General features: G+C 39.6%; 3 protein-coding genes and 1 pseudogene across 9 annotated transcripts; 2 read left to right on the top strand and 2 right to left on the bottom strand.

The window, feature by feature from the left end:
• Positions 1-11833: 11833 nt before the first annotated feature.
• On the bottom strand, positions 11834-12772 carry LOC101832614 (olfactory receptor 1468-like). Its single transcript, XM_013111464.1, has one exon. The coding sequence runs from the start codon at positions 12770-12772 to the stop codon at positions 11834-11836; it is 939 nt and encodes a 312-aa protein (XP_012966918.1).
• A 22846-nt stretch (positions 12773-35618) lies between these two features.
• Positions 35619-51981, bottom strand: Spata22 (spermatogenesis associated 22). 5 transcript variants are annotated; one of them, XM_013111571.3, is made up of 9 exons: positions 51851-51981; positions 48016-48125; positions 46088-46216; positions 43560-43620; positions 43341-43436; positions 39532-39874; positions 37338-37461; positions 36341-36438; positions 35619-35946 (listed from the first exon to the last, which is right to left on the bottom strand). In XM_013111571.3, the coding sequence occupies exons 2-9, from the start codon at positions 48056-48058 to the stop codon at positions 35755-35757; spliced, it is 1086 nt and encodes a 361-aa protein (XP_012967025.1). In that variant the 5' UTR covers positions 48059-48125; positions 51851-51981; the 3' UTR covers positions 35619-35754. The 5 variants fall into 5 exon arrangements, with proteins under 5 accessions (XP_012967025.1, XP_040605046.1, XP_040605045.1 ...); XM_040749112.1 differs by lacking the exon at positions 51851-51981 and adding an exon at positions 49299-49404; XM_040749111.1 differs by lacking the exon at positions 51851-51981 and adding an exon at positions 49246-49346.
• Aspa (aspartoacylase) lies at positions 51092-69393 on the top strand. Of its 3 annotated transcripts, none has more exons than XM_040749116.1 (7): positions 51092-51182; positions 53781-54038; positions 58179-58374; positions 60516-60609; positions 63099-63206; positions 65577-65686; positions 68981-69393. In XM_040749116.1, exons 2-7 carry the CDS (start codon positions 53806-53808, stop codon positions 69176-69178), a joined length of 939 nt encoding a protein of 312 aa, XP_040605050.1. In that variant the 5' UTR covers positions 51092-51182; positions 53781-53805; the 3' UTR covers positions 69179-69393. The 3 variants fall into 3 exon arrangements, with proteins under 3 accessions (XP_040605050.1, XP_005067480.1, XP_021081328.1); XM_005067423.4 differs by lacking the exon at positions 51092-51182 and adding an exon at positions 51641-51755; XM_021225669.2 differs by lacking the exon at positions 51092-51182 and having other exon boundaries at positions 53678-54038.
• LOC110340425 lies at positions 58595-60320 on the top strand (annotated as a pseudogene).
• Positions 69394-72089: the final 2696 nt, after the last annotated feature.

Here is a 72089-nt window from a genome sequence, read left to right as displayed (position 1 = left end):
TATGCATGGTACCCCAGAGAAGAGGAATGAAGCAAGATCTTTTGAACAGATGGTGAACACAATGAGGGGTGGGGGGAATGGGAGCTGGGAAGAAGAGAGGGGGAGAAGAGGAAGAGAGGGTAGATCATGGGGGAACAGGAAGTTTGAGTGGGGGGTAAAACAGGGGGAAGAGGGAATCATAGGTTAGAAGACAGATCAGGCACCAGTGTGACCTCTAGTGATCTAAAAGGATGACACCAATTGGCAAGCTAAGCAATAGTGGAGAGACCACCTTGAATGCCCATTCCTGATAATGAACTTGATGTCCATAACCATCCTGAAGCCTTCATCCAGTGACTGATGGAAGCAGAGGCAAACACCCACAGTTAAACACTGAGCTGAACCCAAGGAACCCAGTGACAGAGAGAGAGGAGCGATGAGCAAATTGGCAAAGAATGGGCTGGCAAAACCAGCAGAGACCACTGATCTGAACAAGAGAGAGCTCTTTGACCCCAGACCGATAGCTGGGAGGCCAGCATGGGACTGATCCAGACTCCCTGAATGTGAGAGTCAGTGAGGAGGCCTGGGCAACCTATGGGGCCCTGAGCAGTGGATCAGTGTTTATCCCTGGCATAAAAACAGACATTGTGTGTCCATAACACAAAGAGGGATGCTCTCTCAGCCTGGACTCTTAGGGGAGTGCCTGGACCTTGCCCTGAATGAAATGACAGACTCTAGACTCTAGATATCCCCTATGTGGAAGGAAATGGCAATAGGGTGGGAGCCTGGAGGGGATGGTCGGGGGGTGTGGGAGGAAGGGAGGGAGAGGGAACTGGGATCGACATGTAAAACAAGCTATTTAAAATTAAAATAATAAAAAAGAAGCCTGGAAAAAAAGCTGTAGGCCAAGGAAGAAAAAGCACTAAATTGTTAGTCACAGTCTAGGACATATCATTATTACATTACAATGAACTTATTGGCTTTACTGAATGAAAATCATCAGTAGAATGCAAGTCAAAGTGTTTCCTTTTTGCCCCCTGTGTACACAATGATCCTAAAATGTCATGTAATTAAAGAAAAATGATAAAGTCCAAAAAAATTAGATCACAAAGAGCACAGATCAGGAGAGATCAATACCAGACTCTCAATGATCTACAAATTATTAGGAGAGATTTCTCAACTACAGACCATTTTTGGAGTAGATGTGCATGATTTGAAAAACTTGAAAATGACCCTAAAAACAGATAAGGACTTAAAAGGTCATGAATATTATCAGCTGAAGCTGAAAAGGAATTATAATGGGTAGAAAAAAGAATATTAGAAGCACATATGGATCATGTGGATCTAAAACTAGACAGTATTCTGATTATATTACCATCTAGAGAATACTCCTTGGGGATTTTGATGCAGAGGGAGGATATCATATTAGAATAGATATTTCTACCACATAACAGAATAAAAAACTAAAAACATATATAGAAGAGATTTCTGATTTGATTTTAAAAGATAAATTAAGACTTCACCAACTGACAGGAAGAGACCCAGCAGAAATTATAGTACCTTTAACTAATGAGGAAATTTCCTCATTATGGAAAGGTAATGAATATTGGTAAAAGGGCTTGCAACAACTTTGTGGAAACGATTAGCAAAGTGAGAGAATAAAATTCATAAAGAAGATGATTTGGATACTTCCATGCATTGTAAGAAAAACATTACTCTCTAGAGTCCCTACATTCTACACTGATGCAAACAAATCAGATAAGGCAGGATATAAATCATGAAATATAAGTAAAGTAGTTCAAAGCCCTTATAACTCTGTTCAAAAGGCTGAATTGTATGCCAACCTCATAGTACTTATGGATTTTGCATAATCTCTTAATATAGTTACCGACTCTCAATATGCAGAGAGAGTCATCTTACACATTGAGACTGCTGAATTTATTCCTGATGATACAGAATTAACTTCATTGGTTATACAATAGCAATAAAACAATAAGGAATAGGACCCATCCTATATAGATAACACACATTAGATCCCATACGGGTCTGCCAGGTCCTCTAGCTCAAGGCAATGAGGAAATTGATTGCTTATTAGAAGTATGCTGGAGGAAAACAACAATGGAATCTTAAATTTGCAGGCAAATGGATGGCACTAGAAGAAACTGTCCTGAGTAAGGTAACCCAGTCACAAAAAGACAAACATGGTATGTACTCACTCATATATTGATTTTAGACATGGATCAGGGGAGTGTCAGCCTACAATCCCAGTGCCAGTGAGTCTGGGAAACAGGGAGGTTCCCAAGAGATATGCATGATACCCTCAGAGAACTGGAATGAGGCAAGATCTCCTGAGAATATTGGGAACATGGGGGGGAGGGGAGAGGAAACCAGGAAAAAGAGAGGGGGATAAAAGGAGGGGAGAAGAAGGCATGGGGAAGCAGGAAGGTTGAGGTTAGAATAGAGGAGAGCAGGATGAGAGATACCATAATAGATGGAGTCATTATAGGTTTGAGGAGAGAGCTGACACTAGTGAGATTTCCAGAGATCTACAAGGATAACACCAACTGGCAAACTAAGCAATAACAGAGAGACTACATTAATAGCCCCTCCCTGATGATAAGGTTGATGACTACCTTTTATGTTATCCTAGAACCTTCATCCAGTGACTGATAGAAGCAGAGCCAGACACCCACAGCTAAACACTGAACTGAACTCCTGGAACCCAGTGACAGAGATGGAGGAGTGATGAGCAAAGGGGTCAAGACCATGATGGTGAAACCCACAAAGACAGCTGACCTGAACATGGGGGAGCTCTTGACTCCCAGACTGATGGCTAAGAGGCCAACAAGGGACTGATCCAGACTCCATGAATGTAGTGTCAGTAAGGAGGCCTCAGAAATCTCTGGGACCTTGAGTAGTAGATCAGTGTTTACCATGGCATATGAATGAACTCTGGGAGCCCATTCCACATGGAGGGATGCTCTCTCAGCCTGGACACATTGGCTGGATGAAATGACAGACTCTGGAGATTCCCCCCAAGGAGGGCCTCACCCTCCCTGGGGAATGATGTGGGGATTGGGTGGGGAGATGGAGAGGGGCTTGTGGAGAGACAAGGGAGGAGGAGTGGGAGAGGGAGCTGGGATTGACATGTGAAGCATATTTCTGTATATCTAGAAAACCTAACTTACCTAATTATAAATTCTATTATAAGTAACTATCTATAGTCTCTATTCAATTATGCATTACGTTTTAAAAGATCAGTATAAGCAAAATACTTAATCAAGAGGAGAAATATACACATAACAAACTTGACCTTGAATTTGTATCAATAAATGAAAAACAATACCCATACCATAATTCCCCTTTTTATTATTAAAAAGAGATTGGCTGTGGTCATTTACCAATTATAAACAATCCCATTTAAATGAAAACAAAGATTTATAAACAAGATGGGAATTAGGACGTTGCTCATTTCAAACTGCTTCATGCTGGAAGGGGGCGCTGTTTATACCATGGGGATCATGACAAAACTCAGAAACCTGTATAAGTCCGTATTTTCTGGGTCTGTAAGACTGCATCATCTTAGCTGTTTCAATTGTTGGAACACCTGGTCCACTGCTTCCAGGGGTCTTGTTTCATCAAACCACAGAAGCCTGGAAGGAATCCTCAGCTTTTCATTTCCTGTAGAAACATAAGCAAAATCTCCTTTCCCAAGTAACATATTCTTATACTTAAATTTGGAAGTCAAAGCATTTTCAAAAGATAGAAGTTGAATTAATTTAGCAGCATTTATAATCAAGTGTACTTTAGTTGTTCCTTCCTTAGCAATGAAAAAACTGAAAAACATAATAGCATGCAGCATCCAGGCTCTCTGTGTATTTTCCATCTTTACGTGGCTTATTTATTTATCTATTATTACTTTATTTATTTTACTTTTATTTATTTTTCTCTGAGACAGGGTTTCTCTTTGGAAATCTGCCTGCCTCTGCCTCTGGAGTAAATCCTACCGCGTGCACCACCACAACGCCGGCTTTTGTATTTATTTACCACTTTGTCGTTTTATTTTCTTTCTCAATCTCACATATATTTTTAAACACACTGTAAACCTTTAGAGGTTTTGTTCATCCAAGTCTGACTTTACTGTAAATCTTTATGTTTTTCTGGCCACGTGTCTTATCTGTTAAAACCGCGGCAGTTTAAACCACCGGTTTTTCAAGATGGCGGGCGTAAGCGTGACTCCAGCTGCCGGCTTGGAGTTGTGGTCACTGCCATTTCCAGCTGTATGTACAACTTTTAAATCGTTAGCAAAGCTTCTTAAAACAACCTTGCTGTTTTTTTTTTTTATGCCGAGTCAGGATGACTGCCTTAATCAAGCCGCGAGTCTCTGCTTGCAGCTAGCAAAACAGAGCTCGCCTGAGAAAATGCTGCTACCAAAAATCTGTGCTTCTCTCCGTTATTCTGTTTCTAAAATTCCTTTAAAGCTTTTGTCATTCTACGTGGAAATTCAATCCCGCTTCTGACAACCATTCTGTAAAGAGAAGCTTTTTCTTTGAGAGAAGCTTTCCCGCCAGCCTGGTTCTAGAGCCGCATCGGTCCCAAATAAACACACAGGAGGCTATATTAATTATGAAGCTGTTGGACTTGCTTGTTTCTTACTGGCTACCTCTGACTTAAGTAATTACCCCATAATTGTTAATCTAAGTATTTCTCTTACCGGAGAATGGTTCCGGGCTTCCTACCCCCATGGCATTACATCTTGACTCTCTTGTGTTTCTCCTTCCCAAAGTTCTCCTGGACTCCTAGTCCCTCCTATCTTGGTTCCCTATAGGCTCAACAGTGCTTTATTGACGTAAGACTTCCCCAACATGTTTCTAATTTAAATAAAAACATACGTTGAGAAAAATAAATAAATAAGTATGCTGGAGGCCTCAGAAACACCATGTGAATAGCAAAAGTTTAAAAAGGGATTTTTTTCCAACACTTGGCAACAAGCTAAGGAAATAGCAAAGAAATGTCCTACTTGTTCCTTCTATAACCAAACTCCTCTACCAGCAGGTAGTATCCCTAAAGGTACACTTAGAAATGAAATTTGCAAAATGGATGTGTTTCATTTTGCAGAATTTGGAAAATTAAAATATATGCACCATACAATAGACACATTTTCAAGGATTCAATGAGCCACTGCTCTGAGCTCTGAAAAGGCTAATTCTGTTATTATGCACCTATTAGAGGTAATACCTATTAAGGGTATACCTGCACAAATAAAAACTGACAATGCTCCAACATATGTCTCCACCAATTTGAAACAGTTTTGTTTTAAATATTATAGCATAAAGCATGTAACTGGTATACCACACAATCCTACAGGACAAGCAGTGGTTGAGACATCTAATTGCACTTTAAGGGAAATGCTGTATAAACAGGCAAGGGAACAAAGACCCCCAATACAAATTATGTAATGCTTTATTAACAATAAACTTTATTAATGCTAATGAGAAAGGAAAAACATCCACAGAAAGACAGTTGACAATAGAAAAAAACTTCTGAACTAAATCAGCTGATGTACTTCAAGGATGTATTGACTTCAGTATAGAAACCAGGATATGTGTTACGTTGGGGTAGCAGTTTCATCTTTGTTTCTACAGGATAAGAAAAGATTTGGATATCATCAAAGTTGATCAAGATCCGGTTGGAACAGGAAAAACCTCTTGATGAGGAGAAGTGATAGGTCATCCACCAAGGTATATCCCACAAGTTGTATGGAGACCTCACAAAGGTAGAGGGAGTGTTTTGTTCTTACCTTTGCAGGAAAACCAATCTCCAAAATGCAAAAAGACACCAAACATGTAGATGCGTAAAAAAGAGAGGATAGCTATACAGAAAGAGCCATCATACAAATAAGAATCTGATGTATGGTAGAATATTTATACTATTGTCTTCTGGTTCCCTGTTTCTCAGCACTATCATAGTCCCAATTCACATAAAAATCAAACCTGGCTTTGGAGTTGGACTTGGCCCTCCTTCTCCAAATTTGAACATGTTATTTAAATAAAATTCAGAGATTTTGTCTCATATCAAAAGGCATTGGTATAAAACAGAAGAAAATAAAATCTAGGACTACTATTGTCTTAACTCTGTATTCTCTAAAATCCTAATTTTCCTCATTCTTAATTTCATCCTTATTGTTACCTTTCCCTGTATATTTACCTATGAAAGTTAAACTTTCTGTGCTGATATTAATGTTTAAGTCATCCACAGCAAACAAAAAATTTCCTAACAGCAATCTTTGAACTCTTCAGGAAGAAGATGGGGTCCCACTTCATCAACTCCACTTGATTCATCTTAATGCCTCTGAACTAACAAACACCACCCTAAAACAGGTTGGGACTGCAAGGCTTGAGAGAACTCCATACTAGCTAGCTGAAATGGTGCGCCTTCTTATTACCCCCTAGACAGAGTTTCGGATAAGAACTTCAGTCAAGCATCTCCTGCCATGCAGAGACAAGCTACAAATACTATGGCTAGTCCTCTTGATTGTCACTTTAATTTTTTTCCTAAAGTATCCCATGGAGTCATCATTGTCCCATTTCAGCAGGAAGTAATCCTAAGAAAACAACGCCCCCTTTCCCTACTGTTGGCGTTAAGAATGTTTTGAGTTTTTTCTTTCTTTTCTCTCGTCAATAAAAAAGGAATCATTCGCCTGTGTAGGGTCAGTTTTAGTTGATCAGGGTTGGGTATAGAAGGTGATGTTCAGACTCAGGTTCTCCTTTAGGATGGGAAAGGTATGGTTAGGATGGGATATAGGTAGATTTACATATTTTCTAGTGAACTAACTTTAGCAACTGTTAGCTATAAATAACTTAAATTTTTAGATCATTGATAACTTAAATTGTTAGATTCTGGTATGTTGACTGTTTAGGGTTTTCTTTCTGTTTATGATGTTTTGTACACAAATATAAAACTATCTTGATATATACCCATTTTGTATATTGATTCAACTTAGGATATTTTATCATATTGCACTTTACAGTTCTACCTCTAGTCAAGACATTTCAGTTCTATCTTTGAAGTCTCTGTCCTTGCTAAATTATTTTGGGAAGCTTCAGCCATTGTACAACTATGTTCCTGAGAATCGTAGATTATTATCACCCAATTTTCTTATGCCTATGAGATTAGTCATAGATATTTGATCTTCAAACACTTTACAGACCTGCAGAACATGGCATTTAAATGTTTTAATATTAGTACTCCATTGCCATGAGACGCAATTGCTCCTGACAACACCAAGCTATTCCCAAGAATATGTTGGGCACATATTCTGGAGTCCATTATCTCCTCAGCTAATGGCCTCTTAGGCAAAGAATTGTTCCCACATTGACCTCTGACTTTGGACATGCTGTCTTACTGTGCTTGCAGGAGATAAACTTAGAAGACTGCTGAATCTTGCAGAGCCAAGGTAAGATAGACTTTCTACCTCCCTGCTTCTGTGTTGGTCAGTCAGATATTCTAGGCCTTAGCCAAAGCTGGTTGCCCCTACATTGCAGTGAGACTTTGGGTAACTATCCAGGTAGCCTGCTGTTTCTGTCTTCACTGCACCTTTTGGAAGTTGCTCACCTGCACTTCCTGCCTTCCTGAGTACTGTTATCCTCCTTCTCAGGTCTGTGATGAGGTTGTCACAATTATTGTTCTCTCTTCATAGACAGAAATATTAGGTACAAGGCTTAAGTTTTCCAGCTTAGGACAACTCTATAGTAATCTCTGCTATGCCTTTACCCTAGGACTGGATATGTAGTCCTTGCCATTTGCTTTGTTGCTTCATTGGTCTTAAGTGTGCATGTTCTTACCTTTCCTTCTTCTAGAGCATGCTTGATATTTGCTATCATTGTATACAGTTTCATATCAAGCCTAAATCCTTTTCTTTAGACTAAAAGGGGAATTATAGTGAGATATCCACCCCACCCACACCTGTTGTACTAATCACACCCAAATGGGTGTGGTCACAGGTAAGGATGGACTAGGTCTGGGGTCCCGGACCACAACACTCTCTCTTGCTTCCAGTCGGGCCACGGAAGGAGCCTGGGTGAATCCTTGGAGCTAGAACTTTCAGAGGTCACCCGCTTCTTGTGCAAGTGCATTTTCCCTAAATAAACTTCACATAACCTGTACTGAGTCTAGTGAATCTTGATTCCCATGCAATACTTTAACATCTCAGAACTTACCTCTAGTGATATACTTCCTCCAATAAGGGCACACCAACCTCCCCAAACACCTTCACTACCTGAGAACCAAGTGGTTAAATATACAAGTCTATGGGGTATATTTTTCATTAAAATCAACGCATTTCACTCTCTGGCATCTTCATACTCATCATCTTATGAAAATGCAAACTTCATTTTATCCAATTTAAAATTTCCCATAGTCTTTGACAATCTCAACATTATATAAACGTCTAAAGTCTCTATTGACAGTCAAGGTAATCTCTTAGTCGTAACCCTCTATAAAATCAAAACACAATTACATACTTCTAACATACAACAGAACAGATATAACACAGAACATTATCATTCCAAACAGAAAATTTGAGCATAATAGGGAAATATTGAATGAAAGCAAGACTGAACTCAGTAGGGCAAACTCCAAATCCTATAGCTCCTTGTCTGGTGTGAAAGGCCTATATGGCACATGCCTCCAACTTCAACGCCTGCTACATCTCAACCTAATGTCTCTCTCTCTCTCTCTCTCTCTCTCTCTCTCTCTCTCTCTCTCTCTCTCTCTCTCTCTCTCCTCCCTCCCTCCCTCCCTGTTCCTCTCCCTCCCCTCCCCCTTCTCTCTCTCCTTTCTCTTCCTGAAATGTTGTACTCCCAGTATGTAGCTCTCCTTCCCATATGTCTCATGGCTCTGACACCTACAACTTATTGGTGTATTCATTACAACCCAAGCTTCATTTTCACAACTTCATTCGATGGACTCCCACCGCCTTCACACGATGAGTCCTCTGCCATATGCTGCCTGGCCTCATCGGCTCCCTGAAACTGTTGCTGTCTGGGGGTCTTTTCTCTGCCAACTGAAGACTTAAAAGACAGGAAAAAACACCAAGCTCTCCAGGTAACAGCAGAGAAGCCTCAAATACCAGAGACAGAAGCAGACATAAGCAGCAGACTTTTATTGGGAGTGAGGAAACACACACAAAAAGCAGACACATAGAGAAAAAGACCCCCCACAAACTAGAGGGGATACTCTGGAAACCAAAATCCAGTCATTTCTCTAGGACTCCAGATTTTTAAGTATCTGAAGGGTCTCTTCCCCTAATTTTTTATTATTTTTTATTATTTATTTTAAATTTAAATTAGAAATAAAGTTGTTTCACAAGTCAGTCCCAGGTCCCTCTCCGTTTCCCTCCTCTCCTCCCATGCCCTCCCCCCAACCCCCCCAAGTAGCCCCTCATTTCCCCAGGGGGGGGTGAGGACCTCCATGGGGGTGTCCACAGTCTGTCATTTCATCCAGGACAGGGCCTAGACCCTCCCCCAAGAGGCAGTTATGCCAGCACCATTTGTTGAAGATGCTTTCTTTTTTCCATTGTATAGTTTTAGCTTCTTTGTCAAAGATCAGATGTTCATACATGTGTGGGTTAATATCAGGGTTTTCAATTCAATTCCATCGGTATACCTGTCTATTTTTATGCCAATATCAAGTTGTTTTCAGGACTATAGCTCTATAATAGAGCTTGAAGTCAGGGATGGTGATGCCTCTGGACGTTGCCTTATTGAACAGAGTTGTGTTGGCTATCCTGGGTCTTTTGTTTTTCCATACAAAATTGATTATTGTTCTTTCAAGGTCTGTGAAGAATTGTGCTAGGATTTTAATGCACTGAATCTGTAGATTGCTTTTGGCAGAATTGCCATTTTTACTACATTGTTACTACCTATCCAAGAGCATGGGAGATCTTTCCATTTTCTGAGGGCTTCTTTCATTTCTTTCTTTAAAGATTCGAAGTTCTTGCAATTCAGGTCTTTCACTTGTTTGGTTAGAGTTACCCCAAGGTATTTTATGTTGTTTGTGGCAATTTTATGTTGTTTGTGGTGATGTTTCTCTGATTTCTTTCTCAGCCCTTTTATCATCTGTATATAGTAGGGCTACTGATTTTCTTGAGTAGATCTTGTAGCCTGCCACTTTGCTGAAGGTGTTAATCAGCTGTAAGAGTTCCCTGGTAGAGTTCTTTGGGTCATTTATGTAAACTATCATATCATCTGCAAATAGTCAAAGTTTGACCTCTTCCTTTCCAATTTGTATTCCCTTGCACTCCTTTTGTTGTATGGTTCTAACTATAACTTCAAGTGCAATATTGAAAAGGTATGGAGAGAGTGGATAGCCTTGTCTTGTTCCTGATTTTAGTGGAATTGCATTGAGTTTCTGTCCATTTAGTTTGATGTTGGCTGTTGGTTTGCTGTATATAGCTTTTATTATGTTTAGGTATGTTCCTGTTATCCCAGGTCTCTCTAAGACCTTTATCATGAAGGGGTGTTGGATTTTGTCAAAGGCTTTTTCAGCATCTAGTGAGATGATCAAGTGATTTTTGTTTTTCAGCTTGTTTATATGGTTCTCTTCCCCTAATTTAAGGTTGAGCAGTTTGAAGAAAACAAGGATGACTGATTGACCCACAACTGTTGTGCAAAAAGGCCCTGACCATACCTTAAATTTGGTAAGTCAATCCATCAGCAAGAGGCTTCCTCTGAAGAGGAAAAGCCCATAAAGCCTGTATGTTGTGTTGCCAGGCTTTATCTCAAATCAGGGGGATGAGGAAGAAGCCAGCAACCTTTGAAGTTCATAATCTTTATTACCTAGCCATGATCCTCTGTCTTCCTAACAGAGAACCTGTCTAATCCCTAGATCCTCATGGCCATCTGCATAATATAGCATACACCAAAACATCCCATTGCAGTCTACAAATATGTAAAATTATTTGTTGGTAAAGGGCAGAGGGAGTAGGGGAAAGGAGGAATGAGGAGAGGTCATTGATGGCCTCTATACTGTAACTAGATAGGAGTAACATCAGTGTTCTGTTCAATCATCAAGAGCTTATAACCAGAATGTACTATATATATCTGCCTTAGTTAGCCTTTCTATTGCTGTGAAGAGACACTGCGAACATGGCAACTCTTATGAAGAATATATTTAATTGGGGTGATGTTCACACACTTTCAGAGGTTCAGTCCACTATCATCATGGTGGGTATCATGGAAGCATGCAAGCAGTCATGATACTAGAGAGTACCATGAGTACAAGATGAGTCCTATATCTTTCAGACAAGAGGAAGTCAACTGAGACACTATGTGGTATTCTGAGCATGGAAAACCTCAAAATCTACCCCTGCAGTGACACACTTCCACAAACAAGACCAAACCACTCCAACAAAGCCACACCACCTAGTTTCCTTGTTTGCCACACCCTATGAGATTATACAGGTCAATTACATTCAAACTTCCACGATTTCCAAAATCAGGTGCTTTTCAATATTTCATCATAAGGAAATGATAAATGCAGAATTGGAAATGCTGTTCTATTAGTAGAAGTACTTAGTGAATGAGAATCAGACCAGAGTTTAGATCCCCAACACTCACATGAAACAGTGTGGCCATGTGCCTGTAACTCCACATCATATGGAGTAGAAACAGCAAAATTACCTGATTCCATTCTTAACCAAATACACATTTCTACTTCCACTATTTTAATAACTGGGTAGTTGTATAATATTTCATTTTAGCAAAAACTTCCCTAGTGAAAAGAGTGGTCAATAATAATATTGGCATCAATTATGTACTACATAAATAATCTCAATAATTGCTATCATGTGCAATCATACCATAATTTTTTTCTTACAAAATACTCTGACCAGAGCCCCCTTCATGTCCCTGTTCCTCAGGCTGTAGATGAAGGGGTTCAGCATGGGAGTCACCACTGTGTACATCATAGCCATGACAGTCTCCTTCACAGTAGAATTATTAGCAGATGGGCATAAGTACAGACCAATAAGTGTCCCATAGAACAGTGACACCACAGACAGATGGGAACCACAGGTGGAGAAGGCCTTACGGAAACCTCGAGCAGAAGGAACCTTGAGAATAGAGGAGACAATTCGTGCATAGGACACAACAATGAGCACAAATGGAATGACAAGAATATGGCCTCCAGTGATAAATATCACCAACTCATTAACATGGGTGTCAGAGCAGGAAAGCTTCAGCAGAGCAGACATGTCACAAAAAAAGTGGGGGATCACATTGTCCTCACAGAATGACAACCTGGCCATGAGTAGGGTGTGCAGCATGGCATGGAATGTGGTCAACACCCAGGACAGCACCACCAGACCCACACAGAGCTTAGGACTCATAATGCTGGTGTAATGGAGGGGGAAGCAGATGGCCACATAGCGGTCATAGGCCATGGCCACAAGGAGGAAGCTCTCAAGGTCTCCAAACAGCAAGAAAAAGTACATCTGTGCCAGGCAGCCTGCATAGGGAATGGATGGAACTTGACTCTGCATGTTCTGCAGCAATTTGGGCATTGTGACAGAGGAAAAGCAGAGGTCAGAGAATGACAAGTTGCTGAGTAAAGAATACATAGGTGTATGGAGATGGGAGTCCAGTTGAATGAGGATGATGATGAGCAGGTTCCCCAGGACAGTGGTGAGGTACATGGCCAGGAACAGGGCATAAAACAGGTGCTGGTGCTCTGGGGGGATGGGTAGGCCCAGGAGGAGGAACCAGGAGATGACAGTTTGGTTCCCTTCTGTCATGCTGTGTCACCAGAATCTTCAAGAGAAAATGTTAAAAGTCCCTTAAATACAAATAAAACTGAACACATTTCTATGAAATGCATTCTTCTAAGTGTTATTCAATAATTGATTGCATCCTCAAAAACTGAAAGATATGGGTAAATTTCATTTGCTTGTGTTTTTGACACAGAGCCACTCTATGTAGCCTTGGCTTGGCTAGCCTGGAGCTCCCTGTGTAGACCAGGTGGGCCTGGAACTCACAGAGATCTGCCTGCCTCTGACTTCTGAGTGCTGAGACTTAAGGCATGCACTGCCACCACTAAATTAAAATTTCTTAAATATAGACACATGCCTAAGTCTAAGCTACTTGTCAGATATTTTCACTGGTAATTAGTGAAATTGACTATTACTTCCTTTCTAAACACAGTCACAGGTAAGCCACTCTCATGCCAATTCAGCGGCCATTGGTTCTGAATAGTTGCAATTGGTTTTTTTTTTCCTAACAGTAGTCACTGTTTCCTGGGACTTCATAATAAACAGCCCTCCCTTATAATTCTATGACTTTTTCCTTGCAAAAGTTTGCCTATTTCCACAGCACTATTTATGTATGTATTTATTTATTTACTTTACATGCCTGCTAAGGTTTCTTCTCCCTCTTCTTCAAGTATCTCCCTCTGACCCCATCCCTCTATTTCAATGCCCCCCATCCACTCCTCCTCTATTTCTGTTCAGGAAAGGGAAGGTCTCCCAGGGATATCAATAAAGCATATCAAGTTGCCATAAGACAAAGCAGCTCCCCATGTATTAAGGCCAGACCCAGTATGAGGAGTAGTGTCCCAAAAACGAGTAAAAGAGTCAGAGATGGCCCCTGCTGTTAGGAGTCCCAAAAGAATACCAAGCTACACAACTATAACATATATGAGAGTGCCTAGGCCAGTCCCATGCAGATTTGCTGGTTGCAAGTTCAGTCTCTGTGAGCCCCTGAATACAGGTAGATGATTCTCTGGGTTGTCTCTGGTGTCATTGACCCCTCTGGCTTCTACAGTCTTTGCTCCTCCTCTTCCATAGGATTCCCTGAGCTCCACTTAAAGATTGTCTGTGGGTCTGAATCTGTTGCTGGATGAAGCCTCAGTGATGACAACTGGACTAGGCACCAATCTGGTCACAGGAGATGGCCAGTTCAGGCTATGTGTCCTCTATTACTAGGAGTCTTAGCTGTAGTCATCCTTGTAGATGACTGGGAGACTCCCTTTTACTGGGTTTTGACCTGACCTTGAAATGCCCCCCCTTTTCAACAGTCTCTTTCAATGCTCTCCTGCTCAACCCTGCCCCAACATGATCTCTCATGTTCCCATCCCACCTACCTGCAGTAGACTCACAAAATCTCTATTTCCCCTTCACAAGGAGACATGGGCATCCCCATTTGAACCCTCCTTGTTACCTAGTCTCTCTGGGTCTATGTTTTGTAGCACAGTTATCCTTTATTTTACCGTTAATATCCACTTGTGAGTGAGTATATTACATGTTTATCTTTCTGGGTCTGGGTTACCGCACTCCATCCATTTATCATCATTCTATTAAAAGTTTTTTGGGGGTTTCTCCTCTTTCCAATATAAACACTGTTAAGAGAAGCTTTTCCTTGCTAGCTGCTTTGGTTTATCCCCCGCCAGTCGCCTGGGCTCTGCCGCTTTGTAGTCCCCAAATAAACACACAAGACGCTGTATTAATTATGAAGCTGTTGGCCTTGCTTGTTTCTTACTGGCTACCTCTGACTTAAGTAATTACCCCATAATTGTTAATCTAAGTATTTCTCTTACTGGAGAATAGTTCCAGGCTTCCTACCCCATGGTGGTTACATGTCGACTCTCTGTGTTTCTCCTTCCCAGAATCCTCCTGGACTCCTAGTCCCACCTATCTAGATTCCTATTGGCTCAACAGTGTTTATTGACAAATAACAGGCAAATAACAGGACTTCCCCAACATCTCCTCTTTTCTTTTTAAACAAAAATAAAGGTCTTAACTTTAACATAGTCAAATCATATATAACAGAACAGTTATCAAGTAAGAATACAGTTACAATATTTTGTCTATCAACATTCAGCAAGATTTAAAGAAAATATCATCCATCCCATCCTTGTGAGTCTAAAGTTCTATATGTAGCTTATCTTTTATCATAACTAAGGAAAACTATAATTATAACTATCTGTCTTCAACTCCATCAAAGACCACAGAAGGATAATATATAAACACTAGGATTGACAGAGACATTTTACTGCCTGGACAGTCACCCGAAGTTCCTCTGTAACGTTGGGGCATCCATCTTCAGCTCATAGGCCACAATGTGTCCAGAAGATTTCTCAGCAAAGCAGGAAATTTGAAACTGTCCATCTGCGTTGGCAGTCTGTCAGTCATTTTTCTTTGTCCTGCAGAAAGTCTCGTAGACTCTTCATGAAGCAGGAACCCTGTAAGACTGAGTTCAGTAGTCACTTTCCTGTGGGTCCTGCATGTCCATATTGTACAACAACAGTCAAACAATCTAGGCAAGAGCAGTTTCTTGCCCAAATGGCTAATCTTGCCATGTTGAAAGCAAACTCCATAACAAGTTTCTTCGATGCCCATCTTCCTCTCAGACATAATTGGTGCTGCCAAGAGCAGATATTTCTCATTGTCAAGAAAAACCCTAAACCATTTTAAATGTCATTTTCTGAAGGTCTTTGAGAGGTTTGAAGACTGTTTATGTATCTCAAATATATTTCCTTATATCTAGAAAACATAACTTACCTAACTATAAATTCTATTATAAGTAACTATCTATAGTCTGTATTCAATTATGCTTTATGTTTTAAAAGATCAGTATAAGCACAATACTTAATCAAGAGGAGAAATATAAGCATCACAAAATTGACCTTGAATTTGTATCAATAAATGAAAAACAATACCCATACCATAATTCCCTTTTTTACCATTAAAAGAATATTGGCTGTGATCATTAGCCAATTATAAACAACCCCATTTAAATGAAAACAAAGATTTATAAACAAGATGGGAATTAGGACGTCGCTCATTCCAAACTGCTTCGTGCTAGAAGGGGGTGCTGTTCATATCATGGGGATCATGACAAAACTCAGAAACCTGTATAAGTCCTTATTTTCAGGGTCTGTAAAGCTCCATCATCTTAGCTGTTTCAGTTGTTGGAACACCTGGTCCACTGCTTCTGGGGGTCTTGGTTCGTCAAACCACAGAAGCCTGGAAGGAATCCTCAGCTTTTCATTTTCTGTGGAAAAATAAACTAAAACTCCTTTTCCGAGTAACATATCCTTATACTTAAATTTTGAAGTCAAGGCATTTTTAAAAGATAGAAGTTGGATTAATTCAGTAGCATTTATAATCAAGTGTACTTTAGTAGCTGTTAGTTCCTTAGCAAGCAAAAAACTGAAAAACACAATAGCATACAGTATCCAGACTCTCTGTGTATTTTCCATCTTTATGTGGCTTATTTATTTATCTATTATTACTCTATTTCTTTTACTTTTATTTTTCTCTGAGACAGGGTTTCTCTTTGGAAATCTGCCTGCTTCTGCCTTTGCAGCAAATCTTACTCTGCCTCCTGAGTGCTGGGATTAAAGGCGTGCGCCACCAACGCCCGGCTTTTCCATTTATTTACCACTATGCCGTTTCATTTTCTCTCTCAATCTCACGTATATTTTTAAACACACTGTAAACCTTTAGAGGTTTTGTTCATCCAAGTCTGACTTTACTGTAAAGCTTTACGTTTTTCTGGCCACGTGTCTTATCTGTAAAACCGAGGCTGTTTTAAACGCCAGTTTTTTTTCAAGATGGCGGGCATAAGCGTGACTCCAGTTTACCGCCTCAGTCCCTGCTGACCTCCAGCAAAAGCTGCCACTTCCAGCTGTACGTACACACCTTTCAATCATTAGCAGAGTCTTAAAACAACCTTGCTGGCTGGTTTTTTTTTCTTCTTATGCCGAGTCAGGAAGACTCCAGTAAGCGAGCCACGTGAATCTCGGCTTGTCGATAGCAAAACAGAGCCCACCTGAGAAAATGCTGCTACCAAAAATCTGTCCTTCTCTCCGTTCTTCTGTTTCTAAAATTCCTTTAAAGCTTTTGTTGTTTTGCGTGGAAATTTAATCCCACTTCTGACAACCATTCTGTTGTTTTGCGTGGAAATTCAATCCCACTCCTGACATATGCAGGACCTACAGGAAAGTGACTGCTGAACTCAAATAGTCCTTCAGGGTTCCTGCTTCATGAAAGAGTCTACCAGACTTTCTGCAGGACACAGAAAAATGACTGACAGACTGCCAATGCAGATGGACATTTTGAAATTTCCTGCTTTGCTGAGAAGTGTTCCAGACACATTGTGGCCTGTGGGCTGAAGATGGATGCCCCAACGTTACAGAGGAACTTCGGGTGACTGTCCAGGCAGTAAGATGTCTCTGTCAATCCTAGTGTTTATATATTATCCTTCTGTGGTCTTTGATGGAGTTGAAGACAGATGGTTATAATTATAGTTTTCCTTAGTTATGATAAAAGATAAGCTACATATAGAACTTTAGACTCACAAGGATGGGATGGATGATATTTTCTTTAAATCTTGCTGAATGTTGATAGACAAAATATTGTAACTGTATTCTTACTTGATAACTGTTCTGTTATATATGATTTGACTATGTTAAAGTTAAGACCTTTATTTTTGTTTAAACAGAAAAGAGGAGATGTTGGGGAAGTCCTGTGCATTTGTCAATAAAGTACTGTCTGGCCAATAGGGAATCTAGATAGGAGGGACTAGGAGTCCAGGAGGACTCTGGGTAGGAGAAACACAGGAAGTCGACATGTGGTAGGAAGCCCGGAACTATTCTCCAGTAAGAGACATACTTAGATTAACAATTATGGGGTAATTACTTAAGTCAGAGGTAGCCAGTAAGAAACAAGCAAGGCCAACAGCTTCATAATTAATATAGCCTCCTGTGTTTTTATTTGGAACTGATGCGGCTCTGGAACCAGGCTGGCGGGAAGGCTCCTCTCAAGGAAAAAGCTTCTCTTAACAAAACACAAAAAAATACTTTTAAAGACACTAAAGAAACAAAGATCATCACAACCTTTCCTGCCTCCACAGTGTCCTCTACTCCCACAATAACTCTCATATTCTACTTTCAACATGGGACTAAAAGGTCATGTCCACCCCACCACAGTTGTTTCTGCTGGCTAGTAACACCTCTGTGCTCCCATTGCACTGGGCTTACTATTTTAATATATGTGGTTTGAACCATTAAATCTTTGGTTCCTTTTGAGGTGGTAGCAGATACATTGTTCTCACTGCACCTTCTTTCCATTCCACAGCCATCAATGCCCCATCACTGGTTTGAGATGACTTCTCACCATACTGTGTTCATGTAGGAAGGCTGTGTCTGTCTTCACCTGAAATTAGGTCTACCTGGCATGCTGCCAGGATGTAAGCAGAGTTTCTCAATATTTGTTGTCTGCACTTGGGCTACGACATGGGTAGAAGCCTGTACATCTTCTCAGAATCAATAGGCTGGACCATGTCGCTTTTGACACTGTGTTACAGAATTACCTGTGTAACTTCAGACACAAGGATTAGGCTACCCAACACACTGTGATTTACTCTAAATAGACAACCTGGTATGTGGGGCTACACTGACCTTTTGTTTCTTGTGTAATAATATCCATATTATTCATTGATATTGAGATGAGAACTACTAATTTAATAGGTAATTTGGGGAGAAAGGAATGAGTAAACGAAAATTTGAAATTTAGTTTCAGTTTGTCTCCACATATCCAGGTCAGGTGCCTCAGAGATAAGAGGAAAAATTTAAGAAGACTTTTAAGGCACATGAGAAGTTCCTCCCTTGAAGAGACACAACCGAGTGCAGTTGCTGGAATTTTAACCTTGCCAATGCTATTTAATCTAATCATACTAACAGTTTTGTATTTAGACATTACCTTCCAGTGTTGCAGTTGGGAAAGCATTTATAAATTGTATATTATACATTTATCTCAGAATGGAGCTTCCCTGAGAAATGAACAGAATATACTTCTGATATCAGGCAGTTATGAAGAATCACATAGCACAAGGACACTGCTTGCAGATGGCGCCACTGATAAACACCTGAGTTCCAGGAGTTCAGTAATTTTGTCTCTCATGTTACTCAGATGGTACCTGTTCACTTCTCAGTCTGAACTGCACATAACAATGACAAAAGCCTTAGACTTAGTCACGACATAAAATTTAAATGTTAAATACCTGTTTATCCTCATAAGTTCTGATTCTGAACAGTAAGTCTTGTGTGGGCTCAAAATTCTACAGCAAACGTTCAAACTTTACATTTGATGCAGCTAATTCTGCCAGCCTTGAAGCATACTGATAGGTTAAACATAGAAATCACTTTTTAAAATGCAGATTTCCACACTGTCTCCCAAAAATTGTGACTATAATGTGCCTTCAAGGGGATTATCTGAACCTTTTTTTAAGTTCCTTGAATATTGCTGCTGTTAGAACCAGCAGCTCAGACATTGAGGGAGATCTAAGGTGTCAGTCGAATAAATACTTGACTGATTTTTTCTGAGGGAGTAAAACTTAATTCTCTGGGGCAGGCAAGGGTGGCTAAAATAAATTCTCTGGTGCCGGCAAAAAAAAAGAACACACACACACACACACACACACACACACACACACACACACACACTCCAATCCCAAACATGTCAGGATCTCACCTAGAGTCCTGATTAATGGCAAGCCTTCAGCTGATCAGAAAAGCTGAAGAGGAGATGAAGAGCAGACTAATTACTGGACAGACACATGAAGACTTTTATGAGGGTCAAAGATTAGTTTTTCATTTTATTATTCTTATTGCTTGTTCTATTCTTTTTAGTCTGTTTTACTACCTTTATGTTTCCCTTCTTTCTCTCTCAGTTTCTTCCTTCCAGCTTTATTTTACCCTTACAGCTTACATATCCCAGAAGAATCTTTCAAGCAGTATAAAAATTGCCATGTGGCTACAATATATTTTTAAGTGAATGATTACAATGAATACAAGTAAAAAAAACAGCATGTTTCCCATATCCCTTACATGACTGAATATTTTACATATTACAGGTGAAAAGCAAGTTGTTCCAAGAACCCACATACATTCACACCCAAGCAACTTTTTATAGATTAACAGAGTGTAAGCAAGAAAAGTATTATTCAAAGCCAGAGCTTTTGATCATAGGCTGCATTTTTGTGGTTATAAAGGACCAATTATTTTATTATTTATCTCAAGATGTAAACTTAAAATAATCACAGATCTAGACTTTTATACATGGAAAAGAATCAGTCATCTCTACTTTAAATCCACAGGGTGCATACCTAGTCATCAACAGTTTTTTTTTTTTAATCAGGAAGCTGAGGGCAGAAATGGGCACAAGGAATTATCATTTTTAGTCACCATACATCCTAACAAGAAAGGTATATCAGGCAGCAATAGCAAGGCTATCACTGTTCCTACCCCCTGACCCCAATGAGACCCTCATTCAGCTATTAAAAGTATGGCTTTCTAAACTTTATATGGTTTTCCAAGATTTTACACCTCAAAGGCACTAACAAAAACATCTTAACCTAACCATAAGTCACATTTAAAGATTTGTTTTGGCTATGATGCACACCAAAACCCTGTGAACACATCTCTCAATGTTAAGATTAAAAGAACATGAGCTAAGTCAGGCAGTGGTGGCGCACACCTTTAATCCCAGCACTCAGGAGGCAGAGGCAGGAGGATCTCTGTGAGTTCGAGGCCAGGCTGGACCGACAGCCTCCAAAACAATACAGAGAAACCCTGTCTTGTAAAACAAAAACAAAAAAAAAAAAAAGAACATGAGCTAGCCGGGCGTCGGTGGCTCACACCTTTAATCCCAGCACTAGGGAGGCAGAGGTAGGTGGATCTCTATGAGGTTGAGGACAGCCTGGTCTAGAGAGCCAGTTCCAGGACAGCCTCTAAAACAATACAGAGAAACCTTGTCTCAAAAAAACAAAAACAAAAAAAAAGAACATGAGCTGACTTAGCTTCTGTAACACAATTGTTTCTCTTAATCATTAACCACAGACACAGCCTATACAGCTCCTCAAGAGAAACTAGCTGTGTGACATTTCTTTGTTCTTATTTCTATCCTCTGCAACCCCTGCTTTATTGGAGGTGGTACATCATATCTTGCTTTTACCTACATTAGTAGGTAAGCTCACCTTTATCATAATCCCTTACTATATTTATTAAAGAACCTCAATCATCAAAATTCTATTTAAACTAACACTGCGTGTGTGTGTGTGTGTGTGTGTGTGTGTGTGTGTGTGTGTGTGTGTGTAAAATCATTGCTGTAGTTAAACAGGACAGCTTAGGAGGAAATCATCTTCATAATAATCCACAGGTAAAAATGCCAAGTAGAATGGGTTGTTTCCATGAGATAATCAAACTACACTAAAGACAATAGGGATATCCCCACACCCATTCATACCATGCCAGACACCAGAGGAAAAATGGCAGCAGCAAAGAAGCAAAGACAGCAATAGCAAGAGATGTTCTGGGGCCAAGACTCTCGGGGTCTTGCCTATCCAAGATTTACCCATCAGTGCCTTGCATGCTGGTGAACCAATCCCCTGAAGTCAACTGCCACTTGCTGCTCCATTGACATGACCACTGGCACTTGAATAATCCACTATATAACAAAAACATCTGCAACAAATGCCTGACAGGGATATCACTATGTTGAAATGATATAATCTTGTGATAACAAGTTGCATAGTAATACTAATGAATGCCATACTAAAAACATTACAGATGGCAAAGTATAATCTGAAAAAAAAAGTATATCTGAAAAAAAAGAAATGTTTGCAGAATATCAAGAGACCTGAGAGATTAAGACCTTCAGTTAGGGACATGAAGGAAGGACCCCACTCATTCATCTTCCTGCCAACTTACCCAGAATGTCTCAGGATGACTCCAGGGCTCTGGTCCAAGATCCTGTTCCCATTTATTCAGTATAGGCATAGGAAGAACAACCTCTGGAGTTATCACCTGTGTCTCTACCATCCCTGCTCACATTTCTCATTCTGCTCATCCCTGAGCCTAAGGGGTTCTACATCCCAGAGGAGTCTAGATCCTAGAGGAACTCGTTAAACAAGACAAAATAATTATGCAAGACTTCCCTAGGACAAATTCTGTTGGAGCCCTGTAGCAGTGACTGATTAATCTCTAATCATATGTTATTTATTGCACTTTGTGGGCCATCGGGATAGCGAGCAGCTGACTGAGAGATGCTTACTCATTGTCTGTCTAGGGAATCAACAGTAGTCTTGTATGCTGGGTCCTGTATTTGGGGAGAATAGTTTGAGAGACCTTAAAATACACAGGGACCTTACTGTGAAGACTGAAATATCTTAGGAGTATTACAGCTTAGCCTCTATACTGTGAACACAAAACTGTCAATGGTCTTTGAATGTCACTGTGAGAGACACATATTTCAGAAATATTTCAAAGATAGCAGAAACTTTCACCACAACCAAACTCCCCATAAATATATTCCAGGTAAGAGAAAACCATAACTACAAGGACCCAAGCATATGAAGACACACAGGAAGGACAGGGCTGAGAGAAAAGAGAGACTCTACCACATCATGTTCAATGCTTCCTCCAGCCAAAAGAGAAAAGGAAAATGGATTTGTATTTTATTCAGCTACTTCTAGCCTCTAACTCCTCTAGGAAAATCGTAATAGTGTCCTCCCACCATCGTCCCAACCAGTTTTCTTAGATCTTAGATATTTTCCAGTATCAGCTTTTCCATTTGGATCATTGTGATAGTTTGAATATATTTGGCCCCATAAACACATAAGGAGTAGCACAATTAGAAGGGGTGGGTGGCCTTGTTGGAGGTGTGGTCTTGGTGGAGGAAGCTGGACGATATATACCTTTAGTACAGACCTTGAGATTGGAGGACACACCTTTTTTTTTTTTTTGGTTTTCCAAGACAGGTTTTCTGTGTGTTGCTTTGGAGGTTGCCCTGGAACTTGCCCTGTAGAACAGGCTGGCCTCGACCTCACAGAGATCCGCCTGTACAAAACTTAAGTCCAAATGGATCAAAGATCTCAACATAAATCCAGCCACACTGAAACTTTTAGAAGAGAAAGTGGGAGATACTCTTCAACGAGTTGGTACAGGAGACCACTTCCTAAACATAACACCAGTGGCACAGACACTGAGATTGACAATTAACAAATGGGACCTCCTGAAACTAAAAAGCTTCTGTAAGGAAAATGACACAGTCAACAAGAAAAGGCAGTCCACAGAATGGGAAAAGATATTTACTAACCCCACACCTGACAGAGGGCTAACCTCCAAAATTTACAAAGATCTCAAGAAGCAAGTCTCCAAAACACCAAAGGATCCAATTAAAAGTTGGGTACAGAACTAAATAGAGAATTCTCAATAGAGGAGGCTAAAATGGCTGAGAGACACTTAAGAAAGTGCTCAACATCCTTAACCATCAGGGAAAGGCAAATCAAAACAACTCTGAGATACCATCTTACTCCTGTCAGAATGGCTAAAATCAAAAACACCGAAGACAATTTATGCTGGAGAGGATGTGGAGAGAGGGGAACACTACTCCACTGCTGGTGGGAGTGCCAACTCGTATAGCCTCTTTGGAAATCAGTATGGAGATTCCTCAGGAAAATGGGAATTAATCTACCACAAGACCTAGCAATTCCACTCTTAGGCATATATCCAAATGAGGCAAATTCATACAACAAGGGCATCTGCTCCACTATGTTCATAGCAGCATTATTTGTAATAGCCAGAACTTGGAAGCAACCTAGATGCCCCTCAACTGAAGAGTGGATAGAGAAAATGTGGTACATTTACACAATGGAGTATTACTCAGCAGAAAAAAACAATGGAATCTTGAAATTCGCAGGTAAATGGATAGCACTGGAAGAAACCATCCTGAGTGAGGTAACCCAGTCGCAAAAAGACAAACATGGTATGTACTCACTCATGGATTTTAGACATGGATCAAGATAGTGCCAGTCTGCACTTCCACTGATAAGAGAGTCTGGGAAACAGGAAAGAACCTAAAAGATATGCATATATGCATAGTACCCAAGAGAAGAGGATTGAGACAAGATCCTCTGAATGGATGGTGAACACGGCGAGGGGTGGGGGGGAGTGGGAGCTGGGAAGAAGAGAGGGGGAGAAGAGGGAGTAAGTCATGGGGGAACAGGAAGTTGAGTGGGTGGGAGTAGAATAGGGGGAAGAGGGAATCATAGGTTAGAAGACAGATCAGGCACCAGAGAGACCTCTAGTGATCTAAAGGGATAACACCAATTGGCAAGCTAAGCAATAGTGGAGAGACCACCTCGAATGCCCATTCCTGATAATGAACTTGATGTCTATAACCATCCGGGAGCCTTCATCCAGTGATTGATGGAAGCAGAGGCAAACACACAATTAAGCACTGAACTGAACCCAAGGAACCCAGTGACAGAGAGAGAGAGGAGTGATGAGCAAATTGGCAAAAAATGGGCTGGCAAAACCAGCAGAGACAGCTGATCTGAACAAAGGAGAGCTCTTGGACACCAGACCGACAGCAGGGAGGCCAGCATGGGAGTGATCTGGACCCCCCAAATGTGAGTGTCAGTGAGAAGGCCTGGGCAATCTATGGGACCCTGAGCAGTGGATCAGTGTCTATCCCTGGAATACAAACAGTCATCGTGTGCCCATAGCACAAAGAGGGATGCTCTCTCAGCCTGGACTGTTAGGGGAGTGCCTGGACCCTACCCGGAGTGAAATGACAGACTCTAGATATCCCCTATGTGGAAGGAATTGGCAATAGGGGGGGAGGCTGGGGGGGAAGGGGAGTGCGGGAGGAGGGGAGGGAGAAGGAACTAGGATTGACATGTAAAACAAGCTATTTAAAATTAAAATAAAAAATGATATAAAAAAAGTTTGGACATGTTTCCATCCTGTAAAACAAGAAAAGAGATCAGCTGGAATATGACTGCAAGAGTCCATTCAAAAAGCAAGGATAGAAAGGAAGAAGAATGGAGTGGCATAACACAGAGATGAGAAAGGAATGCAATGAACCAAAAGTGAGAATCCAGAGTGGTTGCAGGAGTCACTGCTGAATGGTAATTATAACTTAAAGCTATAGCAGGCAGACATATTTTAAATCCTACTTAAAATTTCCTGAATTTTAACCATAACAATGGAGTAGAATACAACAGGTTTAATTCTTTAAGTGAACCCAAGACTACATGGACTGCTCAAATTGGAGTTCATGGGTTTTTTAAAGAGAAGGACACCAAATTAGATGGATATGGAATTGATGATCTCAGAGGAATTGGGGGAAGGAATAAATATGATCAAAATATAATATATGAAATTCTCAACAAATAAAAAACATTTTCTAGGCACAACTAGCTGAGGCCAGGGTACTGCACACTGTAGCTCCAATCCCAGCAGGAGCCAGCCCACCCAGAGACTGCCAGCATCCAAGTCCCATTCACCACCCACAGGACAGGCAAGCCCTGAGAAAAACCACCGGAGACTTGAGGACTGTGCACGGTGGATCCCAGCCTGACAGGGTTCATCTCACCCAGAGACTGGCAGCATCCAAGTCCCATTCTCCACCCACAGGACAAGCAAGTGTCCAGCCTACCCAGAGATTGCCAAGGCCCTGATACTAGGATGGCCTCCATCCATGCAAGAGGAAAGCCACCAAGGTATTGGACCTGCTCCTATTCACTAGAAAGGAACCGTGGTCACATTCACCCCAGGAGAGGAAAAGACTCCTTCTGAACCCACAGGAAGAAATGATGGAAAGGAGACAATATAAAAACACACCCAGCAACAGAAAAACCAATGTAACACCACCAAAGACTAGAGACTCTATACCTGCAAGGCCTGAACAGCCCATTGCAAATGAAGTAGATGAAAAAGACCCTAAAAACAACTTCATGAAAATGATAGAGGCCCTCAAAGAGGATATGAGAAAATCCCTTAAAAATGGAAGAAAAAACAAACCAAAATATGCAAGAAATAGAAGAAAAAAACAAACCAAAAATGCAAGAAATACAAGAAATGGAAGAAAAGACAAACCAAAAAAAATCCAACAAATGAAAGAAATAAAGGAAAAGACACAGCAAAAATAGCAAGAAACAATTCAAACAGTGCAAGGGTTAAAAGCTGAAATAGAGACAATAAAAAAAAACACAGTCTGAAGGAAGGCTGCAAATAGAAAAGCCGGGCAAACTGTCAGGTACTACAAATGCAAACATAACCAACAGAATACAAGAGATGGAAGAAAAATCAATCCAAAAACTGCAAGAAATGGAGAAAAAGACAAAACAAAAATTGCAAGAAACAATTCAAACAGTGCAAGGGCTGAAATCTGAAATAAAAACAATAAAAAAACACACACAGTCTAAAGGAATGCTAGAAATAGAAAAGCTGGGCAAACTGTCAGGTACTACAAACACAAGCATAACCAACAGAATACAAGAGATGGAAGAAAGAATTTCAGGTGTTGAAAATACACTAGGAGAATTAGAATCATCAACCAAAGAAAATCTTAAGTCCAACAAATCCCTATCACAAAATATCCAGGAAATATGGGACACCGTATTTAAGAATAATAGGTATAGAAGAAGGTGAAGAAAACCACCTCAAAGGGGCAGAAAACATAATCAACAAAATCATAGAAGAAAACTTTCCCAACCTAAAGAAAGACATGCCAATGAAGGTACAAAAAGCCTACAAAACACCAAAAAGAATGGACCACAAAAGGAAGTACACTCACCACATAATAGAAAAAACCCCGAACATACAGAATAAAGAAAGAATATTCAGAGCAGCTAAGGAAAAAGGCCAAGAAACATATAAAGGCAAACCTATCAGAAATATACCTGACTTCACCATGGAAACTCTGAAAGCCAGAAGGTCCTGGATAGGTATTCTACCAACACTAAAGAGACCACGGATGCCAGCCCAGACTACTATACCCGGCAAAGCTTTCAGTCACTATAGATGGAGAAAAACAGGATATTCCATGACAAAACCAGATTTAAACAATATGTATCCACTAACCTAGCTCTACAGAAAGTTCTGGAAGGAAAACTCCAACTCAAGGAAGTTAACTACAACCAGAAAAACATAGGCATTAGATAATTCAACCTTACCAACAGCCAAAAGAAAAAAGAGGTGGAAATCCACATATACTTCCACCACCATAAACCATTCCAAAACAAACAAGAATGATAAATCAATGGTCATTAATATTCCTCAATATTAGTGTTCTTAACTCAACCATAAAAAGACACAGGCTAACAGAATGCATTCGAAGACAGAACCCATCCTTCTGCTGCATACAAGAAACACACCTCAGCCTCAAAGACAGACATTACCTCAGAGTTAAGGGCTGGGAAAAGATTTTCCAATCAAATGAACCCAAGAAACAAGCAGGGATAGCAATCCTAATATCTAACAAATTAGGTTTTCAAATAAAATCAAATAAAAAGAGATAAAGGAGGTCATTTCATACTCATCACAGGAGAGATCCACCAAGATGCAGTTTCAATTCTGAACATCTATGCCCCAAATACAAAGGCATCCACGTTCATAAAAGAAACATTTCTAAAATGCAAATCACACATAAAGCCCCACACACATATAGTGGGAGGCTTCAACACCCCACTCTCACCACAAGACAGGAATACCAGACAGAAACTCAACAAAGAAGCAAAGGCTCTAATAGAAGTAATGACCCAACTGGGATTAACAGACATCTATGAAACATTTCATCCACATAAAAAAGAATTTACATTCTTCTCACCACATGGAACCTTCTCTAAAATCGAACACATACTTGGCAACATATCAAACCTCAGCATCTACAAAAAAATTGGAATAATTTCATGCATCCTATCAGACCACCAACGTTAAAATTAGAATTCAACAACAACACACATTGCAGAAACCCTACAAACTCATGGAAATTGAAAAATGCACAACTGCACCATTCCTGGGTCAAAGAATAAATAAAAAAAGAAAGTAAAGACTTTCTATAATTCAGTGAGAATGAAGACACAACTACCCAAACCTATGAGACACTTTGGAAGCAGTGCTACGGGGAAAGTTCATAGCACTAAGTGGCCACATGAAGAAACTGGAGAATAGTTATACTAGAGAATTAACAGCACAGCAGAAAGCTCTAGAACGCAAAGAAGCAAACTCCCCCAGGAGTAGTAGATGCCAGGAAATAATCAAATTGAGGGCTGAAATCAATAAAGTAGAAATTAGGAAAATAATACAAAGAAACAATGCAATGAAAAAGTTGGTTCTTTGAGAAAATCAGCAAGATAGACAAACCTTTGTCCAAATTTACCAAACAGCAGAGCATGAGCATGCAAATTAACAAAATCAAAAATGAAAAGGGGACATAACAAGACTCTGAGGAAATTCATAGAATCAATAGGTAATACTTTCAAAACCTGTACTCCACAAAATTCAAAAATTTAAAGGAAATAGACAACTTCCTGGATAGTTATCACTTGCCAAAATTAAATCAAGAACAGATAAGCAATTTAAATAGACTTATAACCCCTATGGAAATAGAAGCAGTCATCAAAAGTCTCCCAAACAAAAAAAGCCGAGGTCCAGATGGCCTCAGTGCAGAATTCTACCAGAAATTCAAAGAACAGCTTATACCAATTCTTCTCAAAGTATTCCTCCCAATAGAAGCAGAAGGATCTTTGCCAAACTCTTTTCTATGAGGCTTCAATAACCTTGATCCCCAAGCCACGCAAAGACACAACTAAGAAAGAGAACTTCAGACCAATATCGCTCATGAACATTGATGCAAAAATACTCATTAAAATACTTGCAAATCGGATCCAAGAACACATCAAACAATCATTCACAACGATCAAGTAGGTTTCATCCCAGGGATGCAGGGATGGTTCAACATACAAAAAACTGTCAATGTGATTCACCATATAAACAAGCTGAGAAACAAAAATCACATGATCATCTCACTAGATGCTGAAAAAGCCTTTGACAAAATCCAACACCCCTTCATGATAAAGGTCTTGGAGAGATCTGGGATAACAGGAACATACCTAAACATAATAAAAGCTATATACAGCAAACCAACAGCCAACATCAAGCTAAATAGACAGAAACTCAATGCAATTCCACTAAAATCAGGAACAAGACAAGGCTGTCCACTCTCTCCATACCTTTTCAATATTGTCCTTGAAGTTCCAGCTAGAGCAGTAAGACAACAACAGGAGATCAAGGGGATACAAACTGGAAAGAAAGAGGTCAAACTTTCACTATTTGCAGATGATATGATAGTTCATATAAGTGACCTAAAAAACTCAACCAGGGAACTCCTACAGTTGATAAATGCCTTCAGCAAAGTGGCTGGATACAAGATCTACTCAAGAAAATCAGTAGTCCTACTATATACAGATGATAAATGGGCTGAGAAAGAAATCAGAGAAATATCACCCTTTACAATAGCCACAAACAACATAAAATACCTTGGGGTAACTCTAACCAAACAAGTGAAAGACCTGTATCGCAAGAACTTTCAGTCTTTAAAGAAATAAATTAAAGAAGACACCAGAAAATGGAAAGATCTCCCATGCTCTTGGATAGGTAGTATCAATGTAGTAAAAATGGTAATCCTGCCAAAAGCAATCTACAGATTCAATGCAATCCCCATTAAAATCCCAGCACAATTCTTCACAGACCTTGAAAGAACAATAATCAATTTTGTATGGAAAAGCAAAAGACCCAGGATAGCCAAAACAACTCTGTTCAACAAGGCAACGTCCAGAGGCATCACTATCCCTGACTTCAAGCTCTATTATAGAGCTATAGTCCTGAAAACAACTTGATATTGGCACAAAAATAGACAGGTATACCGATGGAATCGAATTGAAAACCCTGATATTAACCCACACATGTATGAACATCTGATCTTTGACAAAGAAGCTAAAACTATACAATGGAAAAAGAAAGCATCTTCAACAAATGGGGCTGGCATAATTGGAGGCTGGCATGTAGAAGAATGTGGATCAATCCATGTTTATTGCCATGCACAAAACTTAAGTCCAAATGGATCAAAGACCTCAACATAAATCCAGCCACACTGAACCTCTTAGAAGAGGGTGGTACCCTTGAACGAATTGGTACAGGAGACAGCTTACTGAACATAACATCAGTAGCACAGACAGTGAGATCAACAATTAATAAATGGGACCTCCTGAAACTGAGAAGCTTCTGTAAGGCAAAGGACACAGTCAGCAAGACAAAAAGGCAGCCCACAGAATGGGAAAAAATATTCACTAACCCCACATCTGACAGAGGGTTGATCTACAAAATTTACAAAGAACTCAAGAAGCAAGTCTCCAAAACACCAAAGGATCCAATTAAAAAGTGGGCTGCAGAACTAAATAGAGAATTTTCAATAGAGAAGAGTCTAAAATGGCTGAGAGGCACTTGAGAAACATCCTTAGCCATCCGGGAAATGAAAATCAAAACAACTCTAAGATACCATCTCACTCCTGTCAGAATGGCTAAAATCAAAAACACCGAAGACAATTTATGCTGGAGAGGATGTTGTAAAAGGGGAACACTCCTCCATTGCTGGTGGGAGTGCCAACTTGTTCAGTCACTTTGGAAATCAGTATGGAGATTCCTCAGAAAAATGGGAATAAACCTACCACAAGACCCAGCAACTCCACTCGTAGGCATATATCCAAAAGATGCCCATTCATACAACAAGGATGTCTGTTCCACTGTGTTCATAGCAGCATTATTTGTAATAGCCAGCACTGGGAAGCAACCTAGATGCCCCTCAACTGAAGAGTGGATAGAGAAAATATGGGACATTTACACAATGGAGTACTATTCAACAGAAAATAACAATGGAATCTTGAAATTTGCAAGCAAATGGATGGCACTAGAAGAAACCATGCTGAGCTAGGTAACCCAGTCACAAAAAGAGAAACATGGCATGTACTCTCTCATATATGGATTTTAGACCTTTATCTGTGGAGTGCCAGCCTACAGTCCCATGGCCAGAGAGTCTGGGAAACAGAACCTTCATTCAGTGGCTGATGGAAGCAGACGCAGACTCCTATGGCTAAGCACTGAGCTGACTCAAGATATCCAATGACAGAGAGGGAGGACTGATGACCAAAGGGATTAAGGCTGTGCTGGTTTAACCCCCAGAAACAGCTGACCTGACAAGGGTTAGCTCTTGAATCCCAGGCTGATGCCTGGGAATCCAGCATGGGACTGATCAAGACCCCCTGAATGTGGGTGTCAATGAGGAGGCCTAGGTAATCTATTGAGCCTTGGGTAGTAGATCAGTATTTATCCCGGGTATACAAATGGACTTTGGACTCCCATCCAATAATGAGAGATACACTCTCACCCTGAACTCTTGGGGGAGGGTCTACGCCCTGCCCTGTATAAAATGACAGACTATGGACACCCCCATGGAAGGCCTCACCCTCCAAGGGGAAATGAGGGGATATTGAGGGGGTTGGTGGAATGGCACGGGAGGAGAGGAGGGAAACGGAGAGGGACCTGGAATTGACATGTGAAGCAACCTTGTTTCTAATTTAAAATTAAATTTAAAAATAAAAAAGAACAGATAAGCAATTTAAATAGACCTATAACCCCTAAGGAAATAGAAGCCATCATCAAAAGTCTCCCAACCAAAAAAAAGTCCAGGGTCAGATGGCCGCAGTGCAGAATTCTACCAAAAATTTCAAAGAACAGCTTATACCAATTCTTTGCAAAGTATTCCACGCAATAGAAGCAGAAGGGTCTTTGCCAAACCCTTTCTATGAGGCTTCAATGACCTTGATACCCAAGTCACACAAAGACACAACTAAGAAAGAGAACTTCAGACCAATATCCCTCATGAACTCTGATGCAAAAATACTGGCAAATCGGATCCAAGAACACATCAGAAAAATCATCCACCATGATCAAGTAGGTTTCATTCCAGGGATGCAGGGATGGTTCAACATACAAAAATCCACCAATGTAATTCACCATATAAACAAGCTGAGAAACAAAAATCACATGATCACCTCACTAGATGCTGAAAAAGCCTTTGACAAAATCCAAAACCCCTTCATGATAAAGGTCATGGAGAATTCTGGGAAAACAGGAACATACCTAAACATAATAAAAGCTATATACAGCAAACCAACAGCCAACATCAAACTAAATGGACAGAAACTCAATGCAATTCCGCTAAAATCAGAACCTTCATTCAGTGGCTGACGGAAGCAGAAGCAGACTCCCCTCGGTTAAGTACTGAGCTGAACTCAAGAAAGCCAGTATCAGAGAGGGAGGACTGATGACCAAAGAGATTTAGACTCGGCTGGTTTAACCCCCAGAAACAGCTGACCTGACAAAGGTTAACTCTTGAATCCCAGACATCAGCCTGGGAATCCAGCATGGGACTGATCAAGACCCCCTGAATGTGGGTGTCAGTGAGGAGGCCTAGGTAATCTATTGAGCCTTGGGCAGCAGATCAGTACCCATCCCAAGTATACACACGGACACTGGACTCCCATCCAACAATGTGAGGTGCACTCTCACCCTGAACTCTTGGGGAATGGTCTAGGCCCTGCCCTATATGAAATGACAGACTATGGACACCCCCATAGAGGGCCTCACCCTCCCTGGGGAAATTATGGGATAATGGGGGGGGGTTGGGGGGGAAGGCACGGGAGGAGGGGAGGGAAATGGAGAGGGACCTGGAACTGACTTGTGAAGCAACCTTGTTTCTTATCTAAATTTAAACTGAAAAATAAATTTAAAAATAAAACCCTTCATGGTAAAGGTCTTGGAGAGATCCAGGATAACAGGAACTTACCTTAACATAATAAAAGCAAACCAACAGCCAACATTAAATTAAATGGACAGAATCTCAATGCAATTCCGCTAAAATCAGGAACAAGACAAGGCTGTCCACTCTCTCCATGCCTTTTCAATATTGTCCTTGAAGTTCCAGCTAGAGCAATAAGACAACAAAAGGAGATCAAGGGGATACAAACTGGAAAGAAAGGTCAAACTTTCACTATTTGCAGATGATATGATAGTTTATATAAGTGACCTAAAAAACTCAACCAGGGAACTCCTACAGTTGATAAATGCCTTCAGCAAAGTGGCTGGATACAAGATCTACTCAAGAAAATCAGTAGTCCTACTATATACAGATGATAAATGGGCTGAGAAAGAAATCAGAGAAATATCACCCTTTACAATAGCCACAAACAACATAAAATACCTTGGGGTAACTCTAACCAAACAAGTGAAAGACCTGTATCGCAAGAACTTTCAGTCTTTAAAGAAATAAATTAAAGAAGACACCAGAAAATGGAAAGATCTCCCATGCTCTTGGATAGGTAGTATCAATGTAGTAAAAATGACAATCCTGCCAAAAGCAATCTACAGATTCAATGCAATCCCCCATTAAAATCCCAGCACAATTCTTCACAGACCTTGAAAGAACAATAATCAATTTTGTATGGAAAAGCAAAAGACCCAGGATAGCCAAAACAACCCTGTTCAACAAGGCAACGTCCGGAGGCATTACCATCCCTGACTTCAAGCTGTATTACAGAGCTATAGTCCTGAAAATAGCTTGGTATTGGCACAAAAATAGATAGACCAATGGAATCAAATTGAACACCCTAACATTAACCCATACACATTTGAACACCTGATCTATGACAAAGGAGCTAAAATTATAAAATGGAAAAAGAAAGCATCTTCAGCAAATGGTGCTGGCATAACTGGAGGCTGACACGTAGAAGACTACAGATAGATCCATGTTTATCGCCATGCACAAAACTTAAACCCAAATGAATCAAAGACCTCAACATAAATCCAGCCACAGTGAACCTGTTAGAAGAGAAAGTGGGAGGTACCCTTGAATAAATTAGTACAGAAGACCGCTTCTTGAACATAACTCCAGTAGCACTAAGATAGACAACTAATGAATGGAACCTCCTGAAACTGAGAAGCTTCTGTAAGGCAAAGAGCATAGTCAGCAAGACAAAAAGACAACCCACAGATTGGGAAAAATATTCACTAACCCCACATCTGACAGAGGGCTGATCTACAAAATTTACAAAGAACTCAAGAAGCAATTCTCCAAGAACACCAAAGGATCCAATCAAAAGTTGGGATACAGAACTAAATAGAGAATTCTCAGTTGAGGAGTCTAAAATGGCTGAGAGACACTTAAGAAAGTGTTCAGCATCCCTAGTCATCCAGGAAATGCAAATCAAAACCTCTGAGATTCCATCTTACTCCTGTCAGAATGGCTAAAATAAAAACTCCAATTACAGTTTATGCTGGAAAGGATGCAGAGAAAGGGGAACACTCCTTCACTGCTGGTGGTAGTGCGAATTAATACAGCCATTTTAGAAATCAGTATGGAGATTCCTCAGGAAAAGGGGACTCTGTCTACCACAAGACCCAGCAATTCCTCTCTTAGGCATATACCCAAAAAATGTACATTCATACAACAAGGACGTCTGTTCCACTATGTTCATAGCAGCATTATTTGTAATAGCCAGATCCTGGAAGCAACCTAAATGCCCCTCAACTGAAGAGTGGATAGAGAAAATGTGGTACATTTACACAATGGAGTACTAGTAAGTGGAAAAAAAAACAATGGAATCTTGAAATTTGCAGACAAATGGATGGCACTAGAAGAAACCATCCTGAGTAAGGTAACCCAGTCACAAAAAGATAAACATGGTATGTACTCACTCATATATGGATTTTAGATATGAATCAGAGGAGTGTCAGCATACAATCCCACTGTCCAAGAGTCTGGGAAACAGAACCTTCATCCAGCAACTGACAGAAACAGAGGCAGACACCCACAGCTAAACACTGAACTGAAGTCTTGGAATCCAGTCACAGAAAGGGAGAACTGATGAGCAAAGGAATTAAGACTGGGCTGGTTTAACCCACAGAAACAATTGACCTGAACAAGGGGGAGCTCTTGGACCCCAGATTTATGACTGTGTGGAAAGCATGGGACTGACCCAGACCCCCTGAATGTGGGTATCATTGGGGAGTTCTAGGTAATCTATGGGGCCTTGGGTGGTATTTATCTCTGGTGTACAAATAGACTTTGAGTGCCCATCCCACAATGGAGGATGTTCTCTCAGCCTGGACTCTTGTGGGAGGGCCTAGGCCCTGCCCTGGATGAAATGACAGACTCTGGAGATCCACCATGGAGAGCCTCACTCTCCCTGGGGATCAGAGTGGAGATTGGCTAGGGAACTGGGGGACCTGGAGGCCTGGTGGGGAGGGCGGGGGAGGAAGGGAGGGGGAGGGAGCTGCGATTGACATGTGAAACAAGCTTGTTTCTAACCTAAATTTAAAAAAAGGAAGAGAGAAAAAATTTCTAAATAAATGAAGTAACTAAATGACCTTCATAAGTTAACAAGTGCAGAATAACACTTAAAACAATACACATACTCATCTTGCTACTGATAGTATGTCTCCAGCATTGTCCTTTGAAGTCCGATGGTTTGGGGGCTATCGCAAACATATTATCCCATGTTAAATAATCACCTACACCAAATATAGTTTTCAGCCCTTTGGTTAAAATCAAGTATATGAAGTATGTATTTCTGCCTGTTGCAATGAGCATTTTTACCTGAAGTAGTTCTTCAAATTCAGCAAACATAAAGTATAGCTCAATAAAACTGCAAAATTAAAAACATCTAGTTTTGCTGCTTAGGTCAAATCTATAAGAAAAAGTTTATTTTTATAAAAAAAGTGAAATGCAGAAAATAAGGAGTGATAAAACAGTGCAAGTGCTAAATTAATAACATAAAATGCTTTAGTTTATACTGTAATAACTCCCTTAGACACTATTTACATTTCATTCACTGCTTTAGTATGATACTTCATCTCAGCATCCACAATTGTAACAAATGCTTGGAAAGTCTTTTGTTCAGAAGCAGATGCTGGTCTAACAGAAACACACTTGAAAATGTTCTTGTCTGGATCATAGTGTCCAACACATCTGTGAACTCGGCCTCTGATTAGTCTTGGAAGTTCTCGATCCTGTTTTTCAAAACATAAAAGTCAAAAATTATTTATTGCTTCATCTACAGGTCAATGTCTAATTTATAATATGACCGATTATACATGAATCACTCCAAATGATATGATTCTCTGTGTTGCTTACAAGATATCTAGGCATACACAGATAACTTGTCACAGAGGAATGGCCCTAACCCTGATAAGGCTTCTTATAAACTAGCAAGAAGTTGCTTCCTGGAAAAGTTATTAATCCCCCATAATTACTCATGAACTATATACTCTTTTTGATAAAAGAATTTCAACTGCAATGGGACTGTGGCCTGTTTTGTCCTGTGGTTTTGTTGTTGGTGGTGGTGGTGGTGGTCATGGTCGTGATAGTCACAGACATTGAAAACGAACACTTTAAAATACTCACAATTTCATAAAATACACATGGAAGAGTATTTTTCCCATCTCTCATGAGAAAAGTCTTTGAATACTGTGGGCCAGGTGTGACAGCTGAATCCAGGACAGCTAAGCAACATTGAAATGAGGAAATTAATACTGACAAATATAAATATAATTTAACAAAGAAAACTTGATATTTAAGAGTCATCCCATAACAGCCTCTCCCAGTTCTACTTATACAGTGGTATTTTACAGAGAAATTGTATCCTTTAAGTGTGTTCTATAGGCTGGTTGAATTCCAAAGCTGTCGTAAAAATAAAATGCACTGTATCAACAAATAAGCCTTATAGTTTAGTGGAAGCACCACTAAATTACAATTATAGTGTCAGGTCTTCAGCTTCATACTATTTGGTGACATTGTTCAAACTTGATTTATTTCATTTTCTAAAACAAAATATATTCATGTAAGATGTACAAGAACAGGGAAAAAGAGAGCAAATAAATCACAAATGTTTTCATTACTTCAGGTAATCAAATTTACAAGCCTGTCCCCTTCCAGTTACATTTTGGGGTAGAGTAAAAGCACCTAAGGCCTATCTTTTGATCTAATTTTCAATATTTATGATAGTTTTATGAAACACACTAGCTCTCTAGGCTGATTCATCCTATATAATTGCAAGTTTATATTTTTTATTCTACATCTTTCCATCTCCTTCCCCTTAAGCATATTATTCAAAATCTCTCAAAACTCTATCTTCATCAATAAATACAAGTCCTAATTCATGTTTAGCACCAGAAATTTTTATCAAACAGTGTTATTCAATCACTTAATAACCATTTCCTGAGTATTGGTAGTAGACATCTTGTTATTTTGAAGCCATCCTGCATTTCTAAGAATAAACATAAACTTCTTTTCAAATTTTAGTTACTCTTCACGACACCATAGACATTAGAGTATAATGCCCTAATGACATTAAAAAACATCCAAATATATTACTGACATATTCCTGAAATATTATACCTACCTAATATTTCAAAAAGAAGTACGGTTTTCTGCACTTGTGCACGCCAGTACCTCATGCTTTCAATGACTGCAGAAATGATTCTTAAAGAATTATCTTTGGCCTTTAACTGATGGAAGGGGGCTTCCTTTGTGGGAAAAGCATAGTATAGAAAAGTGTTTCATTATATTCTTTATACTTTTAGAACTATGTAGAGTCTAGGTCCTTATAATAAATAAACATGTAGAATGTGTGAAAAGGGCTACTAAAAGTTTCAATGCAATTAAAGTTCCCAAATTAAAGCCAGCATTACATTGCACTGCATTATAGAGTGAAAAATCAAACTGTGCTTAAAATAAGAAGAAAACTATGTGGCTAAAGAGATGACCCAGTGGTAAAGCACTTGTCATATAAGCTGATGACCTGAGTTTGATCCCCAGAATGCATGAAAAGATGGAATGAGAAAAACTCCACAAAGTTGTCCTCTGGCCTCCACACCTATTTTTTGCTTTCCTGTATTTATGTGCACATATGGATATGCCTGGTGCCCGCAGAAGTCACATAATGGTATCAGATCCCCTGGAACTGGAGTTTCAGAAGGTTGTGAGTCATCTAAAGGGTGCTAGGAACAGAACCCAAGTCTTTCAGAAGTGTGGCCAGTGCTCTTAACCACTGAGCCATCACTTCAGCACCATACTTTATTGGATTTTTTGTTTGTTTGTTTGTTTGTTTGTTTGTCTGAAAATACAGCTTTTAGTTGGAGCTCTTGGGAGGCAAAGGCAAGTCAAACTTTCTGTTGAGTTTGAGGCCAATTAGTCTACATAGTGAGTTCAGGGTAATATCGTGAGATCATTTCTTAAAACAAACAAAAATGAAGCAAAAAAGGTACTAACTTTCAAGGGAAGGGACACAATTTCCTTTCTGGAGTGAGGGTTGTAAAGAGCACTGATGAAACTTTTTTTCAAAGTTTCTTCAAGATTTAAGTATTCCTCCTTGAAGATGCGTCACTGTACTATGGTGACAGCATCGTATCATTCTGTGTACAATGTAGCATAACACTGAAAATCACTCTAAAACATGCTACCTTAGTCATACTTCCAGAAAATAAAGGAATACAGAATCGACCCTAATTGCTTGCTAAACACAATGATGTTCAGATTATGGTCAGAATAAACACAGAGCACTTAAGCAACAGAACACTAACAGCAGTAACAACCTGAACGGGCAGAGGGAGAAAAGGGAAACGATCAAGGCCATGAAAACTAGGGCCACAAAGAGGCACAGACACCGCTACTGTTATGATACTGAAGTAGGTAGAAAACAAAACCTCCACCTCTCCCTGCATTCACATCCTCCCAATGACCCCCATCTGGCTGACCTCTAGCAGAAGCCAGCAAAAAAAGGTTCCCAGGATGAGGCACCAGGTAAAAAAAATGCAGCCCTCCAGAGCACAAAGGCGCACAGAGAAACAATCTATTGGGCCCTGGGATGAGGAGAGAGAGAAAAGATAACCTGTACATATGCAAAAAAATTTCGAAGAGTAATTAGAAATGCAGCTGAGGAAAAAGAACATGTTCTCTAAAACAGAATTCAAACCTGAGAGGTATCACAATATACACCATATTCATCCCAAGAAGAGTCCAGGATGAACAGCACTTTGCAATATGGTGTAGATGGCAAGAAAGACAGGACAGGACCAGATTATAAAGCAGAAGTCAGTGAACTACGGCCTACATTCCAAATCCAACCATCTCTTTGTGTCAACTTTTATCGGACCACAGTCATGCTCATTCATTAATGTGTTGTCTGTGGCTGCTTCCAAGTAACAATAGCAGAATTCAGTCATGAAGTAAAATAACTACAACCAAGACAGTATGATTCATAAAGTCAAATATATTGTTATCTGACACTTTGCAGGAAAATGTTTCTGATAACTTTTGGACAAAAATGACAACAAAAATATGGATTGTTTCTATAAGAAATGGATGAACTATTGTTACCTTAATAATTTCTTAAAAGAGTAAAAACAAGAACCCAGTAAGAAATTCTAAAGCCACTATTTAAAAAATCTGACATTTCAGAAACTAACATTTGTCTACTCCAATGGGAAACTGGATATTTGTATGAATCTGCATATACCATGTATGTATCTTTCTAAATACTTACTACACATGTGTAAACATGCAAATAAGCCATTAATTAATATTTAAATGTTTACCTTCAGAGCATTTTCTCCTGGAGTGTTACCCAACACTGTTTTCTTAAATTGATTTTGTTGAAAACTGGGCTTAAATGCCTGCAGTGCACTGGCTCTCTCTGGGCCTTTCACTGCAGAGCCAGGCAGTTTTGATGAACATGTTTGTCTCAGTACTTCAGTATCTTTGTATCCTTGTAAGTTAGGAAATTCAGGTGTTCCTGACTGTTTCTGTCGCTGAGTTCCCAAACTCACTGCACAGGAATTAAATTCACTATTTGGGGCTGGGCTTGCTATTTTACGCTGAGGTCGGAAATCATTTTTATCCCAAGTTCTCAAGCTGGTGTTTCTGTTGTCACCTCTGTAGCTGTAAAAGTAAAACATAATTCTCCATCTTTTTATCTAGGAACAACTGATGAATTTTCTTATTTTTATGACAATTAGTGGTCTATAGCTTACTAAGTAGTAAGAAATTTCAAACATGTCATTCATTACACAGTGGTACAATATATTATTACTTCTCTTTCCAGATGAAGAGACAGCCTTAGGGAAGTAACAACTCATACAAAGAGATACAGCAGCAAACCACTTGTAAGTTCAGAACTCAGAGAACACCTGTCTCCTAACTCAAGAGTACAGTGCTACAAACATATGCTTACAATATCCAAGCCTTCATATAACAGTAGTCTCCAAGTGAAAATATTTTGAGGACTTTTGCTTAATTCTTTATACATTTATTTTGAAATTTTCTACAAAGTAAAAAAAGAAAGCTACAGCTTGCCTGTAAGGTTATTTAAGTTTTTATGCTTTCCAAAGCCCTACTGACCAACCTCTTTTAGCATTTATTAACCATATTACTGAAAATTACTTATAAAAGCTGGTCAGTGTTGGATGTTATCTAAGACCCAAATGAAAGCATTTCCTAAGCAGGCCAATTAAGAGTGATATGGGTAAGAGCAACTAGTCCAACTCACAAAAACTTAATTATGAATACTGCAAGCATTACAAGGTAATCAACACAACCCACCCTTTGTTTTAAAAGGGGTGGGGGCGAATCTAGTTATCAGCAAAAAGCCTAGGTTTTAAGAGGTATAAGGCTTGTACATTTTGAGAAATACTGTTTTAAAAAGTACAAATTTAAGAAAGAAGAAATCACAGTTATGAATCTTAAGGTTATGAACACTATAAAGGCCATTAGTGTCCAGTAAAATATTAGAATTTTTGTTATTCTTCAGTGTTTGGAACACTCTGTCCTGCAGCTATTTCCTTTGAATGAAACATTACTTCCTAGATGGAAGAAGGAGGCTTAAAGGATTCAGGCAGCTAATGAAATTCACAAGACTCAGAAAATCACAAGATCAGGCCCTTTCCAGATATATAAGCGGCAAACATTGTTGCAGAGATAAAACTCTGGCGTAGCTACCTGCTAAGTGTGCATGGAACTCAGAGATGAGCTTCTGTGAGTCACCACCTATGCTGGGGTAAGCTTTTCCATGATGTAGCTGCCTCTCCATACTCCTATATGTAACCTCCTATATGTAACACACATGCTGTTTTTATTGTAAAAAAGAATCACTATAGAACATGCTATCTTAGTTAGTCATACTTCCAGACAACAAAAACAGAATTTATCCTGGATCCTAAAAAAGATTTTTAGATTTCTGAGTAAAACAAACACAGAGCACTTAAGCCCCCAATTAAAGAAAAATTTTAAAAGCTGTATTAATTCAACTACTGAAACAAGCACTTGCCTAGCCCCAAAGTCTACACATCTCATTGAATCTCTGTGTAGATAGAAGAGTCATTCTAAGCCATGGAGCTTTGCTTTGGATTGGCATACTTTCACTATCAATTGGACTTTTATGCATTAGCCACCACAAAAAAACTAGGTCTTAAGAACTAGGTCTTTAACTCTTACCCTGAAAAAAAAAGAATTCCAAATGGATCAAAGGTCTCAAAATAAAACCTGAAAGTACCAGGGGGAAAAGTCAGGAAAACTCTACAAGATAAAGTATGAGTAAAGGACTTCCTAAATAGAACTGTAGTTGCACAGGAAATAAGACCAGCAATTGACAAATGGGACCTCATGTAATTCAAAAACTTCTGTACAGCAAAGGGCATGCTGGTCAGTCAAGTAATTATGAGAGATTATGAGAGAAAATCTTTGCCAGCTTTATTTCTGTCAGAGAATTAATGTCTAAAATACACAAAGAACTCAAAAACCTAAACACAAAAAAAAGACAAACAGACAACCCAATCAAAAGATAGTGGTCTATAGATTTAAATAGAGTGCTCTCAAAGAAAAGACACAAATGGCTCATGAATATTTTTAAAAGTGTTCATTAGCCACCAAGAAAATGCAAATTTAAAATTTCAAGATTCCATCTCAGAAGGAATAAAATGATAACAAGTACTGACAAGGATGTGGGAAAGAGAAACTCTTATTCAGTGTTGCTGAGAGTGCAACTGATAGAACCACTGTGTAAATTAAGTGTGGAAGCTTCTCAAAAACACTAGAAATATAAGAACCGGTGGAAAGAAGGTAGGGGTGCTATGAAATGCTATCTTCTGGACATGATATGTCAACTGCACTCATAAACTCAGGGGCTGGGGTTACCTGCACAAGATCAGCATAGATACAATAGATGATCTCTAGCCTCACCCCATATTGAGGAAATGTTGGCAGTTGATAGTTTCTGGAGTAGAATCATTGGTTTTTGATGTGCCACTGACAAGACTCCCATGCTTTCGTAGCAGCCTCACACCCATGCACATATGGACCAACTAATTGGCCTTAGTGGATATTTAAAAGGAGGGTGACACACATCTTTTATTCCAGCACTCAGAAGGCAGAGGCAGGGGAAATCTCTGTGTGTTGAAGGCCACCCTGGTTTTTATAGTGAGCTCTGGGACAGGCAGGACTACATACATATACCCTGTCTCAGAAAAAAAAAAGACATGAAGTTGAAAGATATGGAAGAGTTGGAGTAGAAAATAGGTGTTATATATAGTTATATTTCACTGTTTATGTGTAGGAAATTCTCAAATCTAGTAATAGAACTACTATATATCCAAGCTATGTCACTTGGGCATATACCAAAAGGACTGTATATCCTACTATGGAGATACTTCATCCACATTCACTGCAGGTCTAATTACAATATCAAAGAAAACCAGCCTAGATGCCCATTAGCAATGAATAGACAAAAAAATATGATCCCTATATACAGTAGAATTTTATTCAGTTGTAAATAAAAATAAAATTGTGAAATTTTCCAGTAAACTGATGGAACTAGAAAATATAATACTAAGTGAGGAAACCCAGACTCATATGAACAAAAGCCATGTTCTCATATGTGAATCCTGGCTTCAATTTTTTAGACGCATATATTTAACTCAGAGTAACTATAGAAATCAAGAAACTAGAAAGGAGATGTTGAGGAAGTAACTTAAGAGAAGCATAACAGAACATAGGTGATATAAAAATAGAGATTGGTAATACCAGGAGTGGAAGAGTCTATGGAGGAATGATGATAGGCATACAGGGAAGATCAGGGGCATAACTAAAACAAAGTATATGAAAACACTATGTGAAACTTGGAAAAAAATTATAGGTATACCCAACATATACTTTGTCATTTTTACTTAAGTACCTTATGACAACTATGTAACATTTGAAATGCATTACATTGTATAATTTAAAGTGTACAGGAAAGTGTACATCGATTAAATTCAAATACCAGTTATTTATTAATATAGAAATTTCCTAAATGTATTTCTAAGAAAGAAAAAACTTTTTAAGGAAAGAAGAAGAAAAATATAGGCAGACTTACCCCCAACCACTTTGGCTTCTTTCAGCATTTGACTGAATAGATTTAGGCACAAAATCTTGACTTTTCAGGGGATAAGAAGCAGAAGCTGCTATTTGCCTTTCAAGGAAATATCTTGTTAAATACAGTTTGTTTTCAAATTGAGAAATGTAAAATGTATACTAAAAAGTAACATCAGTCAGTGACACACACACATTTATTGGCTCATATTTTTATACATACCCTGTACTCATTGTTTTCTTTAAAGGAGTCACCTCTGGATTCATAGCTTCCCATGTCCAATCTCAAAAGTATAAGAACAGATTAAAAATAAGAGAAATCTTTTTCAAAATAATTTCTAACATTTAATTAATTTAGGAGTTCTAACAAGTCGAAGATGTAGACACAGTCTTCAAGAGCACTTGGTTGTAGGATTTGTTGTTGCCTCTTAATTTTATAAACGTCTTCCTTCCCCACTGTAACAATAGTAGTTTAATCTGTCTTTTCCACATTCAATTGTAATATAGTGCCTTGTAACTGGCAATATAAATTTAGTTGAACCCAATGCTTCTTAAACTTTATTCTACCCCACATCAAGAAATATATCATAACTGGTAACTAGATAGCTAGTATATGATACTAACAGAGACATGGAATCAGAGAGTAAGATACCAAAATTTTAACATTAAGTCTAATCCTTACTATGCATGATATACACTGACATTTTCTATTCTGTTCTATTTACTCTTAAGTTTTAAAGATTTCTATTTTATGTTTTTAATTATAGGGCATACTGCAAAAGAACGTAGGTGCTCATGGAGGACAGAGGATCCCCTGGAGTTGAAGTTATAAGAAGGTTGTAAGATACATACATGAGTGCTAAGAACCAAAATCAGGTCCCCTGAAAGACCAGTAATCCCTTTTAACCTCTAAGCTATCTCCTATCCCCTTACTCTCTTCTTTGAAAAGCTGATTTTGTTCCAGACTAATAGGTCAAGATAAAAATTCCTATTTCATCATGGAATAGTTAGCACTTGTAATTTCTCAAATCAATATTCACACTACTTACAAAACATTTTAAATGGTAAGGAAGATTTTAAATGATGGAGAATGATAATATGAATGCTGAGTTATGCATGTCCATTTTCTACTTTTTTTCCATAGAAAAGAAATGGGGGCCAAAGATGGCTCTCTATGAAGAAAGGTATTTGCCATGCAAGTCTTATATTCTGAGTTCGATACCAGAATCCACAGTGGAATGAAATAACTGACTTCCAAAAGTTGTCCTCTGACCTGTACACACACATACCATCATGTTATCATACACACACACACTCATTCACACATACTAATAATAAAATTCAAATTTTGAAAATGGGAATGTTATATGTTAATTTTATACTTTAAATTCCTAGTGTGGAAGAAAAACAATTTAATGACTATATCAAAGTCGATGGAAGCATACTAAATGAAATTTAAAATATGAGTATTGCTACATTTTAATATTTTATTCACATTAAAAATTTTAAAGTTTGTCCCCAAAATTTAAATATACACAACATAATCTACCAAATCTATTTCAGAATGTCTGCCTATCAGTGCCTTCTTCCAAAGATAAGTAAAAAGTCAATAAACACTGAGCCAGTGAACAAGATGGCATAATGGGAAGGCTTGCTATCAAGCATGATGACCTGATTCTCATATCAGGAACACACATACACACACATACACACACACACACACACACACAAAGTTAAGAATAAAATCAACAAATATTTAAGATCTCCCAACACTCACCACTCAAGGCTACTAGTTCACAGGTGACAGGATTTTAGTGGTCTCACTTAAAATGTGACACACATTAAAAGCTTCCCAACTCCAAAACTTAATTAAGAGTTACAAAAGGCAGTCAATCTCTAAGAAATAGAGCTAGAATATGTAAACTCCCAGCAATGACAACTTATATAACATGCTATTTGAAGCTATATAAAGGCACAGTAGATGAGAGTATCTTAGAACAAAGTGTATTAAATTGAGCAATTTACAAATTGGAATTTTTGACAGTGCTGGAGACTAAAACACATTATATTCAAGTGACAACAAACCAGCTGTTTGACGAAAGTTTGTTCTCTGCTTCAGAGTTAGCCTCTCTTTGCATATCATCACATGACAGAAGCATCAAACATACTTCTCCTTCATCCTTATTTTATATATTCACTAGTCCTGTGCATAAGCACCTCCTAAAGGCCCATCTCCTACTCAATGGTTAAGTTTCAACTTAAGAATTTTCAGAAAAAGAATACGGGAGACAAGGAAAAAAGACAGGCAAAAATGCCCTGAAAAAGCAATGACTAGAGCCAAGTACCAGAAATTCCTGGGCTTGTGCCTTTTCTACAATCTACTTTTTCCACTTTTTCTTATATTCTATATATAGTTATCCCTGTTTCTGAGGTAACTCAAATCCACTCTTTCCTACCAAATACATAAGTCACAGCAATCTATGTTTTGAGAAAGAAAAATAATCTTTGCAACGTAGGTTCCTACTTTATTACAACAAAGGCTCCAGACATAAAGATACTCTATTTAAATGCTAAACCACTGTCGTAGACAAGGCAACTCAGAACTCCTGTGCTGGAATGCTCAGAAGAAGCCAAGTAATCTCTGTATCTGAGCAGTGAAAAGCAGCAGGGACTTACTACAATGAGAAACCCGGTGGCTTTCTACAACCCTCATTCTTAGCTCTTGAAATTTTCACTTTCTCATTTTCTTACCTGTTGGTAGAGGAAGGGAACTGTAACTGTCAGAAACAGTACTGAAACCTGGATCATTCTGAAGTGGATTAGAAGTTAATGGCTGTCTGTTCCTCTTTTTCTGATTGAACAATGGCACAGGCAAACAGCCTACATTGGATATACCAATAAATTAGTAGACAGCAGATAAATAAGTATATCTACTTCTAGATTAATTACCATTAATAATATGTAATGAAGTGTGTCTACTTCTATGTTAATACACCAGTATATTTATATGCCCTTGAAATGATTTTTATAATCTTTTAGAAGTCCTATATAGCTCACCAGTGTCTCAAAAGTCCTTTCTTCATCTATCTTATCACTTTAATTCTTACTTGTAAGCAATTCCTGTCTCTTTTTATCCCTAAACCCTTTCCAAAAGCTACTTATTTTCTTTATGCCCCTCTGCTGCTTGTCTATCTCCTTATAGGCTGCAGAGTATCTATAGAATATATCAAAGCTAAGAAAGAAGAAACTTTGAGCCATGCTTTCTGAAAATCTAACCATGCTTTAGAGTGTGACAGCCAGCCAGCCTCTGGGGCCATAGTTTGAACTTCAACTTAACTAAGATTTTTCCTGGAATCCTGATTAACATGTGGGTTTCCAAGGTCAAAATCTCCAATGTTGAAATTTTTATCTCAATATATTTAGTCTGGAACCCAATAATTTTAACAAATGTCCCAACTATCTATAATGATAATGTCTTAGGGCAGTGGTTCTCAACTTTCCTAATGCTATTTTTCCTTTAATATAGTTCCTCATATTGTGGTGACTCCCAACCATAAAATTATTTCATTGGTACATCATTACTGTAGTTTTGCTACTGTTATGAATTTTAATGTAAATATCTGATGTGCAGAATATCTGATATGAGACTCCCAAGGGAGACACAACCTGCAGGTTGAGAACCACTGTCTTAAAAGAATGGCAATGCCCAACCCAGTGAAAATGAATACTATCACCACTTCCTCCAGATCACAGAAGCAGTTCTTCAGTCAAATAGATAAACAAACAAACTTTAAAAGCTACAAGGGAATTCAGGGCCAAAATAAGTCTTCAAAGCAGGAACTAGAAAAACCTAGATAGGAGCCAAGTTCCTAAATCTCAGTTCAGAAACCCTTGACACTCTACCATCGTCTGGCTGACCCATTCTCATTGTACTGTAGGAGAACACTAACTCTGGAGGCTCTCTAATGAAAAACTAGAATCACGTAGGCTCTTGAGTCAGGCTGCCTGGGTTTTAACTGTGCCTTCAAAGCGAATTTGAAATACAACTTCAAAGTTAAATGTGAGCAGTTTCCTTAAACTCTTTGTGCCCATGATACATACAGAGAAGCAGAGAAGCATAAGAGTAAAGACTCTAAAATCTGAGATTTCTAAGTTTGAGTCCTGTCTCTACCACTCAATAGATTATTTAAGGTCTTCGTGCCTTGGTTTCTTATCTAGAAGACAGAGGCAGTAATAAGGATTAAATAATACTTCTGATTAGGTGTCTAGAATATGGTGTGCCCACCATAAATTATTATTATGATCTTCATTGTACATGATAATCATTTCCCTGGTTCTCATCATTCTTGACTTCTATCCTTACCTCACCTTATAATTGAGAAAATATAAATACGAAATATTAGAAAACAGAAATGTTTCTAAAAAACACAAAAATGTGTTTGTTTCCTGCTTACAAGCATGATTAAGTCAATCATTAAGTTCTGTAGATGCAGAGAAAGCACTAGAGTAAATCACGGAAAGTCAATTTTGCTCTCATCTCTCTACTACTAAGAACTTTGCCTTGACAAATTTACTCTAGCTCTTTTGAATATAAAAGTTCTTCCCAAAATGTTCCTAATAACTATACACATTTTATGTGGTATCTGAAAAATACCTAAAAATAAAAAGTTGGTCAATACCTGCTGTACTTCGAGTTGAATTTTCATTTAGGTTTCTCTTCATTTTCTTCAGTATCAATGCTTTTTTTATTATTTATCACTTGGCATTTACAAAATGAAGCTGACCAAACCTTCAAAGGAAGAAACTTGTAATTCATATTTATCAACAAGATCAACTTTTAAGTCTATGAACACCATGGTTTAAAACTTTCAAATGTGATCACTTCAGTAATTACTTTATGGCAAAGAATTTGAAACATATCCCTATGTTCAAGTAGGTTATAATGGGGTAGATATAATCTTGTTTCCTAAATATATACAGATTTTTCAGACTAATTTATTTCAAAATTCAAGGCCCATTATGAGAATTCTGAACCAAAGCTATAAGAGGCAGGGACTAAAGGCACTGGCAAACCTAGATAAACAAATAAAACATTTTCATTGTACTTTTTCTGCTTTTATCTTCCTAATATATTTATACCTTAATTTAACAAATACTTGCCCATGAAAAGGCTAGACACAAACCCAAATAATTACTGCTGCAAATTCACTCCCCAGTGAGACAGACTGTCGGGAACACAACTAAATGGCAAATCAAACAGGTAAACATTAACGTCCAAATATCACTTGCAAAAGTAACACTCCAAAACAAGGGGCGTAAGACTGCCTCTTTGTGTGTCTTGAACTTGAAAGCAGACTATAGGAAACTTAGATATTTTTGAACCACTCTAGGAACCACAACAGAGATGGAACCATTTTTTTTCTCAACACAGAAACATCAACTCATCCTAAGCCTACAAAGTCTTATAAGGACCAGGACAATCCTGAGTACCTTAAAAATCCTAGAACGATGGCAGGTAAGCCAGGGTCTCCTACAACCCAGACTCCCTCAGACTACTGGTCTTCCTGAGTCTCTACCACACAAGAGCAGGAGCTCCAAGTGTAGGCCAGTATGCCTGAACAACAAATACATGAAGTGCAACATTACCCTCGGGGACGCCTACCCTCAGCTTCCAAGTGAGTGTGTGTGTGTGTGTGTGTGTGTGTGTAAGGGGGTCTAGCCAACTCACGGACACACCCTCCCTAAGGCCTTGGCCTCAGGAGGAGGCCGGACAAAGGGAGACACTTTCCAGTCAGAATTCATGTTCTCTCCCAACACCCCGCCCCTGAGCCATCTGGGGTCCACAAACGGTATTTCCCTTTCTGGAACCCCCTGCCGACACCACGTATAAACGGAGCCCTCAAGTCAACCTCGCCTCCCTCAGCTGCCACGTGGAGTGAAAACGGCCGGCCGCGACGCTGACCTCCCAGCCTCTGAAAAACCCGCGGGAAGCCTGAGCGCAGGCGTGGCAATCCGCGCAGGCGCTTTGGAGGACCACCGTGTGACTGGCTGATTGTGCAAGCGCACTGGGCCACCTGCGCATGAAGGCCTCTCGCGAGAGTTCCAGGAGTTTCTCAACCAGGAAAGTCAAAAGCCACGCCCTTGGCGTTCTCGCGTGTGAGTTGCCGGCATAGGCACGGCGCTACCTCTTTAGTTGTCTGTCCAGAGAGAAACAAGTTGTGGTTATGGATGAGGCAGAGGGAAATTCCCCAGCACAGCCATGCTCTGACCCCCTGTGTCAGAAAATCATGGCCTCTCTTGCCCATTTCTTAGATGCTAGATAATTTTCTAAGATGGCTGATGGCATCCTGGACTGTGCCTAGAAGAGAGTAACTCACAAGGCATCAAAACAAGGTGTGTCTTGCCTGCTCCGACACCATGGATCAGGCAAGGAATTTAGTCTCCAGGAGGCCAGTGGGGAGCTGAGGCCGGTTTTGAACTGACCCCCTCCAAAGCAAAGAACAATAAGGCAGAACCCGGTGCTGCAGGTGTCCAGCAGAGCGAAAGAGCACATGGGCCACAGAGAGACTCTGCAAAGGAAACCGGGTGGTCTGACGACCTGAGCGCTGAGCTCCAAGCCTCCTGCATGGAAAAACTGGGAGTTCTTGGCTCTGTGACTTTGGGGAACTTATCTTTTCTATGTTTACATTTCCTTCCTCAATAAAATAGCAATAATATTTACTTAATTGCCTTAAACTATTAAAAGATATTAAACTGTCCCAGCACATAGTAAGTGCTCAATAAAGGTTAATTCTTGTTTCAAACAGTAGCTGCCATTTTTTGGGTACTTATAGTATAGACCAGCTATTTAGTATAGATGCCTGGGCTCAAAGACAGTGCCCTCTATTGCCCTGCCTTCTGGCTATGTAACATTGCTAAAGGGAAGAAGTGGGAAAGGTGGCTATGGAGGGATGATTATTAATAAAGGTCTACAACTACAAGATAATAAAAATAGGTTTGAAAATCAATAAATAAGAGTGGTAGTAGACAGCAGATTGCTAAATTATAGCAGACCTTGGATGACAGGGTAAGGAATAAACTTTGAGCATTTTTAATTTAGAAAAAGACTTCAACAAAATGTCTCAAAAAGCTGAGTGGTGATGGTGCACATCTTTAATCCCAGGACTCAGAAGGCAGAGGCAAGCAGATCTTTGTGAGTTCGAGGCCAGCCTGGTCTACATAGTGAGTTCCAGGACACCAGGCCCACACAGAAAAACCCTGCCTCATAAAACAAAGTCTGGAAAAAAGGAAAAATATGTATTCATCGTGATTCCAGATAAAAGATTTTTAAAAACATCGATATAATAAGAACCAAGGAAGTGAATTTTGACTTCATATATGCATACATAAATACATGTATAGTACATAACCAAAAAAATAGATTTCTCATTCTTAAAAGGGACAAGAGATCAGGTAATGCTCAGTGGTAGAAAGAGTGGTTGCCTAGAATGAAACCCTGGATTGGATCCTCAGCACAAAAAAATCACAACTTTAACTCTAGTGAGAGCTAAAGCATTTGAGGGAGTGTCAGATTGCTCAAATCATGTTGGCCTGTGGCCATATCTTCAAAGATGATATTGACCGATAATTGATGTGGGAGGTCCCAGTCCACTGTGAGTGGCACCAGCTCTCCCTAAGTGGTTGGATCTGGGCAACGTAAGAAAGCTGGCTGAGCAGGGAGTGCGTAGGCAAGCATTCCTCCATGGGTTCTGCTTCAAGGTCCTGCTTAAATCCCTGTCCTGACTTCCCAAAAGGACGGATTGTAACCCGGAAGTCACTTTCTCCTCCTAAATTGCTTTTGGCTAGAGTGAGTATCCCATCACAACAACAGAAAGCACACTAGAACATCTTCTGACACGGTTTCAGAACAGTCTCAAATTTCCTACAAAATTTCTGGCAATGCTCTAATTTGTTAGCCATACTATGAAGTCAAACTTTGCTGTCCCTTTGTCTTAAACTACGTAATTTCTTTAAGAAATTGGTAATCTCAGCATTCAGGAGCCTGAGTCTGGAGGCTTACAAATTCAAGGCCAGTCTGAGCTACGTAAGGAGTTTGGCAAGACCTGTCCAAAAAAGAAAAAATTATAGTGCTGGAAGTAACACTTTTTTTAGGTATTTAAAACATTAGTCAGTACATGATGACAACTAGGAAGGATTTCATTCAGTATGCTATCAGTTTTTCTCTCAAAAAATAGTTAATAGAAATGAGTAGTTTTTTTTGCTAGGTGCTTTGGGAAGCAGAGTTAGCGCTTTGGTAAACCAGGAGTTAAAATTCCCTTGGAAGTTAACTTGGTATAAGAGAGTGGAAGCCTGTGTTGCTCCAGTTCTAAGCAAAATGCTTTCGCTTTCTGCAGGAGACAAACTGTACACAATAAACAAGGTAAGTATAAGAATTGGCTGCCAATCATTAGTTGCCCGGGAAGTTACTTATTTGGACACATAACAGAAACTTTAGGAATGTGAAAGTGTACTGACCTGTTAAAATTCCACAAAACAAGCCTCAAAGTTCGAGTCACTGGTGCCTGCCACAAGTAAGTTACTGAAGCGGCATTTCCAGAGAGAGACTAGGGCAAAGGACAGAGCAAACCACGGGTCAGCAGGAAAGAAACAACACGGCAGAGTGGGAATGATTCGCCGAAGCTCATTAAAATCCTGAGGGCAAGAGAGCTGTCCTCTCTTACGTTTCCCTGTTTTCCTCAACATGAAGTGTTTAGTGTATGCCAAGGCAGAGAGAAACCAACAGCTACTAGAACTTTGTCTTAGATTACTGCAGTGATTTTGATGTGTAAACAGATTGACTTTGCTTTATATCTGCATTATAATCTCTTAAAGGAAGAATTGAGGCATTGGCTTATTAAACACTGGGGAACATTTTGTATTTTCATCATGTATTTTGTGTGTTTTGCAATTCTGCACTGTATTGGCTGTTTATGTGAACTCTGAAAGAGCAAAATTAGAAGTTCAAAGGAGTCCAAAAATAACAGAGGCACCCTGTTGTCTGTGACAAACACTGGCCTTAATGAGAAACATGGCTCAGGCCTAGCTTACTTTTATGTAACTGTGGAAACTTAATCAGGCTGTTTAGTGCCTCTTTCCTTTACCCTTGCAATGAAGATGTCAGCCCAACCTGTTATATCTTATAAAGTGGATTTATGAATACATTAAGCAAATGTCTGTAGGGAAACATTATAGATTAATCTACCTACCCTGTATGGTAATGATTGCTCTATTGTGTCCAAACAACTTAGTGTTGCTATATAAATATTTCCTGTACTTTAACATTCTTGGCTTTCTGGGTGATTGAGCATGAACTCAAGATATGGCTGAGTCATTTCTCCAAAGCTATATAATCATCTTATTCTGAATAAGTTCCCCTAGTAAGACCCGCCTATAGAACAATGCATTCTAGAAGACAGTTTTTGATGCTAGTAAATGAGATTGCATCCATAGAACTCAAATGATGTAGTTAAAACATATATGTAATATATGTTATTTTGTATACATTATGTTGTAAGATATGTTCAGGCATCAAATGGGCTAGAAAATTACTAACAGTCACTTTTTGTTTGATATTTAGACAATTTAAAAAAAAAACAGAATTTCCAAAAGGCTAATGAGAAAGAAGTCAAAAACGACTGAAAGTCACTTTTTAAAAAATAATTTTTATTGCATTCATTTTGTGTGTGTGTGCGCGCGGGGGAGGGGGGGGGGAGAGACAGAGACAGAGAGACAGCACAGACACACATGTGGAGGTTGGAGAACAACTTTTAGGAGTTGGTTCTCTCCCTAGGGTAGAACTCAGCAAGATTTTTGCCTACTGCACTTCCACTCAGTGTGCCCCGCCGCCAACCCCATAACTGACTGGATTTTGTGTCTCTGAGTGCGGAAAGACATGCTGAGAGAAGGAATGGTGTTCAGCAGGCGCTCGGAGCCCCTGTGCATGACTGTTTACAGAGAGACTCACATGCCTTCAGACCATGAAAGTCCCTTACTCACTTCAGAAATGTTTCTCAATGTCAGTGGAAACATGAACACTGAGTAAGCCACACTGTTGTTTTTGGGAGGACTGGGCTTTATGTGGTGTTATTATTAAAGATAATTATCCTGAACAGAAAACAGAATTTTTTACAGCTGGAGATGCTAACACAATTGTACTTAGATCTGCTGACCATCTGAGGGAGTCGGAAGTTAACAGCTGCATCTCTAGTTGATCTTTGCATATTTTATTCCAAATATGGTAAAGGGAGGGGCTACAAAAGGGAGTGTCCATAGAATAAACAGGCTCAGAAGTTGTGACAGAAACAATTGTTAAATACTGAGAACGCTGTACTTTGCACTTCTCACTTAGCTCTGAACTATTCTGGGGAGTTAGGCGTCTTTTGACCTCCTCTCTTGTGAATTGCAGAAATCAGACCAGACTACTGGGTAAAATGACCTCTTGTGTTGCTGAAGAACCTATTAAAAAGATTGCTATCTTTGGAGGGACTCACGGAAATGAACTGACAGGAGTGTTTCTAGTTACTCACTGGCTAAAGAATGGCGCTGAAATTCAGAGAAAAGGGCTGGAAGTGAAACCATTCATTACCAACCCAAGAGCAGTGGAGAAGTGTGCCAGATACATTGACTGTGACCTGAATCGTGTTTTTAACCTTGAAAACCTTAGGTAAGACTACATTCTGTATTCTGTGAGAGCATATATGTGTGAAGAGCAGTAGTCACTGTGAGAGAAAACCTGTGAATACTCCTAGTCAGTGGTCAGGCCCATACATAGAGTGAGTGCCCTTACCAGAGAAGATCACTTTCACTTTTAATCATGCTGCATTGTAAATTATACAACTACCCAAACTAGGCATCGTGTTCTCTGCTGTAAACTTTTTACAGCTCCAGGCTTTTCTGGTTATTCTTTTATTCACTGTATGCCGTACAGTGTACAACAGCAAAGAAGAAAGGTCTTTATTTTTGATTCATGTATCTTGAAAGATGCAAATATGGTAATGCTTTGCATTAAATTTGTGTTTGGGCAAACTTGGACGACGTGAAAATAAAAAAATAAGAATCTAAATTATTCTCAAAAAATAAAAATAAATTAGTGTTTGGTCATTATACTTGTAAGCATACTGTTTTGTGGGAAATTCTCCACTGTGCTTGCTTATAGGATGTGTTTATGATAAAGTTCTAGCTGAGACAATGATGACAGTTTGATTGATGTGTGTTGAAGGAGAGAGTGGCTTAGCATCCACTGCCTGAGACCATTGGGGCAGTCTGTGGCCTGAGGGGCAGATGTGTTCATCTTTGGTGGTGGGTTATCATCATTGTCGAAAATGAGGGCTGAAGACACTTCCTCCGACCTTTCTGAATCTGGGTTACAGCTAATTAGATAGTTCTATGTAGTGTGTATGGTCACCATACTCTAGGTTGGTAATTATCGGTCTGTTTCATGATATTTACTGTTGAATATGCCTCTGTTTTCTTAGCATCAGGTTTTTTAAAATTAACCTAAAAGTATTGTTATTCATATGATAGGTGCTGTAGAGGTACAAAGCTGTGTCCACGATGGTTTTTTACCCTCAGGTGGTTGATAGACTGTTAGCTAAGGTGTAAAGCACGCAGAGGAGCACCTAACAGAATTGTGTGCTTGTTTTCTTGTCTTAATATTCTAGGTTATGTGAAGCCATGTTCATGCAGCTATCTGAACTGGTGCTGTTTTTTACTTTGAGACTGTATCTTAGTAAAATAACCAGGTTGGCCCTGAGCTTACTCTGTAACGTAGGAAGGTCAGAAGTTTTGACCCTCCTGCCTCACACTGCCTAGTAGTTGGGATTATAGGCCTGTTCTAGCAGGACTGGCCCAGCACTCATTTGTTGATAAACACTAGGTTGTTAGAAAATTCTTGAGTCCAGGTCTTGGCACAGAACAAAAAAAATGTAAATAAAACAAAATTTGCCTTTACAAAATATTTGTTTTCCATGGAAGTTGCACAGGGTTAGGGTTAGGTACTTAGTGCATTAAATAATTTTATTAGCATAATTTCAATTTCAGAAATACTTTTATCTTCATGATTGAGGTTATATCAAGACAATTAATGTTTATTTACCTAAAATAGCTATTAACTAGGTCATATATTACAAGTAATATTTGTTGAAGAATGGATCTTTTAACTTGTTTATGAACCTTCCAGATAATTGTAAAGTGGACTGGTGCCAGTTTTCTTGCTAGGAACAGCCAATAGTAGCCTCTAGGTGACTTCAGCACTTGGGTTCACATTCTGTTTCTTAGTCTGAATTGTCTTTAGAAGCTAAACAGCTCTGACTCATGGTGGTCATGAAAACTGTGAGATAAATAAACCAATAAACCTCTTGTAGGAGTGAACCCCACAAAGCTACCCGCCCAACAGGGCGGGGTCAAGATAGAGATAAAAGGTAGTAAAAGGAAAAGGGGCCTCCCTCTTTTCTCCTGGAAGCCAGCCACGCTTCTAACTCCTGGTATGTGCGACTCTCTCTTTCCCTGATAAATAAATATATTGTTTTTCCCTATATAGCCTCGATTATCGTTATAACCTCTCCTATGAGTTGTCTTCTAAATTGTTGCCTTTTCCTACATTCTTCGTTTCAGTGGTAGCACCATTACCCACAAGTCCCTTATAGAGGCAACCTTAGAGCCATCTCTGCTCTCCAGCCCCCTTTTCTGGTATGATAAGTCCTCCCACATACCCTTGACAGAACTCCACAGGGCAGCCAGGCCTTGCATTCACAGATCTGTAATCTCTGCTTCCCAGGAAGCTGGGGCATGACAAGGGCAGCCTGAGCAACTTATCAAGATCCTGCCTTAAAATAAATAATTCAAAAATGAACTGAGGATATGTCCCAGCATGGATAAGGCTGTGAGTTCTCTCTAATGCTGTAAATATATGTACTCCATAAAGCCAACCTTCCTCTGTGAGCTGATAACACAGCCTCTTACAGGATCTACATGCATTCAGTTTAACCCAGGCTTGTTCTCATACATTCTCCTTGTGGTAGCCACAAGACTGGCCCTAGCATAGAAATCTTTGCCTTTCCCCTGCTGGAAGTTCTCTTTAAATCTCCTGTCTGGAATAGATCTAAGCAACCTACTGTGAAGACTATTTTAACAGTGTGGCTGCTAGTGCTACCCAAGGTCTGCCCCTGTCTATTCTTGCAGTCTGGTCTCATGGGATTCTTCTAATGGTAACTGGGCCCCAGGCATGAAGAACTCAGAGTATCCACTATCTTTCAAAACTGAAAACCTTGACTCTGAGCATCTGAATGGGTAATGGTACCATTTACCCAAATGGAAATAAATAGGTTCTGTAGTCACCTCATGAGATAACATGAGCTAATCATGAGTTAACTCTGCAAATGCCTATGGTGGTGGTGGTGGTGGTGCTGGTGTGTGTGTGTGTATGTTAGCATTAGAAACTTTATTGCAAGTAGAAACTCAGGAATAGTAATGTAAACTTCTTGTTCATAAGCATTGTTTCCAAATGGAGGTGGCCCAGGTGCATTAGCTCCCTAATGTCGCCATGCCTTTGGCTTGTCTATCTTCCCACTGTACTCTTCCTCACATGCACGTTTTTCTTCCTTATGATGCTTGCCTCATCACAAAAGGACTGATGCACCTTCCTGGTTGCAGATGTGACTTCTAAGCAGGACAGATTCTCACACAAACTATTTAAAAAATAGCCAGGCAATAGAAATAGATGGAAGTATGTAAAAATATGTATATTTGAGAAACTTAATAGAGAAGTATAAGTTTAAATCATTATCCTGTATAGAACACCCTTGTAGTTCTCTTCCATAGCCAAACTGAGAGCCTGGATGAAGACAGTAGTGGCAGGCAGGAGAAAAGCAGAGGAAACAAGTGAAATCATAAAAACAATGAACAAAGTAATAAACAAAACTTTGTGAATTTTTGCATCCATAAAACTGTAAATTTTGTTCAGACAGTCAAGGGCCTGTAAGTCTAGCTACTTGGGAGGCTGAGGTAGGAGGCAATCCTCCATCCTTCACAATAGAATAAATTCAAAGCTAGCCTGAAGAAATTAGCAAGACTATCTAAAATTAAAAAAAAAAAAACAAGGAGGGTTGCTGGGACCGTAGTTTGGTGACAGAGGTCTTGCCTAGCTGGACAAGACTCAAACTTCAATCTTAAGTGCTGTTAAAAAAAAAAAAGTGTGGCAATTGCAAGTGGTAAAGAGGGGATGGATAGAGACCCATTTGAGAATACAGTGATTACTTATCAACCCTTGTTCCAGGAAACACATGTAAGTTGTGTAAGCTTGTGCTTTGGGAGTGTTTGTGGTTTGTCATTTGTAAACCATGTCCCTGAATCATTCCCAGTCTCCAATTGAAGATACCCAATAAAGACATGAGCACCTGAGTTTGACCACCTCTTTGCACTAAAACCACAGTGGTGGAGGGTTGTGATGGTCTTGCCCCGTAATAAATACGCAGTGCACCATAACTCCAAGAAAGTGCTTGTCAAATTACAGGATATACTTTTTCAAGGTTGAAGTCATGTAGAAAGTTCCATTTGCAAAGCCCTACCTAAAACCCACCACATAAATAAACCTAACATTTTTAGAAGCACACCAATGCAGCACTGGATATATGGGATCGGGTGGAGGAAATGTGTACTTTTTCATTTACTTCAGATATGCTTTCATGTCCTGCATGGATTTTTAATATGTAGGGTTTACAGCTGATCCTCTGTGTACTGTACCTGTTGTGTATGCGTGTTATCACAGCCATAGATGACATTAATCTTTTTCTTTCTGCTAAAACAGCAAGGAGCTGTCTGAGGATTTGCCTTATGAAGTGAGAAGGGCTCAAGAAATAAATGACTTATTTGGTCCAAAAAATAGTGACAATTCCTACGATGTTGTTTTTGACCTTCACAACACTACTTCGAACATGGGCTGCACTCTTATTCTCGAAGATTCCAGGAATGACTTTTTAATTCAGATGTTTCACTATATTAAGGTAATCTCGATGTCATTAGCATGTGTTAGCTTAGGATCCTTTTTTTTTAAGTCCTTGAAAGATGTCAGGAAGGTGGGAGAAAGAGAAATGGATTGTCTTCCACAGCCAAATGGGAGGCTTGGTGAAGTACTCTGCAAAGGAAATAAAACAATAAACACAATGAACAAATAGTAAAACATCTGTGAATACTTGAATTTACAAAGTTATAAATTTTATCCAGATGGCCACCAAGCATGTGGTATTTGTTTTAAAAAAAACAAGTAAAATTAATATCAAGCATCTCAGTTGCACAGCTTTAGGACGCTCAAGAGATCATTCAGTGTTGACTGAAGTATAAGGACTAAGAGGCTTGGCACCACAGCATCTTGCGGTTGGCCCCACCTGGTGTCTATGCACTTAAATGCTTATGCTCTTCGGCGTGTGTTTCACGGGTACATCCAGACTTCAAGCCAAGCAACTTGGTGCACCCTTGTCTCACTGGAGGTGCAGGTGAATGCTGAGCATGATGACTTATACTCAGCTACAAATGAGGCTCAGAAATCTACAAAATAAAAAATACCACCATCCCGTGTCTACAACTAGAGAAAAATTTGCCAAAACAATAATATCACAAATACTGCATTATATGTTTGTTTTATATAATAAATATTTTTCCTTCCTGGGAGCTGTTATGACTCAATAGAGTGAATTTGACTTGGGTATCCATGAGAATCTGAGTTCAAATGCTGACTTTCCTATTCATTAACCTTGGACAAGATACTCATCTCTAAAAACCTTGCTTCCCTTGTTTTATAAAGTGAGCATAGTAATACTTAGCCCCATGTAAATGCTAAAAGTCTTCAGTGAGACAAAATAGTTAAAGTGTTTAGCTTAAGATGTAGCCTATAGTCCTTTCCCATGACTGGCAGCATAGAGGTCATAAGATTCCTGTAGTTACTGTAAAAGATGTTAGCCAGTGGGAATTTGCCAGAGCTCTGGCAGCCTTCCTTAAACAGTCCAGGAAGAATGGGCACAGCCAAGCTGGCCAAAAATACAAAGTTTGCCCATTGTGAAGAGAGCTGGTTTTACCCATGAGCCCTTCCTCAGCGTGGCACCTGTACCCCCCCCCCAAGGGCATCAGGTCAGCTCCATGACCAAGATCTATGAAGGACAGCAGAGAAATAGTGTCAGGCCCAAGCACTTCAATGGAGGCTCCAAAAGCATGGACCACTGGTTCCTCCAAACACTGGAGGGGTCTAAAGTGGTGGAAAGGGACTAAGATGGTGGCTGCAAGCTAATACCTCGGGGACAGAGATCTGAATAGGATCACTGGACAGGGGGCAGCTGTCAACAAGAAGCGTTGGAACAAAGGATGCTGGTTAATAAATTGCCTCATTTATTTTATAGCCTATTGTCAAGGTTGGCTATTTGTTTCTTTTCTGTTGAGTTTTGACAGTGACTACCTAGTATTTCTGGGGTTGGTGGGGGTGGGGGAGGGGAGACCACGCTGTAGCTATCTTTTTTGTTCATTGAAGAGAAAGTTGAATACTATAGTACCATATGTAGAACCACATGGCTTAGAACCTAGAGGTTAGTCCAGATGTGGGGACACAAACTTTTAAGCCTGGAATTTAGGAGACAGAGGCAGGAGGACCTCTGTGAATTTGAAATAAGCTCATTATACATAGTAAGTTCCAGGCTAGCCAGGCCTACAGAGTGACACTCTGCCTCAACTTGAGACTGGCTCAAATTCTCATTGAAATAATCAGAAGTTGTGGGGGGGAAATCATGTACTATCTGTAGAGATCTGAACCATAAGTAATAAGCAGAATTTAAGGCCAATACTCTGTTAAACAGTAAACGTAAACAAAGATGCAAGAAAAATGTGTTCAGAAGGAATATTTATTTCCTATTTTTGGCTTACATCCTGGAATTTTGTTTTATGCACGTTTTTCCCAGAAAGCTAATATAGTTTTATTTTATATGTAATTCATTTGTATGTTTTCAAAGCTGTAACATGAGTTTTAGAGAATGTTTCACAAGGCTGTCTGGTTAATTTCAATTATGATATAAAGCATATTGGAAGGACTAGTGACTCTATAGCAGCCAAGAGAACAAAACATACTTTGTGCACTAAGAAAGATGTTCTCAATTCTGTTTAGACTTCCTTGGCTCCATTACCCTGCTATGTTTATCTTATTGAGCATCCTTCCCTCAAATACTCAACCACCCGTTCCATTGCCAAGTATCCTGTTGGTAAGTCACACTTCCTACTGTTAGATCTCAGATGTTTTAAACAAGAGTAATTTGAGAGATACTTTACAAGTAATAGAAGCAAATGAAAATTAAAAAAAAAACAATAGCCCTGACTATACAAATAGTGAGGGGCTTGATGCATGGTTAAAATAATTTGTTATAAGTAGAGAACTATATTCAAATACATGTACATAATACAGGCTAAATATATAATATCATTACATAGTTTAAATAAGCCAAAGCTTTGGCCTGAGAATATAGCTCAGTGATATAGTCCTTGTTTAGTATTCTAATACTTCAAAATAGATCGATAGACAGACAGGCAGATAGTCTGACAAACTAAAAGCAAACCAGAGCCTAAATGATACAGGGTAAGGCTGTGTTGTGAGTGTAGCTAGTAGGGAAACTCTTGCATAGCATGCATGAGGGCTCTAATTCAACCTCCAGTACTGCAATAATAATAACAACACAGGATAGATAGTGTGGTTCCATTTGACATTTAATTTAAAAAAAACAAGACTTCTGAAGTCTGACAGATCAGACTTGGTCTATGATATTTATGGTTGGTACTTTTTTCCTAGGTAAAACAAATGTCTGCTAATATGTTGGTAACTTGCAAATAGAGCTGAATTTTAAAAACATCTTAACCAGGAATGCTAGTGTGTTCTCCTTCTGCTTTTGAAACTTTCTTTGAAGTTTATTTATTAAATAATGAATAAAAACAATGAGGTAGGGAGAAAAAAACCCTATTGATTCAACACTTTATAGTCACAAAGACTGTCCATGAAAACTTATTTTAACTGCTACTAACAGTATAAGGACCATTCTAATGCCAAGCTGCCTCAAGCTTACTGGGATCATTCTAGGAAAATTTAATCCCAAAAGGAGGGTTGCAGTTTGCTACAGTCAGCCTCATAGTCAAACCCAAGCGTATCCATTCACACTCCTCACCCCCAACACGGATGAGTAACTAGACACAGTCTTATTAGATTCTAGGCATAACCTCATTTCAAATTTAACACTTCTTATTACCATTGTTTCTTCCTTTCCATTCCGAATGTGTCAGTCATATCCTATGGACTTGAATATTCTGCACTGATAAGAGATCTTGTGTCAAGGTTAATTTTTTGTTTGAAAAAATATTCTCAACTTGGAAAAACAAACTTCAGCAACTGATTCCTCTGCACCATAGCCCTTACTCTCCACATAGATCTACTATTCCACAACATCAGGAGGGACCAGACTCTTTTTATTCTTCTGGAATGTGTCTTCACTGTGGTCACAAGATATCCACAGTAGTTCTAAACATCATATAACAGTAGTTCCTTAAATAAAGAAGCTCTCAGGTCCCTAGAACATCCCTTGTTTTGGGTCTTTAGTCACTAGAGTGCTGGGATTACTGCAAGTGACTTAAGCTACTCAGCGCTTACTGTTGAGCTGAAAACAAAGTACTTTTACCTTGAGCTGTGAATACTCACTCAAAATTCTGATTCTGTTAGAATGAAGAAAGACGAATTGAGGTGGGCAAATAACCTCTCCTACAATACACAGATATATGCAGAAACATAGTTTTGCAGACTTGTACAAATTGTTTATGCATAGACAAATACCTTACCAAGACCTATGATATCATACATGTAAAGAAAGAAAGGTCTATTTTCATATTTAAGAAAATTAAGCTCAACAAAAATTTTACATGTAGATGATAAAAATAAAAAGTTTTAATAGACTAGAAAGTAGTAGAAATTGGTGAAAATAAAATGAGGGTAAAAGAATTTGTGAGTTTGGTGGAATGATGGTATACAGAATTACCATAATCACAAACAGTTTAAAGAATGGAGAAGGTGGTGATTGAAGGGATGATTTTGTGGGAACTTGGCAGGAAAAGGGGACTAGAGAAGTGGTTTAGAGAAAGAATTTTGTAGTAGTGAGGATGGATGCTTAAGCAACCACTGGAAAGACATGATAGTATAGGCACAGTTTTATTGGAGATAGAAAAAATGAATATAATTTTATAGAAAATGAAGAAAATTGTACCATCTTATCAGAAAGATATAATTATATTGTTATAATAAAAGCAAGGATGTTGCTCAAAACCCATGCGAACTAAACCCAAAGCTTAGATAGCTTTCTAACCACACAGACATATTTCTTACTGCTAAAGTAACTAGGAAGTCTATGACAGTTTCTATTTGTGGTTACCTATTACTTGTCAGCCTCACTTTGTCTTCATCTTTTACTAAGTAGTAAGTTTTTAATATTTTGGCAATACTGAAGAACATAAAAAGGAAAAAGGTAACCCTGAGTTCCTACTTCAGCACAGCTCTGTGGGTTTCCATGTTCTGTATTTTCTCTGACATTGTCTCTATTGTTTTCCATGATACTATAAACTGTCATAACACTGGGATTCTAGATTTGTATTTTAAATGCTTAATCTTTCAATGTATTATACTACTTATATAAAAGTGATGTGTCTTCTCTGTACATAGGTATAGAAGTTGGTCCTCAGCCTCAGGGTGTTCTGAGAGCTGATATTTTGGACCAAATGAGAAGAATGATTAGACATGCTCTTGATTTTATACATCATTTCAATGAAGGTGAGTGGTGGGTGCAGTTGTTTCCTTATGTTTATGTACATGACTTAACCATGAGGGGGTGTCTCTGTGTAAAACTTAACCACCAACTATTGAAATGTAATACGAATCTGGGTCATATATGTCCCATTTATGAACTTGTGTGTGTGTGTACCTGTCTCTGTCTCTATTTCTCTTGTGAGTGAGTGAGTGAGTGTGTGTGTGTGTGTGTGTGTGTGTGTGTGTGTGTGTGTGTGTGTCGTCCATGTGAGAACTTTGAGTGTCCTGTTCTAGGACTCTCTGCCTTATTTCTTAGGATAGGATGTTTCATTGAACCTGAAGCTAGGCTTCAGCCGCAGACTGGACAATCTTTCTGATTCCTTTCTTTCAGTGCTTTTGGTTATAGGCACACGTGGGCATACCTGGACTTTTCTTGCCTGTTAGTGCCCAAGCTCATCCTCATGCTTGCCCAGAAAGCACTCTTACTCTTACAAAAATCATCTCTGCTTCCTCAGCACTTCCTCCTTAAAATGCACAAATCACATGACCCAGCAACTCCAAGTCTCAAAGAAGCACGATTGCATGCACATCCAGTGTGTTATATAAGGGCTGGCTATTGCAGCTTTTTCTCCTACAATAAAACAATGAAAATGCCTCAAATGTTCAATGACTGTGAAGCATTAAATAAACTAAAATTGGACAAGTGTTCAAAAGTGTTAATTTTTAAAAATCAGGCTATTAATTTTGAAAACTCAAAATAACTCAGTGAGTACCACCACTTGATCTGCTTGGATATTTAGCTCCACATAAAAAGCAAGGTATAGCTGACCATTCTCATAACGCCAGCACTGTGGGACAAAGACCAGTTAATCCTGAGATTTAATTGGCCAACCAGCCTAGACCAAATACCTGGCTTCCAGTTCTGTAAGAGAACCTATCTCAAAGCAATAAGGTTGAAAGTGACAAAGTACAACACTCAACACCCTGCTATGACTTTCACATGCATACACGTGGGTACACACAACCACACACTCACTTGCAATATACATGCACGCATGTACACACTCATCCACACACAAACACACATTGCAAACCAAAGCATACAGTAAACAAATTGACTTTAAAATAATAGTAAGCTAAGTATGGTGGTGCAGGTCTGTAATCTAAGTTCTGGGAAGGCTAAGTAGGAGATAAATGAGTTCAAGGTTCAAGACCAACCTGGGCTACACAATAAAACCCTGTCCTTATAGTAATTAACTTATTATAACTTACCAGAAAGGGGTGTGTGTGTGTGCATATATATGCCCCAGAAGCTTGAAAAAGACTAGCACTCTGGAGCTTGCTTTCTCACTGCTCTTAGGAACCCCCCATGGCCATTATGTGACTCAGTCCATATTGATATGAAAAGGTTACAGGATGGAAAGCTCAAGGACCCAGGACACAGTCACACAGATCAAGCTGCAGCCTATCAAATGTCAGACATGAGAGCGGAGCTATCCCAGGTCATCCAGCAGCCAGAGAACCTGTGAGCTCACATTGCATGTGTCAGCAAGACAATCAGAAATCAGTCAAAGCCAGTCTAAAGCAGAGGAGCTGCCCACCAACCCAGAGTCACAAGCTCAACATAGGGAGAGAAACCTTAAGTTGCTAAGTTCTGGGCTAGTGTGTTACACAGCAAAAGCCAGCTAGAAGTTATGACACATCTCCCCATTTGAATTCCACTCTTAGAAAAGGAAGGCCATATTTTTAGGCTTCAACCAGAGCACAGTTTAGGCCCTCCATCAGACACAGGTTCCAGTGTTTGCTCAGAGGACCTCCTGTATCTGTAAATTACTCTTGCTAATATTTCTTGGCACTAGGTTGTTAAGTTTTACACCATCTTTGGGAGTTGTACTCCACTGTTGAACAGACTCCCTGCATCCCAAGAGCTCCCTCCTCAGTAGCTGTCATATGTGCAATGCCCTTGGTTAAGGCAAATACCCATTATGCTGAATCCAGCTGGCTTGCTGGATGTCTTTGTGAAGAGGTGCAGTCACACAATGTCAGAAAGGAGAACTCTACCATAAACTCATTGAAATTTTCATCTGAAAGTAATGAACATGAGCCTGCAGAAGGCCAGCATGTTGCTCAAGAACACACAGCCTAGCAAACACTGAAATGTGTACCTTCTGTTTCTATCCCTGTCCCACACACTTGTGGGGAATGTACTGACATGAGTAATTCCAGAGTGTGCTTGGCTTCTTGACATTTATGAGCCTCCATAACAAGTCGACTGTTCGCCTTCCCACACTCCTCACTTTCTACCATTGTTCTTCCTTCCTGAAAGTGTCAGCTTCCCTTTTTCTGGGACATTCCTTTCTAGCTGTGATTAACACATCCCATTTCTTACCATAGGAAAAGAATTTCCTCCCTGTGCTATTGAAGTCTATAAAATAATGGAGAAAGTTGATTATCCCAGGAATGAAAGTGGAGAAGTGGCTGCTGTTATCCATCCTAGTCTTCAGGTAAGATTTGTTTCTTTGAAATACTGAAAATAATAGTAATTCTACTTTGGCATATAATTTTTCCATTTACACAGCATTTTATGCATATTAGCTAATTTTATTAGTATTTAAAGTATCATATCAGTCAGCTTTTCATCACTGTAATGAAATAACTGACACACAAAAAAGTAAGGAAGAGAAAAAAAGTGTTATTCTGCTCACCATTCTGGAGGTTCCAGAGTGGCTGCAGTGCTTTGAGGTTGGGGCAGGAGCACATGATAAAGTAAACTGCACAGACAAAGATGTGAAGTGTTTGCAGGTCAGGACCACAGTCCCCTCCAGAATCCTGGGTGACCTAAGGGCTTCTCTCAAGAAACCACTTCCTACAGATCTGTATCTCTTCCTGATAGGGCCACTCTAGTGCCCAAGCCTTTAATGCCTGGGCCACTGGGAGACAGTACCCATCCCAAACTATAGCAGGGAGGACTCCGGCCCTCTCTGAGTATTTGCCATATGTAATGTATTCTGACTCTAGGGGTACATCATGAATTTGGCCTGTGGTCTCATGTGATCCATAGTCTGGAAACACTAAAGTTCAATATACTATCTAGAAATGATGATAACCAGATGCTGTACCCTCATAAGAAGGAGAGAGAGGCATCCACAAAAGACTTCTAGAATACAAAATGCCTACCCATGAGCAATGGGTAAGGAAAATTATATACATTTTATCTGGGATTTAATTACATTTTGTTTTGTTGTTTCTTAAGACAAGGTTTCCCATTGTTTCCCAGGCTAGTTCAAAGTAATAATTCTCCTATCTCAGCCTCCCAAAGATGGGATTACACTAGTGTACCACCACACCTCAATCTAGCTTTTAATTTCTGAGCCCTCATATTCTTAGAATAGACATTGAGCATGGCATTGTGGCACATGCTGATAATTACAGCACTTGAGAAGCTGAGGACAACCTCAGCTACAGTAGGAAGCCTTGTTTCCAAAAGAGAGGAGATGGGAAGAAAGGATGAAGGAGTATCATATGAAGAAAGGAAAACTCACAACTGTCCCATAGAGACGTAGCTGTGAGTGACAGATCTCCGACTGATATTCTCTGCAGTGAGCCACATAGTTGACACCTCCCGGAACTTGTTTTTCCGGGACATTCCTGACATGGTCCCATGACTCTCCTCAGAATCTCAGTATCATACCTTGCCTGGTTTAATAAAAAATGATGGAATGAAGGAGCTTTCAGGGGAGTTAGGAGACTGAAGTCTGGGAAGATCAAAGGAAAAGGCAGGGAAGACGAGAGACCCCAAACAGCTACACTCCTGTAAGACCTCAGAGAGAAAGAGGTGAACAAGACCTGGAAGGCTGTACAATGCAAAGCTTTTCAACCATGAATACGCATCACCTAGAGAGCTTTCTCTGTTTTAAAAAATAGATTATTATCTCATACAGTGCATCCATCCCAGTCACAATTTCCTCTCCTTCCACTCCTCCCAGCACCCTCACCTCCCCTCTTCCCCAGAAGTTTCCCTTCCAAAAAGAGAGCTTTCTAAAAACAGTGCCAAGGGATCAAGACCAGGCTGGTGAAACCCACAGAAACAGCTGACCTGAACAAGAGGGAGCTCATGGACCCCCAGACTGATAGCTGGGAAACCAGCATAGGACTGATCCAGACCCCCTAGATGTGGGTGTCAGTGAGGGGGTCTTGGCAATCTATGGAGTCTCTGGTAGTGGATCAGGATTTATCCCTAGCAAAAGAATGGATTCCACATAGAGGGATACTCTCTCAGTCTGAACACACAAGGGAGGGCCTAGGCCCTGCTCCAAAGGATATGACAGACTTTGAAGATCCCCCATGGAAGGCCTCACCCTCCCTGGGGAGCAAAAAGGGGATGGGATAGGGGGCTATTGGGGAACAGGGGAAGAGGGAAAGGAGAGGGAACTGGGATTGACATGTAAAACAAGCTTGTTTCTGATTTAAATTAATATTTTAAATAAAAAATGTAAACAGTGCCAAGAATCTCCAATATTCTGACAGTATTGGCTTGAGCATCGGTGGTTGAAAACCACCGATCCAATTCAGACCCTACTCAATGACTCTAATAGCCATCTAATAGCCTCATAAAGCACCCTGCCCACAAATTCAGACCAAGAGAGCACACCCTGCCTGTAGCTTCATGGAAGCCACATGGAAACCAGGAGTCATGAGCAATGGTTTTAAAAGACAGAGTGTAGTAGAGAGGCAGAGAGCAAGCTCAGGAAGCACAGGCTAGCTGACAATGCCACCATAGCCTCAAACACAGGACTGTTCAAGTGTACTCTCTTCAGTGATACTCTTCAATGATAAAAGTCCTGGGGAGGCTGGATGCGGACAGCAACCAACCTGATTAGTGTTGGGTCCCAAAAGTCAGGAAAGATCTTTGGAATTGCTAGACCATAAGGAATGGCTTGAACCAGATCTGGTGGCACAAGGCTGTAATGCCAGCTACTTGGGGAGGCTAAGGCAGGAGGAACACCAGTTAAAGGACTGTTTTGGCCACAAAGTGAGTTCAAAACAAGTCTGAGCAAACTAGTTAGATCCTGTCTCAAAGTACAAGAAATAAGACTTGGAGTATTGCCCAGAACTAACTCTGAAGTTAGTTCTCAGTAGTAAACACACACACACACACACACACACACACACACACACACACACGCAAAGAGAGACAGAGAGACAGAGAGACAGAGACAAAGACAAAGAGAGTTTTCTACAAGAGAGATTGGCAGGCTGTTATCTCAGTAAACATGTTTAAATACCTATTAAGCCTGTTCTCCCTGGGAAGGAAGATTCCAGTTTTGTTTCTGAGATGAGGCCAGCTCCTCCCACTGGTGCAAGAGTATGTTGCCCTCCCAAGAGATTCTGAAGTGCAGCTAGGGCTGAGAAAAACTGCTGTGGGCAGCTCTGCTCAACCTGAATTTATTCACATGCAGATTGTTACTCAGTGAGTCTCAGCAGGGGGTGAAATTCCACTTTTCTAACAGACTGGTGGTGATGCTGCTGCTGCTGGGAAAGAGTAGGAATGCAGAGGCCCAGGCCCTGGCCTAGAGAGCACTTGGCAAGCCCAGCAAAGCTGGAGCTGTTTTAGGGCCCAGGGGTCTGAAGCGTTAGTGTTAGAGCCTCACATACGTCTCAGTGCATCTCTCTCTCGTCTCTCTAATGGAGAATGTCTTTTTAATAGACAATGTTAGTTATCTACAGTGTAACAGAAGAAAATTAGAAACAGGAGAAAAAGCCAAATGTAATTTATGTATTTTGATGTCTCCTGAGAGGATCAAGACTGGAAACCGTTGAACCCTGGAGATCCTGTGTTTGTGTCTCTTGATGGAAAGATTATTACACTGGGTGGAGACTGTACCGTGTACCCGGTGTTTGTGAACGAAGCTGCATATTATGAAAAGAAAGAAGCCTTCGCAAAGACAACGAAACTAACACTTAACGCAAAAAGTATCCGCTCCACTTTGCACTAAAAATCACTGCAAGCTCACAGTTCTAGGGAGTCTTGTGAACCTCTAGGACCACGTAAAACCCCCATGAGCAGGGCTGTGCCTTATTCTAGTTCTTTGCCTCAGCACTTGGCCCTGTGCCTCAAGCAGTAAGCATTCAGGCCAGTTTCTGAAAGGAAAGAATAAATTAATGAATGTCTTTCAAATGTATTTTGAATACACTACATATAGCTCATTCAGACAAGTGTGTTTCTGGTTTCTGTGTTACATTACATTGCATTCTAGTAGCTTAACATAGTTAATGACTTTCACATTCAAAACGTAACATTGAAATTGAGGCTACATGCAATTAGCATGTATCGAGAGCAGTGAGACAGACTGAACATATGTTTTTAAGTAATGCATAAGTACTACTATAAACTAATAGTACAAACTTGGTATTTTTAAGTTTCGACATCTGAATTAATGACAGCATATTAAATGTCCATTTTGTAAACTCCAGCCATAACTGATATGTAACACGAAAAAATAAAAGACCCAGAGACACATATTGGGGTTCAACCTAAAGATCAGGAAAGCAAAGCAGTCAAGCTACCAGAGAGCTCTTACCTCTAAAAGGGCTGGGGTGTTCCTGTCCTCAGTGTGGCTGGAGAATAAATGCCTAATACTGAGACCTTGCTCCTATCTTATATACCTCCCTAATTCTGGGATTAAAGGTGTGTGATCCCAGGTGCTGAGATCATCTTTGTGTGAGCTGTTTCTCTTTAGGACTGGATCAATCTTGTGTAAATCTGGGTGGCCTTAGACTCACAGAGATCTGTCTACTTCTTAATCCTGAGTCCTAGGATTAAAAGTATGTACCTGGATGCTAGGATTAAAGGTATGTACCTGGCTTCTATGGCTTGTGGCTGACTTTGCTTTCTGAATCCTCAGGCAATTTTTAATAAATCATAAATAATAATCGCTACACTGACATCTGTAAGCAATTGCACATCTTTCTGCAGATGAGATGTTAAAGGAAATGAAAGCTGGATGTAAAGGTGGCACGTGAATACATGAAGAAACACTCCCCTCAAAGAGCTAATCATTGTCCTTGGTGTGAAAAGTTTGAAAGAGATACGTTGTTTGCAGCTGCAACTGTCACTCTGAAAGAACACAGTCACCCAGATTCATAATCACAGGGTATGAGGGGCTGATGTTTGGTCCCCAGAAGCCACCATCAGAGATGGTGATGATCAGTAACAGAAGGCAGTGGGCACTAGTGGAAATGTGGCCCAGTCTGTGACTCTGGATCACAAACACATGTTTTCAAGAAGTTCTTCCATGTCTCAAGTGACAAAAATCCCTTCCCTCTCATGAGCTTCCTTAAAAGACCCCTGCTGAGCCTTTCCTCCCTCCCTCCCTATAAAACCTTCCCTCCCTACAGGACCTTCCCTCCTCTCTAAAGTCACAGAAATCATGGAAGGAACATTTTATCCCATGATTTGGACCCCAAGGAACCCACATTTATGGATTCAATATACTTACCAAAAAATATCAGCACTGATGCTGGAGTTAGTAAAGTGCTCACCATACAAATATGAAGACCTGAGTTCAATCCCTAGCACCTAGATAAGAAGTCAGGCACAATGGAGTACAGCTGAAATCCCAGTTCAGGCAGAGGAGGAGACGAGCAGGTCCCTAGGGCTTGCCAGCCAAATCAATAAGCTCAAAAGTCAGAGAGACACTGTCTCAAAAAATAAAGTGGGAGATAACTAGGGAAGATACTTAGCATGGACCTCTGGCCTCCACAAATGTACATACGAAACTGAACACACACACACTATTCATCCAGAGAAAACCCCATTAAGACAATTTCACCCCATAGTCAATGTATTCAACATCTATTTTGTACCTTGCTAAAACTAATCAATGAAATCTATTCTTCCTGTTGAATGTCATAGTTAAAATGTGACATGTCAATCAGCTTCTACATGCAAGTGTTTATTTCTGGTGTCCACTTTCTCTGAGCCAATTTTTACAGCTGTAAATTACAACAAGAAGACTATATTCTTCCACCCAAACTTAATTACAAAAGTTAAAATGTGCAATTTAGATTGCCATGGTTTCAGTGTGCAGATTGATTGTTTCTATAAAGTCTAATTTTTCTTGACTCAATCTTTACAGTCTTCAGAATTCCTAATTATATGTGATCTTGTCTATTGGTCATGATACCCTGAATGCATACTATCTAATTAAATGTGATTTTTTATTTTACATGTATGTGTTTATTTAGTGTATGTGTACATGCAAGCCACAACATATATGTAAAGGTCAGAGAACAATGTTCAGAAGTGGGTTCTGTCTTTCCACCATGTGGATCCCAGGGATCAATCTCAGATTGTCTGTCATGGCTATAAGCACCTTTAGCATCATCACAGTCTATAAATTTTTTATGTGTATGGGTGTTTTGCCTGCATGTATGTCTGTGCACCACATGTGTGTCTGATGCCCTCTAAGACCAGAAGAGTATGTCAGATCTCCTAGAAGTGGAGTTACAGTCATGAATCACCATGTGGGTGCTGGGGACCGAACCCAGGTCCTCAAAAAGAACAGCCAGTGCTCTTAACCATTGAGCCATCTCTCCAGCCCCATGTAATATCATTTTAATCTAGACATATTGTCTGTACATTTTAATCTACACATATACATTTAATCTATACATGTGTGTAGTTTTACCCACTTTCAGTTCTCTTTTATTTTGATTGAGTCTTGTGAAAATCTACATATCCAGTACCCTCACTTATAAAAATGAAGGTGATCATTATAATGCCAACATAATAATGTCATCACTGTTAGGATTAAGCAGCTAATAAACACAAACACTTAGCCCAGTGCATAGTGCCCTAGATGCATTCCATCACTTATTCAAGATTAATACAAAAGGCCCTGCATG

The sequence above is a fragment of the Mesocricetus auratus genome, unplaced genomic scaffold (assembly GCF_017639785.1).
Source record: "Mesocricetus auratus isolate SY011 unplaced genomic scaffold, BCM_Maur_2.0 Super-Scaffold_100007, whole genome shotgun sequence".
Taxonomy (NCBI): domain Eukaryota; kingdom Metazoa; phylum Chordata; class Mammalia; order Rodentia; family Cricetidae; genus Mesocricetus; species Mesocricetus auratus.
The sequence above is the reverse complement of the archived record's forward strand: the minus strand, read 5'-3'. Positions and strand labels throughout refer to the sequence as shown.

Coding starts and splice junctions, on each gene's coding strand:
- Spata22 (XM_013111571.3), bottom strand. CDS start 48,058: ATGAAGAGAAACCTAAATGAAAATTCAACTCGAAGTACAGCAG. Junction 43,621..46,087: donor TTCCCTTCCTCTACCAACAG/GTAAGAAAATGA, acceptor TATACTTTTGAG/ATTGGACATGGGAAGCTATG. Junction 43,437..43,559: donor AAGAAAACAATGAGTACAGG/GTATGTATAAAA, acceptor TTTCCTTGAAAG/GCAAATAGCAGCTTCTGCTT.
- LOC101832614 (XM_013111464.1), bottom strand. CDS start 12,772: ATGACAGAAGGGAACCAAACTGTCATCTCCTGGTTCCTCCTCCTGGGC.
- Aspa (XM_040749116.1), top strand. CDS start 53,806: ATGACCTCTTGTGTTGCTGAAGAACCTATTAAAAAGATTGCTATCTTT. Junction 54,039..58,178: donor TTTAACCTTGAAAACCTTAG/GTAAGACTACAT, acceptor CTGCTAAAACAG/CAAGGAGCTGTCTGAGGATT. Junction 63,207..65,576: donor TATACATCATTTCAATGAAG/GTGAGTGGTGGG, acceptor TTCTTACCATAG/GAAAAGAATTTCCTCCCTGT.